Source organism: Muntiacus reevesi, chromosome 7 (genome assembly GCF_963930625.1).
Source record: "Muntiacus reevesi chromosome 7, mMunRee1.1, whole genome shotgun sequence".
NCBI classification, from domain to species: Eukaryota; Metazoa; Chordata; class Mammalia; order Artiodactyla; family Cervidae; genus Muntiacus; species Muntiacus reevesi.
The window spans coordinates 4758927-4831015 of NC_089255.1; the positions used below are offsets into that span (position 1 = coordinate 4758927).

Sequence of the window (72089 nt, forward strand, 5' to 3'; positions counted from 1 at the left end):
TGCAGGTCACATGGCATTGTCTTTTCCTCTCTCTTACAGCTGAGAATCCTGACACAGAAGACACAGCTCAGGTTCTGTGAAGCTCCAGGCTGAGCAGTGAGGCCCATAGACACTCAGAATGGATATTCTCCAGCACGCGGCAAAATTTTACCGAATTTCCCTGTGTGTAAGTCTGAATCTATGCAGGTGTACATGCATATACACACTCACAGGACAAAAGCCACAGCTTTACCTCTTTTTATCCTCAGTTATTTTGATAACCCCTTATTACGATTGTTAATTTCAACATAACCAGTTAGTCAGTACTTAACATTTTCAATGTATTCAACTCCAAATCAAGTGACGACGTTGTGCCTGGTAATCTGTGAAGAAGTACAGATTGATGCCTTTTTTCAAAACACTTTTCCACAATCTTCACTGACACAGGAAAATAATCAAGTTTAGTCAAGGTAAAGAATAAAAACATTTATTTAAAAAACACCATCCAGCATCAATTGCTCCAACTTTGGCAGGCAGGCAGGCAAGGGTGAATAGTTAATGTTTTATTTGTATATGAAACTGAAGATACAGGAAGCAGTATGGCAAAAAAAAAAAAAAAATGCTTATCATTAGAACTGAAAAAGAAAAGTGAGTAGTCAGCTACTATGACAGAAGGGAACTTTTTAAAGTCACCAAGCAATGAGAAGAATCTTATCTTTAATAAGTACTAGTAGCGGGGGAGGTCTGACTTACTTGCAAGATTATGAAACATGTTGGTTCATGACTGTGAAGAGGCGGACTGCAGAAAGCTGTGAGCAAACCCCAGTGTTAGCAAGGGGATATGGAGGAGAAGTGGGGATAAAGAGAAAGAAAAATAGGGCAGAATGTTTCTGCAGCAAAGGTCTCTAGAAAAAAAAATTTTTTTAATTAAAAAAAAATCTAAGCAAGCATGCATTGTAATATTTTTCTGTGACTGTAAAAGCATAATGGGTAGCATTAGAAGTCAATTACGCTGTAAACATATACAACAGCGTTTCATTGTGAGCATATACATGAAGCCTCCTGCATCTATTAAATTATAAATCATATTATGAAATTTGATCATTTGTTTGCTTGTTCTCTTTCCTGGTTCCTAGTTGTTCACATTCTGGAAGAGGACAATGCCCTTTGCAGATTTATCAATCCAATCTTTTCTTTTCACAGATGAAGGAGGGTAGTAGCTTGCCCACGGTCACATTCCTCCTCAGTGAAGAAGACTGGACAAGAACCAGGTGCTCTGAGACCCTAATGGGTGCTTTTCTCATTCCAGCATGACGGACTCACACTCTCCCATTCGTGGTCTGCACTTGGCGGTATTCCATCAATCTCAGCTGGGGCAAAAGGGCTGTGAAAGAAAGGAACTGGTCTGCTTGGAGCCTCCGATTCGCTATCATTGTGGGACAAGAAACCATAAAATGCATTTCCCACTTCAAGTCTGAAAGTAATCTACAACACACACTCACATTACACACACACACACTCAGGCTACTGAGAAATATCTCCTTGATAAAGCACTGTGTGAGACAAGAATTTTTAACAGCTTGCAGAGGAGAGGTTATTGATTTTAAAAGAGAACATCTAGTCAAGAATACATCCACCTTTCAGAAGCTCTTCACATAAAGTCCTGGTCATAGCTGACGACCAACATAGAGAGCTCTTGGCTCCAGGGGTCATGTCCACACCAGGCACAGAATCCCTCACCACAGCACCAACAAATGTGGTGGGAACTGCCTGCAAAGACGTAGTAGACTGCAGCAGAAAGGGAAGGGCATTTGACTGGATTATTTAAGGAGCCCCAGCACTGCCGCATCTATTTTGGGTTTCCCATTTATCAGCACTCAACATTCTAAATGTGCTAGCCTGGCTGTCCGCGTGTCTGGGTGACAACACCGGGAGTGCTTCCTTACAACATTCGCGACAGGTACCTCGAAAGGCAGGCTGGTCAGATCTCTCAAGGTTGTTTTCTTCTGTGTGTCCTTTGAGAACAAAATCAAAGGGTAATTAATTGCATTTTTTAAATGTCTATAAGTTTTGGATCAAGTTCAACATAAGGAAGATGAATTTAAAATACCCTTTGTAGTAATCATGAGCCAGGAAAACTGTGAGAGGAAAACAGAATTCTTGAAACTCGGATGATTTCCAGTTTATGGAAACATCAAATACCACAATTCTACGGACTGTCCTGCAGACATTTATCTTTCTTGGGCTCCACAGGTTTCTGTAACAGGAAGGTTCTCTTTCATTGAAACCTTTCCTAGGAACTTGTTTTTGCAAGTGAAGATTTTTGTTTTGTTTTACAAAACACGAGTCTGTCTTGTGTTGTGTGTGCTGTCTCAGGCAACAGACTGCCTTTGTACCGTATTTCTGGTCTCTTTCCATATAGCTTGCTGTATCCTGTACACAGACTCCTGAAAAATCCTTTCCACCTGGGTAGGAAAGCCACGGCTTTCTTCCTCCAGGGCGTTGATAGTCCGCAGAGCAAAGGGAGTTCTCTCTCGGGGCAGGGGCTTGTTCAGGGGCCGCATGGGGATGACGGAGTTGTACTTGTGCTGCCTGTTAACGGAGTTCATGAGGGACGAATAGAACTGGAACTTACACCAGGTGTCCCTTAAGAAGTTTTCGGTCAACAGTAAGATAGTCCAGGCAGACCCGTTGACAGCATCATCCAAGTTCTGTAAATGCTGTCTGCCACACGGCATCTCGGCAAAGATGATTCCAGGTTTGATGCCGAAGTCGTTTTCCAGCAGACTCTGGACTCGGAGGGCTTCGCCTGTGTCTTCTTCAGCGTGCAGTATCACAAATTTGAGGAACACCTCTTCTTCTGTGTCCTCTTCCAGCCTCTCCTCCACTCCCTCCTGCTCCCCTGCTGGCATCTCTGCAGTACTGCTGCACACAGCATCACCACGCAGGCAGATGTCTTCCGATTGCTTGGAATCCAGCGTGTGATGGCTTTGACTAGGATCCACACTCTGACTTTTACCCCAAGGCACAGAAAGATGGCAGGGATCCGTTTTAGACTTTCCGATACCCATTATAAAGATCCGAGTCAGAAGAGGGAAGCTTTATTTATTTCTCAGTATTTCATTTCGTTCTAAAAGGAGAAAGAACAAAGCAGAAGTATACTGTAAACTCAATCAAAACATTAGAAGTGGAAAATTTCATTCAACATGAAAAACCTCAAAAGGATTCTAATATAAAGTTCTTGAAGAAAGAAGTGCCAAACAGATCATTGGGAAATGAAATCACTTGTCTTTTTTGAGCTTCACAAGGGCTACTACAGGTAGTCAAGGCTAAGTTAAAGAGGGTCCAGTATAATACAATAGGAGGCATTTGGAAATTTTAAATGGTACTATATTCACTCCATAAACCTCCATATTAAAATAAATTGCTTTGGTATTTAGTGAAAAGGTACTGATCATATGCAGTATAAATCCAACTTCTTCATTCTAACAAATTATTGTGTGGACTAGAAAGTGCAAAACCTAAAGAAACAGAATATTCCAATATTAAATTCAAAATTTATTTTTGTATCAAACACAAATACAAAACAATACAAATAACCTAAAGATGGCTAGCAGGCAGCTCCACTGACTCAGAATAAAGAGAAGATCTGAAATGTCAAATGACACGTTGCCCAGGATTCACTGGTTTAGTCTTTTTGTTTGTCTACAGTCAGGCCACATTGTAATGGGGCTGGTAAAGAGACTATAGTAAGGACTGTGAAAAGTAAGGAATATCTTTTTCCAGCTAATCTTGAGAACACTTAAGAAAACATATTTATTCCCCTACAGGAGCAATGAGCATCCTGGTGTGGACATGAAATCTGCAAGCAGCCTTGTGGTTTTCATCAGTGAAATTAACAAATAATCATTATAGTCTATACTTGTTCTTTTATTTAAAAAATTCTAAATTCAGATGGAAGAATTAGATCAGTTGTGAAAGGGACTCCATGTGAGTCTAATTTAAATAAATATTCAGATAATGTTCACAGTGTTTCTAATAATTCCCCAAATAGGCAGTTTCAAGGGGGATTCTTTTCTCAAAAGACAGAAAATTTAGAATAAATATAAATTCCATGTTTTCAAAATATGGGCCCATAGGCTATATTTCAAGCATTTTTACTTATTGTTCATGGGCAAAAGCCAGAGTTCAAGAAGAAATGAGAGTTTTACTCATAATGACCTAAGTAACATGAAGTGTATTACATATGCCAAAATAACTCAGGTTTAGAAGAAGCCATGCAGCAAAACTGGTGAAAAACTGTCATGGGAAGAAAAAATAAGAGAATTTTCTTTCTAATGTACTTAAGGAGTGAAAGGTTTGCTACCGTCTCTGAACAGTGAAGGAATTGCTGGCTACCACCTGTCATCTATTCTGTCTGTACGTCAGGTTTGGGTCGACAGTACACCATGCCAGCCACCCAGCGGTAGTCCAAGGCATGACAACCCTCCAACGCTACATACATACATCCCAAATAATAAACCTAAATGAATTCAGACTCTCTTCCTTGCTTAGGATTTACTGCTTTGTTATTGTATCATGAAAAAATTTTACTATGCAAAATTGCAGAAAGAAGCTTCCCCTGCGTTAAAAATAAGTTAAACTATTCAATCTATTTAAAGTGTCAGTTAAAATAATCTTCACTTACTCATTAAGATAGGTTTTTAAACCGACTTAACTTATACTTAATCTTACACACTAGTTGCTGAAGATGAGGGCATGTCAAATAAGATGGCAGATTTTCCTAAGAAGTGTCAAAAACCTCTAGGGAAAACAGTGTGTCAAGTTAGATCATGAACTTTTTGAAATAAATACAAAATAAACAGGTGGTGCTAATGGTAAAGAACTTGCCTGAGAATGTAGGAGACATAAGAGATATGAGTTCAATCCCTGGGTCGGGAAGATACTCTGGAGAAGGGAATGGCAACCCACTCCAGTATTCTTGCATGAAAAATCCCATGGACAGAGGAGCCTGGTGGGCTACAGTCCGTGGGGTCACAGAGAGTCGGACACGACTGAAGTGACTTAGCACACATGCAAACAACAAAAGGAGAGAATTACACCATGGATAAGAATTACAATTTTATGTCTTATTTTCCTTAAATGCTGGTAGGCAAAAAAGAGCAAAACACTCCAGAGATCTGTGATGTGCTCTTTCCCCTTCCAAGCAATGCTGCCTACATCCGCCTGAAGCGGACCAGCGAGAAGCAAGTCAGTGACAGTGTCTGAAAACTTCTAATTTGGGGAGGACAGTAAGGAGATAGCCAAGAAGAAAAGATGCAGGAAGTTTTTCTGTGCTGGAGATCTGCTTTTCCCATCACCATGTGATCCAGAGACGGCGAAGTGGTCCAGATTCATCACAGGGGTTCTCAAGGCTGGAAAGTAGGTGAGAGAGCCTGACTATGCTCACCCTGAGCTAATGAACTCCATCAACAAAAAGAACAGAAGGAAGGCAGGGAATGCGGAAAGAAACAGGGAAGGAAAGAAGGCTGGCGGAGAGAATCCTGCAAAGCCTTGTCAACATCTTCCTCCCCCATCACAGACAGTCAGCACCAGGGTTAAGAGATTTAGGTTTCAGCTCCTTCCCCTCAGCTAAGTGGGAGGAGAGTGAAGGTGGCCGCTGGGGAAAGGCACATAGGATTGATTACAGGAATAAAAATGTGTGTATGTACACATTTTTGTGTGTTTATACATTTTTAATTTACTTCTTTGGAATGGTAAATTTTGAAAATATTGATATTGAAAAGTGTTACTGCCATCTTTGTCTTCTCCATTCATCCTGTTACCCCAGTGGCCTCCTACTAGTGACTATTTTTATTAGTTTCTCCTATATTCTTCCAATATTTCCTTATAAATATATCTATATATTTCTTTCCTTTTTTAAAAAAAGTATCGTCGTATATATACATATACACTGCCAAAGAGTAATAGATAGATAGGTAGGTGACTGCTTTTTCCCTTAATAATATAACTTTAGAGTCTTCCATATCAGCATACAGAGAAACTCCACACTCTTATTTACAACATAATCTCCCAACATGTGAATGTACCCTAATTGTCCCCTGTTCTCGATTATGTGATTTGTTTCCAGTCTACAACTATTATGAAAATGCTGCAATGAATAACTTTGTACAAGGGCCACTTCATTTACATCCAAGGTCATCTGTAGAATAATGAGCCAAATGGAATTTCTATATCAAAGGACAAATGCATTTGTCACAGTGATAGATTTGGCAAAACTGCTCTAAGACTGAACATTTTTTTGTTTTGCTTTTAACTTGACAGAATGACATGCCCACCTCCAACCCATGCCCCAGAAAAGATCTAAGACCAAAACGACCAATTACTATTGACCACAGCCCAATGGAGCTAATCACATCCCCTCAGGGCAACAGAAACGTGCAAAGATACAACTTATCAGAATGGACCCCTTAAAAGGAAGTTCTGTAGGGAAAAGCAACAGGTCCAGGATCAGCAGAGTCAGGCAAAAGAAGGCGCCAATGGAATCTCCCCATATTTAACAGGAGTCAGACGAAAAGAACTGAATGGTATCTATGCATACTTGGCAAGTGTGCAAAAATATTACAGGAAGTAAGAAAGAATATAGAGAAGAATCATAGTAGGCAACAAATACAAATTTCCATTGTCATTAAGATTATGCACTCTGGAATCAGACTGTGTGAACATAAATCCCAGGCCTACTATAAAAAACAACTGCAAGACTTTGTACAAGTTACTTACGTGTAAGGAGGAGCCAAGATGGCGGAGGAATAGGACGGGGAGACCACGTTCCCCCCTACAAATTCATCGAAAGAACAACTGAACGCTGAGCAAACTTCACAAAGTTACTTACGTGTATCTCTGTGCTTTGATCTCATTGTGTGTTAAATGGTGATATAATTATAATACCTACCTTTAAGGTTTTCAGGAAGATCAAATAGCTTAGGAGAGTGCTCCATAAGTTTTCAGCTGTTAATTTTGTTATTAAATACATAACAAAGAAGCTGAAAAACACTTTACAGTTTTACTTTAGTAACAGAACACAGAACTAAGCCATGTGCATCCAGAGGGGTGAGTTGGCTGCGGCAGAGGATGCCAGCAGAACTTCCCTTTGACTATTTCATTATTCTCAGGAAAAGCGGAAGCAAAACTCCTTCCTTAGGACGGCCCCAAACCTCAGTCTTGCAGCATAAACAAAACTTAAATGATAGAGGATGGAAGCTGTTGGGGTGTCCACAAGGTTATTATTCTTCTTTATGCTTGTGTGTGCTGAATCGCTTTAGTCGTGTGACTCTGCAGCCTGCCAGGCTCCTCTGTCCATGGGATTCTCCAGGCAAGAATACTGGAGTGGGTTGCCATTCCCTCCTCCCGGGGATCTTTCCGACCCAGGGACTGAACTGGCGTGTTGACTAGCCCCCATGTGCCCTCGTGTCCCCAGCAGAAGCCTTCTGTGATTGGAGGAGGGTCAGGGCAGCACCCGGAGCATCCTAGCCCACCACAGCCTCTCTTCCTGCAGAAACTTCCCAGGAGGTTCCTTGGGGTGGTTACGGCCAGCCCTCTCTGCCCTGGCCCTAACTCAAAACTGAAACATCAGTGTGAATTTCTCGTTTATACAAAGTTTACTTTCCTCACCTAGACCTTTATGACCTTTGTTAGACCTTTGTTAATTGTACGTGTCAGCTGGGCAAGGCTACAGTGCCTAGTTATTTGGTCAAACATCAGTCCAGATGTCGCCCTGCAGGTATTTTTAGATGAGACTGACATTTAAAGCAGTAGACTTTAACTGTAAAAATACCGAGTCACTGTGCTGTCTAGCTGAATATAAGATTGTAAATCAACTGTTATCTTAAATTTAAAATGTAAATGAATAACACAGTAGACTTTGAGTAAAGCAGATTACTCTCCATAGTGTGGGTGAGACGTAGCCAATAAATGAAGGCCTTAAGAGCAATAATGAGGTTTCCCAAACGAATTCTGCCTTTGGAAGGCAACAGAGAAATTCCACCTGAATTTCCAGTCTTCAGATCCAAGACTGCAAAGTCAACTCTGATCTGAGCTTCCAGCCCTGCCAGTCACAGGAGTCAATTTCTTAAAGTGAACCTCCCACCCTTCCTCCCTCTCTCCCTGTGAAACCTACTGGTCCTGTTTCCCTGAAAAGCCCAACTATAACCCTCCATAAAAGTTTGTTGCCCTTAGAATTAAGAGTTACTGTTTGCTGTTTAAAAACATTTTGACAACCTCGAGAGACTCCCAAACAACAGGAAGTGAAACAATGACCTGTAATAATTTGATAACAAAATACACATTCATACACAATTTTCAACCTGTCCTTGTGTTTACCACTGAAAACGCTTATGTGTTTAAATCATTGCCTCTGAAATTTAATACATTTAATGAACATTTAGGCATCTAGTATTGGCTCCTTCAGCCCTGGAGAAACTTTCAGTTGTTTTTCCTATCTGAATAGCACCATCTTGTGGCAAATATGTACAAAATTAGTTTCTTTGCTTAATCAACAGGCTTTGTCATTATTAATAAATGTAAATGTTGTTGAAAACTTACTCTGCACCAAGCCCTGCTGTGTTTTAGGGATGTGGGAGCCAGGATGCAGAGACAGGACTCACTGCACAGGTGCTCCCGCCAGTAACAGGTGCTGCTGGAGCACTAAGGATGGACCCTGCAGCAGGGAGCACTCGCATCAGGAAGGCTGAGAAGGGACGGTTTCAGGCAGTGGGAGCAGTATCTGCAAAAACACTTGAGGCACCAGAGGGCACAGCATGTTAGGATCGCTTTGCACTTGGTGTTTAGAAGCCTCAAGTCCATATGCAGGGATGGGAGGGGGATAGGATAGTGTTAGACATCAGGACAGACAGACAGCAGGATTAGAGAGTAAGGAACCTAGAATATTAGGCTCAGGACTTTGAACTTGATCCCGTGGGCAGACAGGGAGCCCCTGGCAGGTGTTAAGTAGGGGAGTGACACGATCTGACTTGTTTTAGACAGATTAAGATAGCTGGAGTAAGGAGACCGTGAGGCTGTGGACAGGAAGAGGAATCGGATGAGAGGCTGCTGCAATAACCGAGGTGAGAAAGCAGAGCCCGCAACCAAGCAGTGACGGGGAGACGAAAATGTGCAGGAGAGAGGGAAGCTTAGTAAGAAGGACAGGAGGTCAACAGCTACAAACGGAGCCGACGTCACTAAGAGGAGGGAAACCTAGAATGCCTGGAAATACAGGGAACTGGCTGGTAGAGAGAAAGAGGATGAAAAAGTGTGTGGGAACTTCTGAGGGCTGAGCTGTTTTCCTCTTGGTGACTGGGCAGCCCTGTCTCTCTCCTACTCCCCTGTTCTCTGCGAGGAGGAGGGAAGCCACCAAATTCCTCAGGGTGCCAGGTCTTAGGGTAATGTCTGCGATGAACAATACAGATGATGTGGTGACCTGTAGGACTCTGGGATTTAGCATCTTGGGAGAAAGTGAGTACACTTGGTTTTTACGAGGCATGGCTGCGTTATATCGGAAGACAGCGTGCTGCTCCTGTGGTCCTTGTCTGGAGACTTAGGAATGGAAGGGGAAGGTATGGAGGCATTCTGTAGCAGGTACAGCAGATGGGCTCAACCAAAATTTATGCCAACTTCCTTTTAGTGAACCTTCTTGTACTACAAGTACTAAAAGCTGTATTTCCCAGACTTCCTTAAAGTTAGGGTACTGGGTGTAACTTATGTTCTGCCAACATGTCTGAGTTAAGTATGAAGGGAGGCAGAGCATGAAGCAATACTTTGCAGAACTGGTGTGATTCAGGAGCTGGCAGCAAGCTGAGCTGCCACGGTTTTGGCAAAAGCCCCTGCTCCACTAGACCAGATCTGCAGGTGGTGTTCCGAGGTGTTCCCAGAAGCTCAACCTGGAGCCTAGCTCTTCAACTCGCCCAACGATAGGGTACCTTCTGTAATATCTGCTTTTGTATACTTTTCTGCTTAAACTAACTTGAGTAGATTCTGTTTTCTGCAACTAAACCACAACTAATTGATACAGCATCCAAATCCAGGCCAGGAAGCTACAGCAAGCCAGCAGCAAAACATGGCCCTGCCATCTGTTTTTGTAAGTTTCACTGCAACACAGCCACACCATTCATCCATGTACTGTCTACAGCAGATTTCATGCTGAAGAGGCAGAGGTGAGCAATTCCAGTGGGAGCTGGATGGCCCAGACGGCCCAGGATACTTATTGCCAGGACGTGACAGAACAGACCTGTGCCAGTTAAGACAAGGATCAAGCAGACTTTTATGTCAGACCCACACCCTGAAAATACATTAAAATCCCCACTAGGGTGATCGATATATTCAGGAATAGGATGGGTAGAATTTGACTCCACCTTATCTTTACTGAAATAACATTTACTGAAGGTCAGTTCAGTTCAGTTGTTCAGTCGTGTCCGACTCTTTGTGACCCCATGAACTGCATCATGCTAGGCCTCCCCGTCTATCACCAACTCCCGGAGTTCACTCAAACTCATGTCCACTGAGTTGGTGATGCCATCCAACCATCTCATCCTCTGTCGTCCCCTTCTCCTACCGCCTTCAATCTTTCCCAGCATCAGGGTCTTTCAAATGAGTCAGCTCTTCACATCAGGTGGTCAAAGTATTGGAGTTTCAGCTTGAGCATCAGTCCTTCAATGAATATTCAGGACTGATATCCTTCAGGATGGTCTGGTTGGATCTCCTTGCAGTCCAAGGGACTTTCAAGAGTCTTTTCGAACACCACAATTCAAAAGCATCAATTTTTCAGCACTCAGCTTTCTTTATAGTCTGACTCACACACCCATACATGACTACTGGAAAAACCATAGCTTTGACTAGACAGACCTTTGTTGGCAAAGTAATGCCTTTGCTTTTTAACATGCTGTCTAGGTTGGTCATAACTTTTATTCCCAGGAGCAAGCATCTTTTAATTTCATGGCTGCAGTCACCATCTGCAGTGATTTTGGAGCCCCAAAAAACAAAGTCTGTCACTGTTTCCCCATCTATTATGCCATGAAGTGATGGGACCAGATGCCATGATCTTAGTTTTCTGAATGTTGAGCTTTAAGCCAACTTTTTCACTCTCCTCTTTCACTTTCATCAAGAGGCTCTTTAGTTCTTCTTCACTTTCTGCCGTAAGGATAGTGTCATCTGCATATCTGAGGTTATTGATATTTCTCCCGGCAATCTTGATTCCAGCTTGTGCTTCATCCAGTCCAGCATTTCTCATGATGTACTCTGTATATAAGTTAAAGAAGCAGGGTGAAAATATACAACCTTGACATACTCCTTTCCCTATCTGGAACCAGTCTATTGTTCCATGTCCAGTTCTAACTGTGGCTTCCTGACCTGCATACAGATTTCTCAAGAGGCAGGTCAGGTGGTCTGGTATTCCCATCTCTTCCAGAATTTTCCAGAGTTTGTTGTGGTCCACACAATCAAAGGCTTTGGCACAGTCAATAATGCAGAAGTAGATGTTTTTCTGGAACTCTCTTGCTTTTTTGATGATTCAGTGGAACTCTCTTGCTTTTTTGATGATTCAGCAGATGTTGGCAATTTGATCTCTAGTTCCTCTGCCTTTTTAAATCCAGCTTGAACATCCGGAAGTTTACGGTTCACATACTGTTGAAGCCTGGCTTGGGGAATTTTAAGCATTACTTTACTAGCGTGTGAGATGAGTGCAACTGTGTGGTAGTTTGAGCATTCTTTGGCATTGCCTTTCTTTGGACTGGAATGAAAACTGACCTTTTCCAGTCCTGTGGCCACTGATGAGTTTTCCAAGTTTGCTGGCATACTGAATGCAGCACTTTCACAGCATCATCTTTCAGGATTTGAAATAGCCCAACTGGAATTCCATCACTTCCACTAGCTTTGTTCACAGTGATGCTTCCTAAGGCCCACTTGACTTCGCATGCCAGGATGCCTAGCTCTAGGTTGGTGATCACACCATCATGATTATCTGGGTTGTGAAGACCTTTTTTGTACAGTTCTTCTGTGTATTGTTGCCACCTCTTCTTAATATCTTCTGCTTCTGTTAGGTCCATACCATTTCTGTCCTTTATTGTGCCCGTCTTTGCATGAAAGGTCAGTTGTCATTTACTTATTCTTTGGGGGAGTTCCATAGAATCCATAAGGATGGAGAAGGCCCAGTCTAAATGAAAGGATTAATTGTACAAACTACTACCCATTGATACTAGAGTCAAAGTAAACCAGGGCTTGTATTTTCCACTTTAGGTACCAGCTCTGGCATTAGAAAGGTTAGGCATCTTCAGGAGTCTGGCATCCTACATCTTCCCTTCGTGGCACTCGTCACATGACAGTTAATTACTATGGGGTGAGTGCCTGCTTAGGTTCTCATCGTTCCCATTAGCCTGTAAACTCTACTGGGCTAACACCAAAGCTTTCTTGTCACTGTATCTTCAGAGCCTTGTAACAGTCAGCAATCAACAATACCTTTTGAATGAACGAATGAATCATAAAATTCCAAATATAAGATTAACAGTTTTTCAGGTTGAGAGACAGCCAAACACAACTCTTTAACATCCTTATTATATAAACTATTGACCCAATCAGAATATGGACATGCTGCAGTTCATAGGGTAGCAAAGAGTCAGACATGACTGAGCGACTGTACAACAAATTTCATTTTATCTCCAGGTTGAGTTAAGCATGTCGCCTCCACCTGCCCATAATATCCTGCTCATATCTCTTATAATATGCACTACACTGTACTTTTAACTTGCCTTCCTTGCTGGCCTGGGAGGTAGCTTCCACCTTATTTCCCCAGACTTCTCCACCATCGAAAATGGCACCATCGATTTGCCCAGTCACCTCAGTCAGACACCTCAGGAATCACTGACAATGTCCCTTCCACTCCTACACTTTCACTTCTAAGCTGTCACCAAGTCAACCTGCAAAACACATCTCAAAATGTTCCACTTCCCCCCTTATTGCATTCATTCTAGATCAATCTCTCTCCCCTAGTCCACTACACTGCTCCTTCCTAACTGGTCTTCTATGGCCACTCCTGATCAGTCTAATTCATTCTCCACTCAGCAGCCACACAATTTTAAGCTATGGTTTTTTTAAGTAGTCATGTACAGATGTGAGAGTTGGACTATAAAGGAAGCTGAAGGCCGAAGAATTGATGCTTTTGAACTGTGGTGTTGGAGAAGACTCTTGAGAGTCCCTTGGACTGCAAGGAGAGCCAACCAGTCCATCCTAAAGGAACTCAGTCCTGAGTATTCATTGGAAGGACTGATGCTCAAGCTGAAACCCCAATACTTTGGCGACCTGATGCAAAGAACTGGCTCATTGGAAAAAGACCCTGAAGCTGGGGAAGACTGAAGGTAGGAGGAGAAGGGGACGACAGAGGACAAGATGGTTGGATGGCATCACTGACTCAATGGACATGAGTTTGATCAAGCTCCAGGAGTTGGTGATGAACAGAGAAGCCTGGCATGCTACAGTCTATGGGGTCCCAAAGAGTCAGAGACAACTGAGCGGCCGAACTGAACCGAACAACCCTGCAATGGCTTCCCACTGCTCTTAGAATCAAAATTTCTTAATATGGCAAAGGATGCCCTTCACGATCTGACTCCTTCAGCTCCAAGCTCATCTCATGCTTTTTTCTCCTCTGCTCCCCCAGTTCCCTGCAAGTGGGTTTTGTTTTATTTCTCAAACTTGCTCAGCTTTCTCCTATCACAGGATCTAGGGAACTATTTTATTGCAATTTTGAAATATGAATCACATAACAATATATTTCTTATTAGAGAACTTGAATACAGTATTGTAGGGTAGCCAACATTCTATTGGAGGTAAATAATCAAAATTTTCAAATAGTAGGGAATGGCAACATAAACTATGTCATATTATTCACATGACTGAACTCTATGAAATCATTAAAATGTTTACAAATGCTATGAATCATTTTAATGACATAAGAAAACTTTAATAAAATACAGGAAATTTTAATGATCCTATAGTATGATCTTAGCTTTGTAAAGACAAACTACAGAGAATACAGATTGGAAATAAGTACATCAAAAAGGTAACATTGGTTATTTTCTGTGTATGGTAGATGTACGGATGTAATCTGGAAAAAAAAGTTGTTGTTTTTTTTTTTTAGGAAATGTGCTGTTCTCTAGGTTTTGTATTTCTAAATTAGAGGTCATGTCAACCCAATGCCCCAGAGGGTATATTCCTTAGGTGCCACAAGTGCAGATTTTGGATGGGTTTAACCCACATCCAGGTTTAACTCTGCTTGATCTCCCCCCACCCTTTTTTTTAAACCTATATACAACTTTTTAATAGTTGGGGTTTTCTAACTCTAAACCCAATAGTGGTCCTCCAATATCCCACTGAACAACACCAGAGGACAGAATATTCATTTCCACAGTACCTAAAACAGATCCTTGAGCAAGTAAATGTTTAATTACTTTTAAAAACTGCTTCTATCAAGGCTTTCCTGGTGACTCAGTGGTATAAAGAATCCACCTGCCAATGCAGGAGACATGAGTTTAATCCCTGGTCACGGGAAGACCAGGATTCCACATGCCTGGGAACAACTAAGCCCAGATGCCACAACTATTAAGCCTGTGCTCTAGAGCCCAGGAGCTGAAACTGCTGAAGCCTTAATTTTCTATTGTAAATATTGAATCAAACATCTGAAATCCCAATCCTGACATGAGAAAAAGTTTTTTCTATTCTTTTAAAAGAGAGGAAGGTAGGATATACCCTGCTGATAGTATCACAGAACTAGATGCTTGGGATTAAAATAGGAAATCAACATTATAAATTAAATGATCTTTTATTCCCCAACAGCTCTTTGAGAAGACGAAAATATTGCTTTTTATTTCCATTCCCACATATTTTAAAAAGAGAACTGAATTTTGTTATGCAAGCTTGATATTCCGTGGCACTGGCTTAGTCACTACACAACTTAAAAATGCATATAATAACCTGTGAACAAGCACCTTCATTTTTCTTCTTCCTGTTATGATGACCTGCTTCTGGAACCATTCATCAAGGCTCTAAGTCAGAGACTACTGCTTCCCACTGAAGAAAAGAAATTGGAAAAAAAAATTGCATATTCTTTCCAGTAAATGGAGGATTTTCCTTTCATTTTCTATACTTCAAAATGAGAACTGGCCTTAAAGGGCAAATCTTCTCAAAACCAGGAACAACATTTTACAAAAACACAGACTGTAAGAGCAAACTGTACATTTTATCAGAATGAGACGAGAGAAAGATGCTCGTGCTTTTAACACTAGAGAGCTTTAGCAACCAATAATGATTTAGAAGTGCCAACAGCTTCATGGGATATTAGAGAGTACTGTTCGGTATCGGACAGCCACTGACCCAGACAGTCAGGGTCGAGAAGATGTTACTGGGACTAAGGCAGTAATCCTTGAGACAGCCGGAAGGGGGGAATGGGCAAAGTGAAGGTGTACAGCCTAGACAGTCTAGCAGAGACCCCTGCAGGCAAGGAGAATGGCAACAAATCAGAGCCACTCCAGCCGAGTGAGCAGGATGGGGAAGCCAGAGAAGAGACCAGGAAAGCAGTCAGGGGTGTGATGACACAGGGTCTGCAGCCACGGTCCGAATTTTGTTTTTATGATTCTGATGAGAAGCCACCAGAAGGTTCTGAAGAAAGGGGAAAGCTCTGATTAGATATTTCTAAAAATAGCTGCTGTTTGGAGAAACACTGAAGACAAGAGGGAGGGTAGAGGTGGGAAAATGTGATCAGTCTTCACAGTCTTCCGGGTAAAAGAGGATTGCGGTTTGTTTAGAGAGGGCATAATGTATGATCGGTTTGAGCTATCTTTTCAAGGCAGAGTCAATAGTTTGCTGGATGCTTGGATGTGGGGTCTGAGCTGAAAAGAGTCAAATGACAATCCCTAAACTTTCAGCCTCACTGGATTGCAGTAACATTTTCTGTGATCAGGAAGGTAAATGAGAGGACAGGAGAGAGAACTGGGTGGCTGCCTGTCAGTAATTCTTTTTGACATACTAAATTTAAATGCCCATCAGACTTCCAAGTGGAGATGTTAAGCTAGATACTAGATGTTAATCTAGACCTCAGGAGAGAAGTGAAGCTCGAAAGAAAAATCTGGAAGTCATCAGCTTATAGATGGTATTTATAGTCATGAAACATGGCTTGGGGTAGAAACTGCCTTGGGAGAAATTATGGTTCAAAAGGGAATCTGGCCAAGAACCAAATACGGTAGTAGTCTAACATTTGCTGGCTGAGAAGAGAAGCCTGGAGACATATGAAGAGTGACCAGGGAGGCGGAAGGACATTCAGAAAGTGGTGGCGATCCGGTCGTCAAATGAAGGAAAAAGTATCGAGGCGGAGGGAGCAAATAACTGATTTATAGGAAGTGAAAACTCGCGCAGATAACTGATTTATCAGGATGTGTTTGTTAAATAAGTAAATTTAAAAATATCACAGGGAGCAAATGACTCTACAGATGAGGTGCAAAAGATCCAACACACAGCTGGACAACTGAGGAATATTCACTTCGCTTCAGGAGGAGGTAGTCATTACTCTGTATCTGCTCATCTTTTTGATTTCAGTGAGTTGCTTAACTCCATCTGTAACCAACGCATTACTTACGATGCTAAAATGTGCCATATTTTTAAGGATTTTTAAAGCTTACTGCCATGAAAAACTGGATAGGTCGTAACAAACATAATACTGAAAACGAGCTCACTGCTGCCAGCCCTAATTCTTTTCATCCAAATTGGCTTTTGGACAAGGTCCCAAATAAGCAAACCAAAACCAAAACTTTCAGCACAGACTCAAGATTGCCTGGCGGAGGCTCTCACCAAGAGAACTTTTAAGCCTTCTGAAACGCTGGGCTCTTTGCTTAGGGTTCTGAAATTTCTTAAAAAAAAAAAAAAAAAAAAAAGGTTTATAGTCAAAATGAAGCTTCAAGAAAGGCAGAGTTGCGAGAGGGATCCTCCCCTCAGAGGAAGCCGACTCAGCCGAAAGGACGGCCGGCTCCCCCACCCCCGGGCCCCCGAGGTGGCCGCCCGCCCTGCCCCCGGTCCCCGGCCCCCGACCCCCGACCCACCCGCGCGGACGCCGGCTACTTGCCGGGGAGGCGCGCTGCTCCGCAGCCCCGAGGCGACGTCTTCCTCGCCCGCCGAGCGGTACGCGACTTCCGGTGGGCGCGGGGGGAGACGGCCGGCGGGCGGCCCGGCCCCGCACGAGCTCGGCGCGCGGAAGTCCGGGCGCCGCCGCGTCCCGCCCTCGGAGGCGCGCCGCCGCTTGGCCGCTTGCGGGTCCACCCGGCCCGCGTGGAGGCCAGGGGAGTTCACCTGCGCTGCTGCCTCGTTGTTACTGTTGTTTGAAGGCCCGCGAGACCCTCCTCGGAGGCTAGGAGGGAAAATGGACTCCACTGTCTCTTCCCTGCAGACTTGGGTGCTGGGGTGGGAGCTGCAGGCGCGGCCTCTGCGCCTACCCAGCGCGCCCAAACACTGAGCCTTCAGCAAACCCCGGGGCTCCCGACAGAAGCCTCTAGACTCTAAAGGAAGGAGACAGCCAGTCTCATCCAAACGAAGACCCGCTTCGAAGTACAGCGACTCTCCAGTTTCTCCAGGTTGGTCCCCTGACTTTTCCTCTCTTTGGGGTTCTCCGACTGACTACTGCTGCAATCAGCCACATCCCTGGTTAGACGGTGGCGCATCAGTAACCAGTCCCCGCCCCCCAAGCGAACACGTGCCCGGCCAAAAGCCACCTTGAGAAAGATCCCTTTCTCAGATTCTGTATCGCAGCCGAAATGGGCTGAAACGCCACTGAATGTTTAGGAAGAACAAAAAAAGCAACCAAGTAATCTAAGACGATGAAAAGCCAAATACGTAATCCTACCATCTCTCAGGCTTCCAATCCTAATCATACCCAAAGACCCCAATTCAGAAATCACATACACCGCCACTACCACCCCACCTCTCCTACCCTGCGTATGCGGGCCCTTTTCAGGCAATCCCTACCCACTGCTGAAGGAGGAGCACTCCATTAGGAAACCTCAGAGAAGACAATGAATAGTAAACTGGAATTGAAGGCCCACACCTGGATCTCCGGAGCTTCCCTGGCGGCTCAGCTGGTAAAGAATCCACCTGCAATTCAGGAGACCCAGGTTCCATCCACGGGTTAGAAAGGTCCCCTGGAGAAGGGAACCCACCCCAGTATTCTTGCCTGGAGAATCCTATGGACAGAGGAGCACCTCGATCTCAGAGTCTTACTACATAGAGGTAGAGCTAGGTTATTTTCTCTCCCCCTCCCCACTAGCTGACATCAGGATGGGCCATCGAAGGTGTCACTGGCAGACTGTTTACTTGGTGAAATGCCCTATTAAGCCTATGTCAACACAATTCATTATCCACTGACAGCTGGTTTTTCCTCCACCCTCTGTTTCAACCTTTCAGGTAAATAGTGGCCTCCCTGTTCCTAACCCTGGTAGTTTTGTTGCCTTCATTATATCTGGCAGTCTCCCTTTGGCAACTGACAAGCTTGACCACTGTCTCCTCCAGATACTCAATTTCGTTGATACTAACAACCCAGGGAGCCTTCATGCTCATCCAACTTGTTAAAATTCTTTTTTTTCTGCCTGTTCCTCTTCCTCTGGCAGCCCTTCAAATCACTGCTTTCCAAACCTTTTCACTGAAATACCATTAATGACAAAGGTGATAAACATTTACTTCCCCATTCATCACCCACATTACACGCATAAATGAACCTAAACTGACTCATGTCAAGGACAAATTGACTTGAATTGTCTCATTTTAGGTTTTAAGTTGCTCCAAATTTTGCATTGTTCTTAATATCCACATGCTGTACTAAAATTTCAAATTGGTTACAAGTTTTCTTCTCAAATTATCCAGTATGCATTTTAAGAAAATGCACCTATCACTTATGCCACAAGTATGAATATTTAGTGTCCTCCATGTGCTAGGCACTAGGGATACATTGTGACCAAGACAGACACTGTGCCAGTCCTCATGGAGCTTTTGCAGTCTAGAGCAGGACACAGACAAGGGGCGCTCTTTACAATTTCAGATCTACTCACTGAAAAGAATGAATGAATGAATGGAAGAAAGCAGAGTAAAGTGGGGGGGAGTGCTAATTAAGTCAGTAAGGAGATGGCTTCTCTGACACACAGAATGTTTTTCCTGTGGCTTCACATCCCTGAAACCCTTGGCATTCCTTGCTGGTGTTTTCAGGGTGTTGATCTGCTGTCCTCTTTCACTTACTCTACCACTTCCCTGGATATCTTACATATGTCCAGCAGACTCACCTCAGTCAGTAAGGGCATAAATGATCTGTACATGATTAATGAACTTGACCTCATTGACATATATAGATTGTGGCACTTGATGCAATTTCAGAATATTCTTTTCAGATACATACAGAACATTAACAAAAATCAGATCATATTTTTGGCCACTGAGAAAGTCTACACAAAGCAAAATCAAAACAAAAGACTGAAATAAAATGAGTATCTACACTAACTACTAATCTGGAAAACAAAAGCAAAAAGAAAAACAAGAAAAGCTCCTGTATGTTTGGAAATTAAAAAGCAGACTTCAAAATATACCATGGATCAAAACATCACAACGTGAATCATCAAATATTTTCATTTGAATATTACTAAAAATACTGAATATCAAAACTTGCGGGATACAGCTAAATAGGAATTTCTGTTCCTAAACACGCATGTCCGAAAACAAAACAGGGAGTCACTTATCTGAACAACCATGTCAGGCAATCAGGGAGCAAACCGTTCTCTTTCCACCGTCTTGGGCCCTGTGGGGGCCTGTTGGGAACAGGACTTTTAAAATGACAAATATGTCTGGTAGGCTGTGGTCCAAGGCCATCTTTGCTGGCTATAAGCAGGGTCTATGGAGCCAGAGGGAACACACAACTCTCTTGAAAACTGAAGGTGTATATGCTCGAAATGAACTGAATTCTATCTAGGCAAGAGATGTGGTTATGTGTACAAAGCAAAGGACGTACACAGTGATGCCTGGAGGAAAACCTAATAAAACCAGAGTAATCTGGGAAAAGATAGCTCACGCTCATGGAAACAGTGAGATAGCTCGTGCCAAATTCTGAAGCAACCTTCTTACAAAGGCCATTGGACACAGAATCTGTGTGATGCTGGATGCTGTACTCTTCAAGGATTTAAACTTATTGAAAAGTAAATCAATAAAAGTGTGGCTAAAAAAAAAAAACAGGGAAGAAAAAAACCCAGGGAATGAAATCCAAATAAAAAGACAGAAAAAACAAAAATAAGGCCAGAAATTAAAGAAACAGGAAAAAATAACAGAGGACCAACAAGAGCAAAATGTGGTTCTTTGAGAAAGATTAATAAAATTAATAAACCACTGGTAAAACTAAGTAGGAAAGAAAGAAAGAAAAGATACATAAAACAGTATTAGAAATAAAAAGGAAATATCACCACGGGTCCTAAGAGATTTAAAATGTGAAAGATATTAACAACTTTGTTCCTATCAACTAGGTGAAATAAACTAGAAGAGTTGTCCATTCATCTCTTATGTTCCTCTCTGTCTTAATGAGTACATGCAAGATCGTGGCTACCATCTACCTGAGCCATTTCTCAGGGCAGCATTCACAGTGGGCAGTCATGAGATATGAGGCACAGTCGCCCTCCACAGAGAACAAGCAAGCTTACTGCTTGCTCTGAGAGTGGTGGGTTCCTTAAGCTCAGTGTTGCTCAGATGTGACACAGACCCACCGCATATGTAACATCGACTTGCGCCTCATGCCACCCCCAGCGGACTTCTGAGCAAGAGGAATCACTGCAAATATGCTGAAAATAGTGGTGCTTGCTGTGTCATGAGCAACAAAACATTTTTTCTGATCCAGTTTTGCATTTTCTGCCAGAATCCATCAAACAGTAACAGGCATTGTATGTGGGGTAAAATCAAATCCCAGACCTGACAAAATGGACAGGAGGGACTCCATCCAGTGATTCCGAAGATTCCATCAGATTCTCTCCCCACAAAACAAATATAAGCTGGACAAAACAGTTAAAAACTATCACTCGAGGGCTCTGGAAATTGATTGGACGCAAACAAGTTAATAATCACTTTGAAAAATCCTGCTGAATTCTGGGTTGGAATCTGTGGCATTCTTGCCAGGAACTAACGGTTCTCATCTCCCAACCCTTGTACACACCTCAGCTTTGTTGGGGCAGCGCTACCACTGTGAGGCCAACAATGAAAGCCAGGAGCCCAAATACTGCTCTCAGTCAAGTCCACACCTGGTGTGCTGTCATAAAAACTGCAAACTTGGGAGGACATAAATGGGGAAAGCTCACAGCTCTTAGCCTGAGGTCGTGACTCAAGTGAGGTGTACAGCAGACCAGTGGACTAGCCAAAAATCTACTAGGAGATTCTGGAGATGAGCGAGCCCACTGAAGGTCAAGGTCAGCTCATCACTTACCTTTGCGTGACTGGGAGGTTACATGTACACGGGGAGAAACACGCCTGCCCCTGCAGATACCTGCGTTTGAACCCTGGTTCTGGCACTAACTGTGTGACCTTTGGCAAATCAGTTTAATCATTCTGTGTGTCAGTTTCTTAATCTGTGAAGTGGGAAAGAGCAGTGCTAAGAGGAACACAAATTATACTGAATGTAGAACACAGTGCAGCAGGCATATAGTATTACTAAACTGTTCACTGTTCACTTGCTCAGTCCTGTCCGACTTTGCACCCCATGGACTGCAGCATGCGAGGCCTCCCTGTCCATCACCAACTCCCGGAGTTTATTCAAACTCATGTCCATTGAGTCGGTGATGCCATCCAGCCATCTCCTCCTCTGTCATCCCCTTCTCCTCCTGCCCTCAATCTTTCCCAGCATCAGGGTCTTTTCCAATGAGTCAGCTCTTTGAATCAGGTGGCAAATGTATTGGAGTTTCAGCTTCAGCATCAGTCCTTCCAATGAACACTCAGGACTGATCTCCTCTAGGATGGACTGGCTGGATCTCCTTGCAGTCCAAGGGACTCTCAAGAGGCTTCAACACCACAGTTTGAAAGCATCAATTTCTTCGGCGCTCAGCTTCCTTTATAGTCCAACTCTCACATACATACATGACTACTGGAAAAACCATAGCTTTGGCTAGACTAGGAACTTTGTTGGCAAAGTAATGTCTCTGCTTTTTAACATGCTGTCTAGGTTGGTCATAACTTTTCTTCCCAGGAGCAAGTGTCTTTTAATTTCATGACTGCAGTCACCATCTGCAATGATTAAAGGAGCCCAAGAAAATAAACTCTGTCACTGTTTCCACAGTTTCCCCATCTACTTGCCATGAAGTGATGGGAAGAGATGATGCATAGTTTTCTGAAGAATGCTGAGTTTTAAGCCAAATTTTTCACTCTCCTCTTTCACTTTCATCATGAGGCTCTTTAGTTCTTCTTCAATTTCTGTCATAAGGGTGGTGTCATCTGCATATCTGAAGTTATTGATATTTCTCCTGGCAATCTTGATTCCAGCTTGTGCTTCCTCCAACCCAGCGTTTCTTATGATGTACTCTGCATATAAGTTAAATAAGCAGGGTGACAATATACAGCCTTGGCGTACTCCTTTTCCTATTTGGAACCAGCCTGTTCCATGTTCAGTTCTAGCTGTTACTTCCTGACCTGCATACAGATATCTCAAGTACGTCAGGTGGTCTGGTATTCCCGTCTCTTGAAGAATTTTACACAGTTTGCTGTGATCCACAGTCAAAGGCTTTGGCGTAGTCAATAAAGCAGCTGTTTCTCTGGCACTCTCTTGCTTTTTTGATGATCTGGCAGATGTTGGCAATTTGATCTCTGGTTCCTCTGCCTTTTCTAAATCCAGCTTGAACATATGTAAGTTCACAGTTCACATACTTTTGAAGCCTGGCTTGAAGAATTTTGAGCATTACTTGGCTAGCATGTGAGGTGAGTGCAATTGTGTGCTGGTTTGAGCATTCTTTGGCATTGCTCTTTTTTGGGACTGGAATGAACACTGACCTTTTGCAGTCCTGTGGCCACTGCTGAGTTTTCCAAGTTCGCTGGCATACTGAGTGCAGCACTTTCAATCTTTACTTTTTTTGTTTGTTTGTTTACTGTTACTACTTCTCCAAACGTGTTTACAAACACCTGCGTCAGCACTCGGGGCAGGTGTCTGAGACTCACTCTCGGCGTACTGAGTCAGTCTGACGGTCATGGCAGACTGAGAAGGGTGTTTTCTACAAGCTGACTAGGTGATTCTTATACCACCAATATTTGAGAACTATTGTTTTTAAGTAAGATTGATAGTTTTCTGCTTGGGATCTTTGTCCATGTGCCTTGAAGGTACAAACTATTGCATTTACTTCAGTATCCACACTGCTGAGCACACAGTAGGTAGTCAAACGTCGATTAATTAACAGAAAGCTTTATTTAAAGTCAGTCAACATCCAGCTCTGCAATTCCCATCATGCAGATAAGTAACAAAGTAGGCTTGGAGTTTAAACCTTTGCACTAATATAAAAGAGCTAAAATGACTCTTATAGAGCAGTGATTCTTTAATAAAACTTTGTGAATCATGAACTCCAAGAATGTGATAAACACTATAAACTCTCTTCAGAAGACTAAAGATATGTTAAACCTTGCAAATAATTTTAAGGGGTTCACCTTTAAAAAAAAAAAATCTCATCTAAAAACTGATTTATAAAAACTCTCATGTAAAAACTTTGTTTTTTTTTTAAAACAAAACACTAGGTTCTTATTTATCACTGAATCCCTATTACTAGAAAAAAGGCTAGAGCGAGCATACTTGGCACTAAATAAATATCTGCTTAATGAATAAATGAGTCACTGGTCAAAGGATGTTATCATCTGGAATTCCTTGAGTCACCCAATGGTGATGTAAAATAGAGAATGAAAGCACAGAGACTGTGTATCTTTTTCATAACTAAGTTGTAACCTTGAACTTCTACAAGTTGGAAATAAAAAAACAGGTCATTTGGACAATGTTTCCACTTAAGATGAAACATGAGGAAAAACAATATATACCTTACGACATAAGACAGAATTTACCTTGTCAAATTCAGGAAGTTTGTACCCTCACTCTAGGGCAGCACCCTTGGGCTCCAGTCTAGAGCAACAGGCACCTCACCACTTTTGGTGGATACCAAACCCAACCTTTGTCTTTTCAACTCTTGTTGATGAAAATACAACTCAGCTTCTCAACTTATTTCTCTAGATTGGTAGCCACCCCATGGCAAAAGAGGGCTTTACTATTAATATTTCCTGAACTCAACCTAGAAAAAAAGAAAATCATAAAAAGCTGAAATCAATGAAACAGACATTAAATATATACCAAGGAAAACAATGGAAATAGTGGCTCTCATATATATAAAATGGAGTATTACTCAGCCATAAGAAGGAATGAAATCTTGCCATTTGCGACAACTGGTAGACAGGATAAAGAAGTCAGTCAAACAGAGAAAGGCAAATACCGTATTTCACTTATATGTGGAATCCAAACACGAACAACAAAAAAAACCAGAAATAGGCATAGATACAGGTAATAAACAGGTGGTTGTCAGAGGGAAGGGAACAGAGGGATGAATGAAACAGGTGAGAGAAATTATGGGGTACAAATTTCCATACAAAATAAATAAGTTACTGGGATGAAGTGTACAGTGTGGGGAATACACTCAATAACAACAGAACATGTTTGTATGGTGACAGAGGAAGCTAGACTCATCATAATGACCATTTTACAATGTACAGAAATACTGAATCACTATGTTGTATGCCAGAACTGGGCATAGTGCTATAGGACAACAACCAAACAACCTCATAGAAAATGAGATCAGATTTGTGGTTATCAGAGGTAGAGATGTTCTCGGGGGCGAGGGGGAACTGAATGAAGGTGGGCAAAAGGCATCAACTACCAGTTATAAGATAAATAAGCACTAAGGATGTAAAGTATATGATCAATATAAGTAACATTGCTGTATATTATACATGAAAGTTGCTAAGAGAATTGTTAAGAACTCATAAGAACTCTCATCACAAAAGTTTTTAAAAAATTTTTATTATGTATCTATATGAGATGATGGATGTTCACTGAAATTACTGTGGTAATCATTTCACAATGTATATAAGTCAAATCATTCTGCTGTACACCTTAAATTTATACAGTGCTGTATGTCAATCATATTCCAATAAAAAGGGAAAAAAATACTGGCTTTTTGGATTAATAAAAAACAATAAAAGTGATAAGCCTCTGGTAAGACTGGTCAAGTAAAAAAGAAAGAAGATACAAATATCTTATGTAATACACAGTGGTATAAACTTGTATACTACATATAGTAGTATTAGGAATGAAAAGCAGGACATCAGTATAGATCTGGGATAAAATTTAAAAAGGAAGAAATAATACTGTGCTAATAAATTTAAAAATGTATATGAAATGGACAGACCTGCAGGAATATTCCATTTATCGGTGTTACATACTAATAGAAAGTCTTACTAATTAAAAAAAGTGAAATCAGCATCCCACAAAAACCACACCAGACTCCAACCAAACACACTTCACCTTAGATTTGTAATAAAACATTTAAGGAAGAGTAATGTAAATCTTACAGAAGCTCCTCCAGAAACTAGGGGAAAAAAGCCACTCTAACATCATATATGGATATGTACTCTTGATAAACAAACCAAATCCAGTTATCAAAAACTAACATCACATCATGACTAGACTTGTTTTACTTCAGAAGAAGGTTGGTTTAATAATAGGAAAGCAATTCTCTGACCACATAAAAAGAATAACGAGAATAAAGGTGGCAAACAATCATTTTCGTCAATAAATTCAGAAAAAAGTTTTTGATAAAATTCAACAGCATTTAGATCATAAAAAATTCTTTGCAAACTAAGAATAGAAGGGAAATTTCTCAATTTAGTAAAAATACCATAAACCGTCCATGGATACCTTGGAAAGCATTCCTAGAGAACAGAAAAAAAACAAGAATGTCTGAAATGATTTCTATTCAGCATTGTAGTGGAGGTCTCTGCAAATGTAATTAGACAAGGAAAACAAAGAAAAGAAAGCTGTGAGAAACAGGAAGACAAATCTGTCCTGACTTGCAGATGATACAACTATATACAAAAAAGTCCAAAAGAATATACAAATTACGAGAATTGACAAAAGAATTTAGCCAAGTGCTGAATAGAAGAATCAATCTAAAAGTTGTATTTCCACAATACTGTATTTGTATCAGCCAACAAATGAAAAATAAGCAATTTAAGGATTATAATAGCATGAAAAAAAATAAAGAAAACAAGATTAATTTAACAGAAGTATACGAACTCATCTATGAAGAAGATTACAAATCTTTATCAAAAGGTCTAAAGACCGTAACAATGCAAATAGGTTCATACAATGGAAAATGCACTATTAAAAAAAGGAAACTGTTCATACACTAAATACAATTTTTAATCAAAATTCTAACAGATTTATTTTGTTTTGAGATTTATTTTGAAATTTGTGTAACTCTGAGCTTTGTTTAAAAGTGTAAAGAACAGATTACAGCCAATATCTTGAAGAACAAGGTAGAAACATTTGTTTTACCAATATCAAGAACTGTTAAAGCTTTAGTAATTAAGATAGGATGTTACTGGTGTATGAACAAAATGTTAATGGAATAAAACAGAGCCCAGAAATAGACTCAGATAAATATGGGCACTTAACAGATGAAAGATTTGGCATGGCAAATCAACAGATGAGTTTTTAAGGGGTGGGGGAGCAAACCTGTACACCTACCTCATCCCAAACACAAAACTCAATTCAAGTAGAAGACAAAACTATCATATTTTAGAACATAGTACAGAAGATATTCATGACCTCAGGATAGAGAAGTATTTCTTTAACAACACATTAAAACACCAACAAGATGGGAAAAGACTGATGTATTTCACTAGAAGCAGAAAGATAAACACAAACTGTGAGAAGATATTTGAAATAGTTATAACCAAAGGATTAATCTTCTGAATATATAAAGGAATCCCGTTAATCAAGACATTCAATTTTTTTAAATGGGTAAAATATTTGAACAAGGATTTCACGAAAGAGGAAATCCATGTGGTAGACAAACCTGAGGAAAAAAATAACCTCATAGAAATATGATTCAACAGTGAGGTTTGACAGCAGTTTCTTTAAAAATATACACATATATCTAGAAAAATAACTGAAAAACATCAAAATGGATAACAGACTTATGGGTGGATTTTATTCTTCAAATCATTATTTCTCAAATTCTTTCTTTGGCTGCAACGGGGCTTAGTTGCAGCATGTGGGATCTAGTTTCCTGACCAGGAACTGAACCCAGGCCCCCTGCATTTGGAGCATGGAATCTTAGCCACTGGACCACCAGGGAAGCGCCTCTCAAATTCTTTAGTGTTGCCTTTACGACATTACAAACCCAGGAGGCTTTCTAAAGTTTTAAAAGTCTAACAGCACAAATGTGGAACTTTCCATTGTTACTGGTGAAAGCACTGATACTATTGCTTTAAGAAGTTAGATGTCACCTAGTGAAGACACACATACTCTCTACGCAAACATTCCACTCCTGGATGTATCCTCAAAGTCACTTAGTCGTGTCCAACTCTTTGCAACCCCATGGACTGTATAGTCCATGGAATCTCCAGGCCAGAATACTGGAGTGGGTAGCCTTTCCCGTCTCCAGGGGATCTTCCCAACCCAGGAATCGAACCCAGGTCTCCTGCATTTGCAGGTGCATTCTTTACCAACTGAGCTATCAGGGACCCTGGTGTTCTCAAGGGATGATACATATGTGGCAAACAGGACATAATGTACAAAAATGTTCATAGTGGCTTTAGAACAGCAAAACCCTAGGAAAAATTCAAATGCCATCATAGTAGAAAAGACCATAGCTTTGGTATATTTATATGATGGACTACTACACAGTAATAAAACTACAGCTCTATGCATTAACATGGATGACTTCACTAAACAAAGTCAGAAAGGAACATATGTAACATCTAATTTATTAAATAGGATTTAATATTCCATTACACTTTATTTATTAATGTTTACTTTTGCCTGATTTTTTAGACATTTTTCAGCAATGCAGACATCAGTACTATTCAAAGTCGTGTCCAATGACCATACTGAACTGTTACTGGCTGATGAGGATGGCAGCACGTGAGTAAGCACGCATTTAGGCAGGCTGACAGCAATTTGATATTAACAAAATATTCAAACACATGATTTTGAATTTACTAGTAGAAAACTCTGAGTTTGTGATTACCTGGAAAATTTTTTTAAAGTGTGAGAACTAGCATACGTAACTAGTAAAAAGAAAAAAATTTTTCATTACAAGCGAAACACTGGTTATCTCTAATGAGGAAATTCAGTGATGTAGTCAAGAAAGGATACACAGAGCCTTTTATGGTGCTGGCAATACTACATTTCTTAATCTGAGCATGGGTTATTGAGTATGTGCTTTATACTTTTATTTCTCTCTAAGCTGTACATGTTTAATACCCTGTTTATACTTCTTAAGTTTTAAAAATTTGTTATAGATAATACCAATTCTTTAAAAATATATACATTAATCTATAGACTGAAACACATCAAAGTAAATGGTGGACTACTGGTCAGTTTTACTCTGTGAACCACAATTTCTGAAATTCCTGTGTTCCCTTCTCTTTTTAAGGTAGTAGTGAGTGAGTGACTGAAAGTTGCTCAGTCGTGTCCAACTCTTTGCGATCCCATGGACTTGACACACCATGGGATTCTCCAGGCCAGAACACTGGAGTGGGTAGCCTTTCCCTTCTCCAGGGGATCTTCCCAACCCAGAGATCGAACCCAGGTCTCCCGCATTGCAGGCGGATTCTTTACCAGCTGAGCCACAAGGCAGTAGTAGTCACTAGGAATCACAGCACTAAAATCACACCATGCCAAACCCTGTGTTATTTCTAGATTTCAGCAAGGAGCGTAAATAAAATGGATAAAATGGAGAAATGTAGACTGAAAAATAGCATATATTGTGGTTTAGCGATAGCATCCCTGTATTTTCCTCTAGAATTTGGAAACAACCGAGATGGAGAAGTTTTTCAGGAGATCACCTTTACTAGTAACAAGATATTTTTTGATCTGTACCAATAAATAGACATCCCTGATTTAGAGATTATTTCACTCACCTGCTGGCCCAGCTAGACAACCATGCTCCCTCCCCACTCTGGAAGAGGACAAAGCAAAATGCCATGGGGAGTAAGTCTTTTGATCTGTGTATTTTCTTGCTCCTTTAGCACCCTCTAGGTATCTTAGAAACCTCAAGTTCTTTCTGCTTCATGACTTACTTAACATTAGCTCCTTACATAGCTATCTCATCTCCCCGAACTGTTATGTTCCTGGAGGTCAGATTATCTTACTCATTTTTGAAACTCCTAGCAGATTATTATGTACACAATGGAATTCTGTATTTGTTACATATTATTTAAGAGCCATATGAGCTTAGGTTACAGTAAGAACTTTAAGAACTAAAGAAAGATCAATAGATTAAATTGAACCAATGACAAAAACATAGCTGTTATTTATTAAGCACGTGTATATGATAGGAATGGAGCCTAAGTGCTTTATAATAAACATCTCATTATATTCTCATTGTAGTACAAATAAGCTTACTAACAAATGAAGAAACAGAAATATACGGAGTTAACAAGATCATTTGCGTGAGATCACCCAACATGATCTGATCTTGGCTATAACTCCAAAACCAAAGCATTGAACCACTACTGAGGTATACTGCTAAGCCTTCAGAGATCCCTCTTTATTGGTATTTGTAGGTACTACCCCATAGTGGTTGAGAAAGAGGGGTCTGGGACCACAGTGCCATGGCTCATATTCATATTTTGCTAATTACTGATATACGGTCAGGTTTCTTAACCTCCATTTCCTCATCTGTAAAATGGGAATAATATCCTTACTTCAGAGGATTATTGCAAAGATGCAATGGGTCAACACAAGTAAAAGACTGATGTTAACCTGTATTACTGTTATTTATCTGCTACTTTTGTAGACTTGGGCCTAGGAGCCAGAGTGTCCCCCAAGACATTATAAAGGGGGAACAACATTGAGAAAACTTTATATTATACAATCAAATGTTACCTTACCTAAAAACTAAGAAGCTTTTTAGGGAATTGAAGGCTAAACTTCCTTTCCCCCCAACTTTCAGTAAGAAAACCAAAAAGGTTAAAAAGTAAGGTGATTAGAGGTTGTATTCCTCTTCTTTAACTTACTTTGTTGGTCAGTCCCTAAAATGTTCCAATGAAATATGAAATAAATTATCACTCTCTTGCTACAAAACTGCACTCCAAGGTCTAAGTTGATAAGGAGCTTTAAAAAGACTTAAATCTTGACAGAAATAAGTGGAGTCAGTTTGTTGAAAGTTGTTTTTTTATTCTACAAGAATTGATTGGTACAATCCTGCAGAACCAACATGTGTCATTTAGACAAATTTCTTTTTCTTTTCAAAAGTAAATGAAAACGCCCTCTAAATAATTTATTTATCAATTTGTTTAATTTTTGAAAAGTCAATAGGGTCTGCTTTGTCCTATTTAACCATAAATGTTACACATTTACAAACTGAAGCAAAACTGGAGAGTAGAGATTTAAAGAAAATCTTTAAAAGAATTTAAAGCAATTTTAATTGCTTTTCAGTCCACTGTGTTTTCAAAGTTGATTATCATCAAGCCAGGATGAAAGCTGTGAACCCCAGACCATCTGCTTCTTTAATAAAAAGAATGTTTAGATTATTAACAAAGTAATATCTTTAAATGTTATCATCACACAGTTGGAATTTTAGTATAAACTTGCATATCATGTCCCTTTCCATTATTTATTCTACTTTAAAAATATATACAGCTAATGATGTTTAAATTAAGTATTCTGAGCCACATGTCCAAATATAAACATTTGAGAAATTCAAACTGCAGCAACAAGTTATGAAAGGATTAAAGAAAAAAGATGAGCTACAAATTATATAGGAGAAGGAAAAGTTCTACTTAATATTCATATCCAGGTAGATATGTATTTTCTAATTTTTATATACATACCTAATTGAATATAGACAAGCCATCAAACTTTAACCAGTTACAGACTAGACTAAGTCAGTACTATTTTCTACAACAGGTAACAGTGGTGATTTAAAACTTTTTAACATACTTTAATAGTTTTATCACAAGTTATTTGTGGTAATAGTCTTTAAATATCATGAAGTTTAGATAGGTACAGATTAAATAACTATTATCTATGCCAAACCTGGCACTCTGATGATACCCATCTCTGCTTAATTATGGTGTTAACTATCGGAACACAACAGAGCAGGCAGGTAACCAGAAAAGGACATTCAACATACTCTCAGGTTTATCACTGTAACAGGACTGTTTAAAATCTGCAAATCTAAACACAGAGGGACACTTAAAAAGCTGCAGGACAAGAACCCCAACAGTCTGTAAAATCTTAAACTTCAGTTCTTAATCCATTGATAAATATTGTTGAAAGAGTAGCTATTTGGTCTTCAAACATTTTAGAATTAAAGAGTTGAAAGTATGTTCATCTTTTGCTACACTGTCGCACTTTAAATTAGCAAGCAGGACAACCTGAATTCATCTTGCTCTTACATGCAGAAGTGTATGTGCATTTTAAGACAACTTAGAATTAAGAGCTAACTTTTAGTTGGTGGCAGTTAAGTGATTTAAATTGCGGTCCGATCTGTATTCTGTAGTACCACATACCAAAGTCCTAAAAATATGCATCATGTTCAGCACTCATCACTTTCAGGTAGGGGGGGAAAACATGGCAATAAGCAGTCGTAATTTTTTTTTTAAACAGCATAAGAGCTTTAAACACAATTTTGCATCATCTTGTATTCTATCCTAGAATACCTGGAACAAAATCTTATTTCAGTCAGCTCAATCTATGCAAGTTATAAAATACAAACACAGACTAAATCCTATAGTGTACAGAAAATGCACTATTTAATACTCATTAAATGCAGTACAGTCAATGAAGATTATCAAACAAGAAACACACACACAGCATTCTAAATGTTTAAATCATCTTAGGACTGCTAAATCAGAGATTGTACAAATTACATGTGCAAGGCAAAAAACAAACAAAAAAAACCCCAAAAAACAAAGAAGAAAAAGAAAAAACCAAAGAACCTAACTTCTCAGTGCATCACACCCACTAGAATAAAATGTATGGCACTGTTACACTTTTATATTAACAACTGTCAATTAAAGCTAGGAGTGACTCCCGACATTAAAGCCACATTAGAGCAAGAATTAGCCAATTCAATGTTTAATGAAACAGATCACCTTTTTTCTTTGTAAAAGCACTGAAAATGTAATGTGTGCTGACAACTCACTAAAAGTTTTCTCATGTCATTTGCTCCCCATTGTAGTGTCTTAAATTATTCTGTAATTATTCTACCTGTTAACAACAGTCTGATTTTTAAGGTCTCTGTAAACGCTGTTACTGAAACATACTAGTTCCTGTGTGGTAAAAACGTCTTTATGAAAAAAATTAACATATCTGGTCATAGATCGTAGAATAAACCCAAACAACAAAATGACATTTTTCAAGCTACTGAGAAATAAATTAAACCATGATGTGTCAATTTAAAATTATATCAATATTAACTAACATTTCTATGGTAGATTTTTTTCCTCATAAAATTAAACAATGCAGAATAGGGTTTGGGCTACAGTTAATCACATATGGTTTTCTTAAAAACAAAACTTTATTTACTATAAACAACTAAAAGGTAATTTTCCTCCTCTACAACACGTCGGCATTAAATTGAAGGCTTTGTTTAAAATATCCACTGCTTACAAGAAAAGTACTTTTAAAAGGATAAGAGGAATCAAAATTACCAAAGTTTAGTGTGCCAAGAGTAGATAGAAACAACCCAGAAAAGTATAGATCATTGTGTTGAATATTTATGAATAGCCCAAAATAAGTCCCAAAGTTTTTCTACCTTTACAAATAAAAAAAGGTGTCCTTTCCACAGCTTGGGGATATGCATTGTACATCCCCCCCACAACAAGTGTATGAGTAAGGTTCTAAAAATGTTGCCATATTAAGTTCTTCGGTACCTAAAATTAATTAGAGGACAGCAATATTACAGCGGCAATGGTGCATCAATTCTCAAATTACGATCCAACACGAGTTGTTGTGGTTCTTTTATCGGAGAAAAAGCTTTTCAGAAGGAACACCTGCCCTATGCTAACCACCAGCAGAATGAGGGCTTCTCCTACTGACCAGTAGGCCACTCTCGTGTTTAGATCCTCGGCTCTGCTTCGGCCTTGAGCTTCTCTCAAGCGGAAGTGAGTCTGATAGTCAATGACAGATTTCAGAGCTTCATGGATTGAAACACAGGCAGATTCCATCTAAAGAGAAAGAGTTTCAGTTAGTAGGTTTCATACTTTCTGTACAGTCCATCTAGCATATCCATCGTTTCCTTCAATCTGATCGCAAGTCCTCACGTGACTAACAACATCCCACTGAACTGGCCCTCATTCACTCATTCATGTCAGTGGTCCTGGCAGAGCAACCCCTTCCCTCGCTCCCACCAGGATGCCTGGCAGCTGGCTGCCCCAAACTGGAGTGTGGCAGCTGCGGCATCTGTACGGCGGCAGAGGACCCACGAGACAGTGAGGGCTGGTGGCGACAGAGTGTTAAGGCCAGGTTTCTTCAAGAGGAAGAATCAGGAGGAAGAGAATGGCAGGTCAGCAAATTTGACCAATAATATGCATATGAATCAAAGTCCGTATATATACAAAAGTAAGCAAAACCTGGCATAAAAATAGACTGTCAGTCAAAGTTATTTCAAGTATCTTAAAAACAGCTGAAACTTCAAAGTGGGAACTCCCCCCCCCCCAACATTTACCACTTTGCTAAGTAAGTTTCTCCCTCATTCCAGTCAACAAAACCAATATATACGTTCTCAATGGGACGTAAGTCTTATTTTCACTGTGAGTCAGTGGGCCTTCATCTGATGACATCTTACCTTTTTCTACATTACACTATTTGCTTGAGAAGGGTTAAGAGTCTAATTTTTCTGGTTGTTGTATACAAACAACCAGTTTAATATTTTTCTACTGCTGAAAATTTAATCCTGGTAGTATAATAGACATTAGAAAATAATTTAAGCACTTAATAAAATTCTACCAAAATAAGTAGAAAAGGAATAGTTATAAAAATATTTCAGATAAAGTTTCTTTAAAAAGCATGAGAGATTAGGAGGTCTACAAATTGAATTTACTGATTAGAATACTCAAACTTTTTTGTTTTTTGTTTTGTTTTGGTTCCTAGGAATGGAAGATCACCATGTACTAAAAAGAATGATTCCTAAGTTTTAGTAAGAGGTAGACAGGTGCTTCTAGCATTTCTTTGCTTTCTACGTTCTCTCAAAACGACGAACAGTCTAAGAATTCTTCCTCTGAAAAGTATGTATAAAAACAAGGATTTGACACAAGTTCAGAGCATTCAAGGAATTCTTGAAGCATGACAAAAGGGTACAGGTTAAGAATTACTGAACTAGAGAAAATCACAGAAATTAAAGAACTACTTACATGGATTCATACAATTTTTGAGGTAGTGTTAGTTTTCTTTTTCATTCTACCTTCAAAGTGGAAATGTTCTCATGTCTTCAAAAGTATAGAGACTAGTATGATGAACCCCATGTCAATAATTAAACACGGCTAATCTTATTTCACCTATCTTCCTCCCCATTCCAATTATTTTAAAGTATATCTCATATATTTTACCATTTCAGCTATACTTCTACATTTCATATTTATTTCTGAAAGGTAATTTAAAAAATATAATCCCAGTGGCACTGTAACAGAGTAAAAATAACTCCTTAAAAGTTATCAGATATAAAGCCAGTGGAAATTGCCTGACCATCTAGTGGTTAGAACTCAGAGCTTTCACTGTCTTGGCCTGGGTTTGATCCGAGGAGGGAACTAAGATTCCGCAAGTCATATGGCATGACCCGAAGGAAAAAAGACAGTGTTCAGATTTCCCCAAACACCTCAACAAAAGCTGTTTCCCAATCAGAAGGCAAACAAGGTCAATATAATCATTTAGCTGATATGTCTTTCAAGTCTTCTTTAATCTTTAGGTTTTCTTCCTGTTTTTTTGTCCCCTTCCCATCTGCTTGTTGAAAAAACGGGGTCCTCTCTCCATTAGCATTTTCCACTTTCTGGATTTTGTTGATTATTCCCCTGGTGTTCCTCTATCCTCTATATTTCTTATAAATTATGGTTGGAGCCACAGACTTCATGGGATTCAGCTGTAATATTCTGAATGGGAATACCACACAGGCAATGTAATGGACTTACTGCATTTTATCAGAAGACATGCTAATATCTACTATCTCTGCATTTGTGAATGATGATTAGATTTAGGGGATATCAGATCTATCTGTTATAAAATTCCCCACCAGTCTTTATATACGAACACCATCTACTTTACACTGTAGTCATTCTATTTATTAATGGTGAAAAAATGGTGATTTAGCAAAACACTAGCAACTTCACTCACTCACTCACTCACCATTTATTTGGCCATTTCTCAGCTGGTAATTTTTTTAAACTCTATTGCATGAACAGCTGCTTTACAGGAAACTTTTTAAAAGTGGAAAAATGTAAATAAGAAAAGCTTAAAAATATGATACAAATAAAGGAGGTTAAGTGATCCTAAAAGCATTTATCTACTTAGGTTTTTAAAGCAAGCTATCATATTACATAAATTAAAGCTGCTCAAGGTTGAGTTATAAACAATGGTCCCCAAAAAAACCTTTGTACAAAGTGCTGTTCACACATGATGCTAAAATAAAAAGAACATTACTAAAAATAAAGACATCTGAACACATCTTATTAATGTTTATAATAGGTTTATGAATTAAGGTTCTGACACACTCTTAAAAAGTGCCTCAATCACTATGTGATCTTTGGAACCTGGAAACAAGGAAATCCAATTCAAGGTTTTAATAAGAAAGTGGTAAATAATTCTTTTGGAAACCAAACTGGGTATCTTTTAGGCATACTTTAAGCTCCTACGGTATCTGAACTAGAAATAAAATAGCCCTTCTCATCACCTGAGCAGTATTTGTTCACTGACTCTAAATTTCTCTTGCTATCTTTCTCTCATTAAGCTCTTCTTCAAAATAAAATCCAATTTAGCTACCTTAACTATTTTAGGTTTTTGTTAGATGACTTACTAGTAATCTTTACTATTTAACCTTCAGTTACAGCACAAGTTATTTTAACAGCAGTCTGCGTAACACTAAATACTTGTACAAAAGTGTGTGTATGCAAATATATACATAGGTATATATTAATTATGGCATCACTTTGCTTCCACTTATATCAACCTGCTAAGTTACAGTAGCAACATTCCTCCATAAATTACAGAAAATGCTTCAGAATGTTGGAGCACTGTTTAGGCTTTTAAACTTCCTTTATCAATGACGTTTCTACCAAAGTGATCCTCCTATTTTAATGTCTATTTTCCTTTCATAAAATACTTTAAAACTGGTCTTCACTAAAAGAGTCTGAAGTTCTCTGTGAAATGCCTAATATACTGTAAGAGTTAAGATAGGTCTTAAAGATTGTGTCACAAAATTTGGTGTTTCATCAATGAGTTAATGCGTATTATATTATGCCCTTTCCCCCATTTAAACATATGACTTTTTATTACCTGGGTAAGAGCACTGACTCGGTTCTCACTAGGAAACAAAGGTGGGTCTTCTCCAACTTGAAAATCAAAATATACAGTTTTATGTGTGAAAGTAGAAAATTCATTGCTAAAGCAAAATTTGTATGTCCCGTTTTTGGAGGCTGTGAAGGTGTAACTATCATACTGCTTCTTCATCTCCTTGTACAACACGTTACCGTCAGGATCTTCTAGTCGACAGTCTACATCGTAGTGACCACCAGTAATAACCTACGGAAGAGGAAAACAAACAAAATGAAGGGATCACTGCAGGTAACAAGCCTGAGAAATCAGTTAGGTTTCCTGTTAAAACGGCCGGCTGTAAGGTTTTTAAAACAATCACAGCCAATTTATGTTTCTTGATTTCTACCAGTGGATGGGTCCTGGGAGGCAGATTTCAGTTCAACTGAAACTTTACTGAAACTGAACACACTTCCTCATGACAGGAGAGGGAATGAACCAACACGCCAGAAGATGGTTCCAGTTACATCACTTATTTCTCCCCACCACCCTACAAGAGGGTATTTCCCCTTCATTTTACAAATGAAGAACCTGAGTTAAAATAAATCATCTACCCAAGATTACTCACCTAATAAGAGGCTGAATGCCAAACTTATACTCTTGACCCTAAGCTAACTGCCACGTAGTATTTTCCTTCCCCAAATTTCCTTACCTTGTTTCCCATTAGCATGATCCAGGCACTCACAGACCGTTCAGTGAAGCCGTAAAGTAGGTCAGTCTTTAGCCTGACACCCCATGCTATTATATGTATAGAATTGAAACTCATTTTACTGCCAAATTACAAACAGGCTGTGTTTCTTAAGTTCTTTTATAGGTCAGTTATATGGAATTTGATGCATACTTTGTTTTGAATTACAGTTTGAAGAGAATTGACTTGTGGGTTGTTCTAAGAGTATATCATTATTATAAACTTGTTTCCAAGAGAAGCATAAATGATTAAACTACTTTGCTTAAACATGTGTGATTAAAGGAAAACCAAACAGAACAATGCAAAAACAGATAAATCTTTTGTTCATCTGCAAAGACTGTATTTAACAGGAAAGCAGAGGTAGGTGAAATGCTTCTGAAGAGGACTCTGGAACTATTTTCAAGGGGTTATGCTTATTCAGCATAAGCGTATCTGAGTCATCTGAATTACACAAATGAAAAGAGGAAGAGGTACCTGGGCAAGTGTAAGAGAGAAAAAAGCGAAGGAGTAAAGAGGACAAACACTAGGAGGGAGGGGGGACCGGAGAAGAGTCCCAGGGTGCCTGTGTCCCCCGAGGAGCAGACCCCGGGAGGGGGGCTTCCCACCACCACTGGACGGGTTGATGCTTTCAAGCTTGACCCTTCTGGTCTAGCATAGTATTGACTTTCTAGATTTGTAGAACGAGAGATCAAACTCTGGACTTCAAAGAAGACTGGTTACTTACATGACCTTTGTCACTAAAGAGATATGAATAACTAAACTACAAGATCATTTAGATAATTAAATGAAATGTAACTGGGCATTTAGGAAACTGTAAAACAGGCAAATATTAACATAAAGATATAACATCTGACACAAAAATGATGTCTTATCAATTGGGTATCCCCCTTTTCACCAAAAGTGAACAACCTTTCCTATAGGTGAAATACTGACTGCATTTTACAGACCCAATTATTCACACTTAACACCATAGTACTTTAAATAATCAAAACATACATCCAAACAAAAAACAGAACCAAAACTGATCATTCTGCCACTTTTCTTCTACCAAACTTTAAAACAAATAATCTTACTTCAGATAAAGACTGTTGTTGTTTAGTAGTTAAGTCGTGTCCAACTTTTTGCAACCTCAGGGACTATAGCCCACCAGGCTCCTCTGTCCACGGGATTTCCCAGGCAAGAATACTGGAGTGGGTTGCCATTTCCTTATCCAGGGGATTTTCCCGACCCAGGGATCGAACCCATGTCACTTGCATCTCCTGCACTGGCAAGCGGATTCTTTATCACTGAGCCACCAGGGGCTAACAATCCGTCTGATCATGTAAGAAAGAAACGAGATCACTTTGAATGATGTGTCCCCACCTGCCCAGTTTAGTCACAGAATGTCGACATTACTGCTTCTCTCAAATTCACTGCATCTCTTCTGTTCCTGATCCACAGTCCCGACAGGACTACTGCCACAACTTCCTAAAAGGTCTTCCCAGAACCCAGTCCCTCTTCTGTCCAATCCAGGGTTTCTTAACCTCGGTTGGATTATTTGGGGTGAACAGTCTTTGCTGTAGGGGCTGCACTGCCCTGTGCACTGAAGCACATTTGGCAGCATCTCCACCAGAAGAGAGTAACACCTCCCTCCCCACATGTCTTAAACCTTTTGATAGTTCCTGTGGCCTACAGAAAAACCCAAACCTGTCATCGACAGCATACTGCTCCCCAGCACTTCCTCAAGGAAGTCTCAGCACCTTTTATACCCTTTCTCACTGCGTTCCAAAAACACCAGAATGCCAGAATTCTCTGAGCAAGTCTCTGCACTAACAGTGACAAGTTACATAGGGTCTGTTTGCTAAAGAAGCACAGGACCCAAAATGATTATGTTTACAAATCTACAATTGATTAGAAGAAGAGATTACAGTATCAAACATCATAGCCAAAAGCTGTCTCACGGCAAGAGGACACAAAAGGTCAGGTCCGGGATCCCCTGTCCTCACTGTGAGGAACGAGGCCAGAGTAAACCCTCTGGGGTCAGGAACCACCCAGGTGTACACGGAACACTTTGGAACTAGTGAGCCCAAAACAAGAGTCTTGACAGGGTTTTTTATATTTTGCTGTTCACATAAGCATATTTCTGCCATGTAACCATTCTCAGTAGCAGACTCTCGGGGGACTCACACTGAGCATGTAAGAATCATCAGTCTCACTGTTACCAATGAACAACCCTGGTATAAATGAACAATGAACAAACTGGTATAAATCGCCCCTAAAGTCCTCAGATCCACAATTACAAAGCAACACTACTACTCAGTATATTTCAGTGCCGACTCAGGCTAATTTTCAGGCTTGTTGGAACTAAGTCTCACAAACATATCTGCTGAGGAAGTCCTTTTCCCCTCTGCCAGCTTGTAGGGTAACTATTATTTATCCCTCCAGACTCAGCTCACACAGCAGACCCTCCATTAAATTTCCCCTGATGATTCTCCATCTTCAGCCAGCACAGTACTTGGGATGTACTTTGATTACTGCACTTAAGGTTACATGACTATGTGCCTGTCAGGTCCCTGAGGTCAAGGTCAGCCTCCTTTATTTTTCAGAGGTAGTACAACAGTAAAGAACTTAACCTAGAACTGCATACTAATTTTGCTATTGCTACAGTTTGGGACCTTGGGTATCACTAGTAAACGAGTAATAAAAAAAGCTTTATCCATCTCATATCGGGTTGTCCAGGGAATTAAACACTACACCTGAAATGCTTGGTATACTGTCTGCCACACAACAGATGCTGATTTTTTAGCCCGTAATAGTACTCTCACCACCAAGCACAGCATCTGCATGCAGAAGTCAAGAAATATTTAAGTTCAAAGAAATAAACTTTTCACTGACACTTTGTTACAATTCTTGCCATCATCTCTTCTGTCCTCATGAAGTTAAGCAAGCTAGAGTCATCCTTGGCCTCCCTCACTCACTGTAGCCAAATTACCACCAACTTCTGTGGATTTTACATAAAAGAGTATCTCCCATCCTTTCGCCTTCCTTCTCCCTGCTGCTACCACCCTAGCCTCAGCCTGAATCACTACAACAGCCTCCTAATCAATCTTTTACTGATACATCTACTTGGCAGCTCTCAATACTTTCTCTACCTGCTCAAGTTAATATCCCTATAGCTACCCAGAAAACTGAGAACTTGTCATTGCACTGCTTATAACCCCAAGATAGCTTCTCATACTCTCAAGAAAAACCAAAATCTTTAACTCAACCAGCTGGACACTACATGGTCTGGCCTCTGCTGACCTCCCTTCTTCTGGCTCCTTATTCCCAGCTGCAGTATTTCTTCAAATTTCTAGTCGTAATTACCACAGTTCTTCAAATTCCCAGTCACGGTTTCCATAATGACCCTGCAAAGTCCATTCCCTCCTTCTCCTTATCAAAGTATTTATAACTTATCCTTTACAGTTTGGTATCAAATCGCTTCCTAAAGGAAGCCAAGAGATCCCAAAGATCAGAACGTTTATCACCTATTCTTACTGCTCTTAAAGCACAATTTTATAGAATGAACTAGTACTAATGAAGAAAAGAAGGTAGGATGGGTAGAGAAACAAGAATGACTGCAGCGATCGTATCTGTTTTCTTCACTTCTGTTATGAGCAGCACCTAGTACTCAATAGCTGTTCAAATATGCTAAGTCAACCATCAGTAAAAAAGAGAGTAATGAATGTTCTAACCAAGAGGATGAGATGGCTGGATGGCATCACCGACTCGACGGACATGGGTTTGGGTGGACTCTGGGAGTTGGTGATGGACAGGGAGGCCTGGTGTGCTGCGGTTCATAGGGTCGCAAAGTGTCGGACACGACCGAGCGACTGAACGGAACTGAAATGAACCAAGTTAAGAAACTGCTCCTGCTGCTGCTAAGTCACTTCAGTCGTGTCCGACTCTGCGCGACCACACAGACGGCAGCCCACCAGGCTCCGCCGTCCCTAGGATTCTCCAAGCAAGAACACTGGAGTGGGTTGCCATGTCCTTCTCCAAGGTAAGAAACTACATCTGTTAAATAAGCACTTTTATATAATCCCAAAAATGAAAAAGTGCCTTTCACTTATCACAGCAATTCCTTCTACAAAACCTCTGGCAGATGGTCATCTGGTCTGGAATAGAGCTCTTCCAACGACAGGGACATTAACCAACAGTCCTAACATCCATGGAAAAGCTGAAAAGCAATGGAGTCAGATACTGGCAGCACTTGAAATACGATGAAAGTGGAGGTGTGGTTTAGCGAGTGGCGAACTGACGCAGGCACTATAGAACAGGAGTAATTTTTTTTTTTTTTTTTTAGCTCTTAAGGAAGAAAGTTCAAAATGGACATGAGAGAATGGATGGAAAAGTCACACACACAGGAAGCACTTCTTGAATTCGTGTATATCTGTTCTTAACTACCTAATGCTCAAGGTTTCAGAAAGGAAAGCCAAACGGCCTGCATCGGCTACCTAGATGTGATTCTGAAATGAGACACAGAAAGAGCAAACGGCCTCGGCCCTGGACCCGCGCGCTACGGCCGGCAGCTGCCTGCGCCCGCAGTACCTGGAACTCGAGAGTGCACTTGGTGCCCTGCGTGATGTCCTCGTAGAAACACTGCTTGGCATTGTCCGGCAGCTCGAAGGTGATCTCGGAGGCGCCGCCGGGGCCTGGCACCAGGAACAGCAGCAGCACGAGCAGCCTGCAGCCCCAACGGCCCGCGGCGGCCGCCCAGCGCGGCGCGGACCCCAGCCAGGGCATCCCGAGGCGGCGGCCTCAACGGAGCTGGGGAGACACGGGGTCAGGTCTGCACGAACTCGCCGCGGCGCGGCAGGCCTCGGTCCGGGCGGCGCCGCCAAGACGCACCGCCGCGTGGCTCCGAGCCTTGGAGACAGTCGAAATGCAGAGGGACTCCCTGGGTACGGCGGAAAGTACTGAGGCACCAGGGCGCAGAGGCCAGAAAGACCCGGAGAGCGGAAACAGGGCCGGCAGAGAACAGGCGGAAAAGGCCTGCGACGGCCGGAAGCGGGTACTAAGGATCGGGGGAGACGAGGCGGGGCCTGGGGCGCCTGCTCCCGCGACCCGGATGTACTCGCCCCTGGCCGCGGGGAGAGGCGTTGGAGTGCCTACGTGGAAGCTCGCGAGGCGTCAGCTCTGCCCCCGCCAACCCCGGGCCGAGAGGCGGGGCCAGCGTGGCGTGCGTGGCGGGGCGGGCCCGGAGAGGGGGCGTGGCCGGCGGTAGGTGGGGCGTGCTTTGCAACCGCTGAACGCCGGGGGAGTCGCCGGGAGGGAGAAAGGAGGGGGTCTCCTGGCCGTCAGGGGCTCGTGCCCGGAAGGAGAGCGCTCTGCGATTTCCGGAGCGTTTTCCTGTGAATAATAACAAATTTGAGGAGAAGCAGCTTTGCTGGGAGTGCGAATTCTCTGACCACAAGACTGCAGGACTTCTAATCCCTACTCTGTTATTTATTAGCCGCTTGACCTTAAACTGTCTGCTTAAGCTCTCTTAGTCTTTGCAACTGTAAAATGAGGATAATAATAGTACTTAACCCAGATCGTTACTGTTTGAAAAATGCTGTGTAAGAGTCTTGTCATATAATAAGCAGCATATAATAAGCATGTGGGTAGGAACCAGGCAGGGAAGAGGGGCTTATGGAAAGGGGGATGGAGAGATGTAGGATCTTTAATGGCCTTGGGTGCCCAAAGCCTCTGCAGGGGAAAAGCAGCCCCTGGGAAATGAGATTTGGGGGAGACTGTATCTTTCTGAGAACAAGTGAATGGGGGCAGGACCCTATGGGGCCTTCCCAGGATAGACAACCCCTCCCTCAACTCCCAATGTCCTTAGCCTGCCCTTAGTCTGTAGAAATACTTTCGTCAAAATAAATCTAATCAGAGAAGTGAAAAAAATGCAGAAACAAAGGAAAACAGACAGGACAAAACAAAGTTTAGTTATTAAACAATGTCAAGGACCTTTAGTTCTTTCTCAAGGGCTATAGATAATATTCTGAGCCATATCCTTTGAACTGTCTTGTAGAAAATGAAACCCCCACCAGGTAGAAGAAATTAGCTACATGATGACCAGACTGTATCCATGACATCAGTTCAGTTCATTTCAGTCGCTCAGTCGTGTCCGACTCTTTGTGACCCCATGAATCGCAGCACGCCAGGCCTCCCTGTCTGTCACAAACTCCCCATGACATAACCTACCACGATTCCAAGAACTGGCATCAAAGGAATAGGAACAGACTGACTGGAGATGAAGATTTACTGTACTTAAAACAATCAAGATGACACTGACCAGACCATTGCGTGACTGATTTGAAGAAGACTGTCAAAGTTGACTGCTGTTTCTGCATGTATAGCCCCCTCCCTCCACCTATACACCTTGAGACTCCCCTTTAAAAGGTCTTGCTCACTCATTGTCAGTGGGGCTTTGGCCTTTGGACACAAGTCTGCCTCTCCCTGTTGATTGCCAGTCTCCAAAACAAAGCAAACCTTCCCTTCCAACCAATCTTGCTCTTGAGTTTCAGCTTTCTAGTGCCAAGCAGCTGTACCTCGCTTTCGGTAACACTCGGTCAGAAAAAGTAGTATTTGTATCTGTGAGTGGAAAGAAGACTGAGTTTCAAAGGAGAAAACTTGGATTCTATTTTCTTACTCTTCACTTTTGGCAAGTAACATTGTTCTTCTAAACCTCCATTTCTTCATGGATGATCAAGTGGCAATACAGAGAATGAATGAATAAAGATTAAGACCATAATGAATATAGCACACACCACCAGAAAGGCAGATAGACCAATTTTTAGAAATACAACAATACCAGATGTTGGTGAGTAAATAGAACAGCAAGATCCCTTGTACATCCCTGGTGGCTATGTAAGTTGACACAACTACTTTGGAAAACAATGTGGCATCATCTAATAAAGTGGAAGATACATGGATGACCTAGAAGTTCCACTTTGCAAATAATTTAAAGTATATACTTTACAGCAGTGATTCTCCAAGTGTGCTCCAAAGATGTTTGGGAGCCTTTGAAATCCCTTCAGAGGGTCTGAGATGATCTAAGAGAGGTTGGATTCTCATCATACATCTCAACCAAAACAACATATAACATATTAAACGTAAAAGCAGATGAGTACCCAGCTTCTTGTATGAATCTAGGTATTAAAGAGATTCACACAAATGTAAAGCAATATGACCCTTATCACTAAATTTTTATTTGGGCAATAGTTCTATTTTTCATTTTAAAATGTGTTCTCTGTGTTAACATATGTAGTAGGTAAAACTGTATCCCCAAAAACACACATCCAAATCCTAACTCCCAGGTCCCGTGAATTCAAGCTCACTAGAAAATAAGGTTTCTGAGATGTAATTAAGTTAAGAATCTCAAGATGCAATCATCCTGGACTTAGGGTGGACCCTAAATCCAATGGCTGTTGTCCTTGGAAGAGAAAGAAGAGGGAGAGCTCAGACACACAGGGAGAACGCCATATGAAGACAAAGAGGTGGTAGTGATGCATCTACTAGCCAAGGATTGCCAAGGGCTGTCCACAGCCACCAGCAGCTGGGAGAGCGGCGTGGAACAAATTCTCCCACAGAGCCTCCAGGAGAACCATCCCTGTGCGAGTGCTCAGTCATATCTGACCCTTTGCGACCCCATGGACTGCAGCCTGCCAGACCCCTCTGTCCATGGCTTTCTCTAGGCAAGAATACTGGGGTGGGTTGCCATTTCCTACTCCAGGGGATCTTCCAGCCCCAGGGACGGAACCCACGTCTCCTTCGTCTCCTCTGTTGGCAGGCAGATTCTTTACCACCTGGAAGCCAGCGATACTTCAGTTTCAGGCTTCTGACCTCCACAATTGTGAGAGTATACTTTTCTTTGTTTTAAATCATCACATTAGTGCCAATTTGATATGGCAGCCTCAGAAAATCAATACAACACATATTATTGTTACTTTAATTGTTTATTTTTAATTGAAGTATGTGTGCATGCTAGGTTGCTTCAGTCCTATCTGACTCTTTGTGACATGGACTGTGGCCTACCAGGTTTCTCTCTCCATAAGGTTCTCCAGGCAAGAATACTGGAGTGGTTTGCTGTGCTTTCCTCCAGGGGATCTTCCCGACCCAGGGATCCAACCTGCGCCTCCTGCAGCTCCTGCCTTGCAGGAGGATTCTTTACCATGAGCTACTGGGGAAGCCCCTGTTGAAGTATACAAATTATGTCAGTTTAAGGTATGCACCATCATGCTCTGACAGTCAGATACATTGCAAAATGATCACCACACTCCAGGAACCATTTGTCACCACACAGAATTGTTACAGTATTATTGACTGTATTCCCTATGTTGTATATTATATTCCCATGACTCACTTACTTTATAACTGGAAATTTGTATCTCTTAATCCCCGTAACCTATTTCATCCAGTCCCCACCTACCTCCCTTCTGGCAGCCACTCTGTTTTGTTCGTTCATTTGTTTTGTTTTTAGAGTCCACATATAAGTGAGACTGAGGCAGGAGGTAGACAGCCCCTCCTAGAGTTGATACTCAAAGATGAGAATTGCAGCACAATTGAGGAAGAAGGCTGGGTCCTGCCCAGATAGAAGACAAGAGACCACATACTTCTCATTCTGCAAGTCAGGAGACCGCCCCAACTCGGCGCATGCTCAGAAAGGCTCCTCGGAGGTCCAAAGGGGAGTGATGCTAATTACCCGAAGGCCCCTTCAGTAGAATCCCCCTTGGCTGAAAGATGCATTTGCACACATGGAAGGATCCTGAAATATACCAAATATAGAACCAGACGAATCACAACGACAGACCAAAGGAAACAGAAGAAATGCCCCCTGAAAGTAATTCACATCACCATGAGGACACGACTCCAAGACTCGGAATCCGCTCGTGTCTATCTACTTTTCTTTTTCCCTCCTAATAAATACTTTACTTGTTTCACTACTTTCCATCTGTTTGGGAATTCTTTTCCTGCAAAGCCAAAGAGCCAGGGCCTTGTCATTGACCTCTGGTCTAGTGGCTAGGACTCGATGCTCTCATCACTGTGACCCAACCTCAACCTCTGACCAGAAACTGAAGCCCCCCTCCAAGCCTCTGCAGGCTGAGCTACCCAAGATCAAGGTCATATAGTACTTGTCTTTCTCTGACTTATTTCATTTATATTACACTTTCGAATATCCATGTTGCTGCAAGTGGCACAAATTCATTCTCTTTTATGGCTGAGTAATAGTCCACTGTGTATATATTGTTTTATTATTGTTAAGATAAATTATTCAGAAAATATTTTGTGTCTCAGATCTCTGTAATTTAAATCTGTAATTAAATAGTTTTTATTCATTTATTTTTAAGATTCTGAAATCAAAAGATTGAGAACCACGTATGCATAGGTATACCAGGATACATGTGCAAGAATACCTAAAGCCAAAGTCTCATAATAATTCCAAACTGGAAATAGTCCAAATATCCATAAATTTGAGTACAGTCTAAGACAGGACATTACATAGAAATAAAAGTGAACATATTACAGTTACACAAGACAACATGGGGGAATCTCACAAGCGTAATGAAATAGAAACTAGGCAAAAAAGAAATCCCTATCAAATTACCAATGGTATTTTTCACCGAATCAGAACAAATAATTTGACAGTTTGTGTGAAAAAACAAAAGACCCTAAAGAGCCAAAGTAATCTTGAGAAAAAAGAATGGAACTGGAGGAATCAATCTTCCTGACTTCAGACCAAGCGACAGTCATCAGGACAGTATGCTCTAGTATTTTAAATGGAAAGATAGTCATGGATTCCATATCCATACAAAATTCTACCCAATTTTCTTAAATATCACTGAGTATACTCTCCAACATACGTAACATTTCATTAAGTATATCTACATGATAAGCACTTTAAATACTAGTCACCCTATCACTTATATGTAGACTCTAAAATATGACAGAAATAAATTTATCTACGAAACAGAAGCAGACTCACAAACATAGAGAAGAGGCTTGTGGTTGCCGAGGGGGAGGGATGGATTGGGAATTCGGGACTAGTAGATGCAAACTATTACATACAGAATGGATAAAAAACAAGGTGCGACTATACAGTCCAGGGAACTATATTCAATATCTGTAATAAACCAAAATGGAAAAGAATATGAAAAAGAACGTATATATGTATAACTGATCCTCAGGTCATGGGGAGTCACCTGGCAAGAATACTGGAGTGGGTTGCCATGCCCTTCTCCAGAGGATCTTCCTGACCCAGGAATTGAACCGGGGTCTCCTGCTTTGCAGGGAGAGTCTTTACCAGCTGAGCTAGCCAGGAAGCGCATTCAATATTCTGTAATAAACCATGATGGAAAAGAATATGAAAAAGGATGTATATGTGTATAACTGAATCACTTTGCTGTAAGCAGAAATTAACACAACATTGTTCATCAACTGTACTTCAATAGAAAAAACTAAAAAAATAAAATACTAATCATCCCATTTTTCAACATGGTATGGGCTTAGCAATGGCATGTTTGAATGTAGCTCTCAAAGATACTATAGAGTATGAGATTTCAGCTATGTTTCCTTCTACATTGTAGTGAACATGCACTGTAATATGAACAAACAAGGATGAGGTATGTTAAAGATACATACGAAAATTTAGGAAACCAAACTTTTATAAAATGAGGCAATGTAAAAAACAGTTCCTTTCCAATTGCCCAAGTAAGGTTCGGTGGTAGGAGGGAAGAGGGACTGTGGTCTTGGTAGTGGTTTGATGACAAGTGAAATCTAGCAGGAGTGAGCTAGTGAAGGAGTGAAGTGATGCAGCACATGCACAGGTGGTCCAGGTCTGAAGTCAAGGAATAGGTAGACAGTCCTACCCAGCTGGCAGGAGAGACTCAGTGTTTGAGAATCCTCACCCGAAGTCAAAGCACAAAACTAAAACATCAAGAAAACAGCTCCTCAAAATGGAGAGCATGCCGTGCATAGTGCAGTTCACCTCACACGCTAGCAAAGTAATGCTCAAAATTCTCCAAGCCAGGCTTCTAGAGTACGTGAACCGTGAACTTCCAGATGTCCAAGCTGGATTTAGAAAAGGCAGAGGAACCAGAGATCATATTGCCAACATCTGATGAATCATCAAAAAAGCAAGAGAGTTCCAGAAAAACATCTACCTCTGCATTATTGACTACGCCAAAGCCTTTGACTGTGTGGATCACAACAAACTGTGGAAAATTCTTTAAGAGATGGGAATACCAGATCATCTTACCTCCTCCTGAGAAATCTCAGGAGGTCAGGAAGCAACAGTTAGAACTGAACATGGAAAAACAGACTGGTTTCAGATAGGGAAAGGAGTACATCAAGGCTGTATATTGTTACCCTGCTTATTTAATTTATATGTAGAGTACATTATGTGAAATGCCAGGCTGGATGAAGCACAAGCTGGAATCAAGATCACTGGGAGAAATATCAATAACCTCAGATATGCAGATGACATCACCCTTATGGCAGAAAGCAAAGAGGAACTAAAGAGCCTCTTGATGAAAGTGAAAGAGGAGAGTGAAAAAGTTGGGTTAAAGCTCAACATTCAAAAAACTAAGACCATGGCATCTGGTCCCATCACTTCATGGCAAATAGATGGGGAAACAGTGGAAACAGTGAGAGACTTTATTTTCTTAGGCTCCAAAATCACTGCAGATGGTGATTGCAGCCATGAAATTAAGAGACACTTGCTCCTTGGAAAAAAAGCTATGACCAACCTAGACAGTGTATTAAAAAGCAGCAACATTACTTGGCCAACAAAGGTCCATCTAGTCAAAGCTATGGTTTTTTTCAGTAGTCATGTATGGATGTGAGAGTTGGACCATAAAACAAGCTAAATGCTGAAGAATTGACGCTTTTGAACTGTGGTGTTGGAGAAGACTTTTGAGAGTCCCTTGGACTGCAAGGAGATCCAACCAGTCCATCCTAAAGGAAATCAGTACTGAATATTCATTGGGAGGACTGATGCTGAAGCTGAAACTCCAATATTCTGGCCACCTGATGCAAAGAACTGATTCATTGGAAATACCCTGATGCTGGGAAAGAGTAATGGCAGGAGGAGAAGGGGATGACAGGGGGTGAGATGGTTGGATGGCATCACCGACGAGATGGACATGAGTTTGTGTAGGCTCCAGGAGTTGGTGATGGACAGGGAAGCTTGGTATGCTGTAGTCCATGGAGTCCCAAAGAGTCAGACACAAGTGAGCAACTGAACTGAACTGAATATTGCAGTTACGTGGCTCCCAGTGATAAGATTGCTATGCATGGAAATGCATCTCTGAATGTAAGACTTCTGCTCATGCTATCATCACAGTTATTTATATCGCCAGTCATTTCCTGTGCATGACCTAAAATATCTATTAAACCTCTAGCATTGTGTACTTCTCTTCCTCTTCTTCTGGGCCTTACGTTGAGCAAAAGTTTCCTTTAAGTTCTTTAGCATTGTCCCTATGTAACTACAGCCATACACACATAATATTAGAGTTATATAAATGCATATATCAATACTTAGCAATATATATATTTGATTGGCAGCATCTGTGATTTTTCTGATTTAATTTAATCACTTCTGCAAAATGTTGATGCTACTGCTAAGTCACTTCAGTCGTGTCTGACTCTGTGTGACCCCATGCCTGGGATTCTCCAGGCAAGAACACTGGAGTGGGTTGCCATTTCCTTCTCCAATGCATAAAATTGAAAAGTGAAAGTGAAGTCGATCAGTCATGTCTGACCCTTCGAGACCCCATGGACTGCAGCCTACCAGGTTCCTCCGTCCATGGGATTCTCCAGGCAAGAGTACTGGAGTGGGGTGCCATTGCCTTCTAAGTTAGCAACTAATTGGTAAGGTTGATAGATAATTTTATTTAATGTCAGTGCACTTGGACTTCTATAATACAATACCACGGACCAGGTAGCTTGTAAATATCAGAAATTTGTTACAATCCTGGAGCTGGGAAGTGCAAGATCAAGGTGCCACGCTGGTCACCTAGCGGAGCTCATTTCCTGGCTCAAAGCAGTGTCTTCTCACTGTGTCCTCACAAGATGGAAGGAGCTATGGAGCTCTGTGGAAATTTCTCTGGTAGATCTCCAAAGGGATAGAGCACTAATCCCATTCATAAGGGCTCCACCCGCATGACCTAATCACTTACCACCTTCTAGAATCATCACTTTTCAAGGGTTAGGAGGTCGAAATATGAATTTTTGGAGGGGGAGGAGACACAAACATTCGGGTTAGTCTGTAACTTAATAATATGAAGATGACATCGACAACGTACAACCCATGTCAGCAAGGAGATCAAGGATTCAACTCATCTGAAAATGGTCTGAGCTAGGGCCGCAGCGTCCTCTGTGTCCTCTGCTTCCAGAAGTGTACATAACGTACGTATTGTATTATGTCTGGCAAATGCACGTAGATTTACTACAGTGAGTTCTGATTTAGAGTGAATTTGGAGTAAAATTGTTTGCAGTCTTCAGAAGGCAAGAATTCAGAAAGCGAGGGACACCTATATTTTTGCCCAACCCCTACAGATCGCTTCCTAGTAAAGCCTTGGCTGGGGCTTCCCTGGTGGTTCAGAAGGTAAAGAATCTGGCCACAATGCAGGAGACCCGCCTGGGGTTCAGTTCCTGGGTCGTAAAGATCCCCTGGAGGAGGGCAAGGCAACCCACTCCACTCCAGTATTCTCGCCTGGAAAATCCCATAGACAGAAAAGCTTGGTGGCATACAGTCCATGGGGTCACAGAGAGCTGGACACGACTGAGTGACTAACACTTCCACTTTCAAAGACTTAGCTGGTATCTCTGATATTTAAGAGAAAGGCAAATGGGCACATCAATTCATTATTCTTCACAGCTCCTTAGTTCACTTGAAGAGACAGACATAGAGATAAGCAGAAAGGGTACACGTTCAGACTCGTGTGAATACCCAAATCTGTGAGCACTATTAAGGCATGTAAGTTTTCCACAGGAGGCAATACATTTGAAATTTAGAAACCGATGTAACTTCTTTAGAATCTTGCTGAGAACAACTGCCTACTTGATAGTGATTAAAGGACAAAACCACAAGGGAGCCAATCATGTTGGCCAATCAACAAATCACACTTATGTCTCTAGAAAAGAACAGATTCAAAGCCACTATTCTCTCACCAGTGACTGAATAGAAAACACGGAATCTTTGGAAGCCAGGAATCTCCTCCACTGTAGTGTAGCTCACTGGAAAGCTGTAGTCAGATCTTGTTTTTCCCTCTCCAAAGTAACGTCTCAACACTGTAGTTAGGATTTCAGGTTATGAGCACGTTATGGAGCAATATTTTAAATATGCATTTGAAAATATCTTTGTATATTAAACCACTGAAGTTGAAGACAGCAACAAATACACCACATTCCTTGGGAACAACAAACCTGCATTCTCCAAGATGCAGGAAGCAATAGCGGAGGAAGCTCTGCTTGTAAATGAGCCAGTCGCCTTCAGAGTAAACTCAGGTTTTCAGATTCACCTCTTGTCCTCCAGGCCACAGCAACACCATAGTGACCGCTAGGGGGCGCCGCTCCCTTTCTAATATTTATACCCAAGCACGAGAAGAAATAGATTTAAGGGACTAGATCTGATAGAGAGCCTGATGAACTACCGACGGAGGTTCGTGACACTGTACAGGAGACGGGGATCAAGACCATCCCCATGGAAAAGAAATGCAAAAAGGCAAAATGGCTGTCTGAGGAGGCCTTACAAATAGCTGTGAAAAGAAGAGAAGCGAAACGCAAAGGAGAAAAGGAAAGATATTCCCATTTGAATGCAGAGTTCCAAAGAATAGCTAGGAGAGATAAGAAAGCCTTCCTCAGCGATCAATGCAAAGAAATAGAGGAAAACAACAGAATGGGAAAGACTAGAGATGTCTTCAAGAAAATTCGAGATATCAAGGGAAAATTTCAGGCAAAGATGGGTTCGATAAAGGACAGAAATGGTATGGACCTAACAGAAGCAGAAGATATTAAGCAGAGGTGGCAAGAATACATGGAAGAACTGTACAAAAAAGATATTCATGACCCAGATAATCACAATGGTGTGATCACTCACTCAGAGCCAGACATCCTGGAATGTGAAGTCAAGTGGGCCTTAGAAAGCATCACTATGAACAAAGCTAGGGGATGTGATGGAATTCCAGTTGAGCTATTTCAAATCCTGAAAGATGATGCTGTGAAAGTGCTACATGCAATATGCCAGCAAATTTGGAGAACTCAGCAGTAGACACAGGACTGGAAAAGGTCAGTTTTCATTCCAATCCCAAAGAAAGGCAATGCCAAAGAATGCTCAGACTACAGCACAATTGCACTCATCTCACACACTAGGTAAAGTAATGCTCAAAATTCTCCAAGCCAGGCTTCAGCAATAAGTGAACTGTGAACTTCCAGATGTTCAAGCTGGTTTTAGAAAAGGCAGAGGAACCAGAGATCAAATTGCCAAAATCCTCTGGATCATTGAAAAAGCAGGAGAGTTCCAGAAAAACATCTATTTCTGCTTTATTAACTACACCAAAGCCTTCGACTGTATGGATCACAATAAACTATGGAGAATTCTGAAAGAAATGGGAATACCAGACCACCTGACCTGCCTCTTGAGAAACCTGTATGCAGGTCAGGAAGCAACAGTTAGACATGGACATGGAACAACAGACCAGTTCCAAATAGGAAAAGGAGTAAGTCAAGGCTGTATATTGTCACCCTGCTTATTTAACTTATATGCAGAGTACATCATGAGAAATGCTGGGCTGGAAGAAGCGCAAGCTGGAATCAAGATTGCTGGGAGAAATAGCAATAACCTCAGATATGCAGATGACACCACCCTTATGGCAGAAAGTGAAGAAGAACTAAAAAGCCCTTGATGAAAGTGAAAGAGGAGAGTGAAAAAATTGGTTTAAAGCTTAACATTCAGAAAACTAAGATCATGGCATCTGGTCCCATCACTTCATGGGAAATAGATGGGGAGACAGTGGAAATAGTGTCAGACTTTATTTGGGGGGGCTCCAAAATCACTGCAGATGGTGATTGCCATGAAATTAAAAGACACTTACTCCTTGGAAGGAAAGTTATGACCAACCTAGAGAGCATATTAAAAAGCAGAGACATTACTTTGCCAACAAAGGTCCATCTGTTCAAGGCTAAGGTTTTTCCAGTGGTCATGTATGGATGTGAGAGTTGGACTGTGAAGAAAGCTGAATGCCGAAAAATTGATGCTTTTGAACTGTGGTGTTGGAGAAGACTGTTGAGAGTCCCTTGGACTGCAAGGAGATCCAACCAGTACATCCTAAAGGAAATCAGTCCTGAATATTCGTTGAAAGGACTGATGCTGAAGCTGAAACTCCAATGCTTGGCCACCTGATGCGAAGAGCTGACTCATTGGAAAAGACCGTGATGCTGGGAGGGATTGGGGGCAGGAGGAGAAGCGGACGACAGAGGATGAGATGGCTGGATGGCATCTCCGACTCGATGGACATGAGTTTGAGTAAACTCTGGGAGTTGGTGATGGACAGGGAGGCCTGGCGTGCTGCGATTCATGGGGTCACAAAGAGTCGGACACGACTGAGCAACTGAACTGAACTGAACTGACTGAGTTAGTATCCAATCATCCTCAAAATTTGAATTATTTCTCCAAGTACGTGATTTCCAAGGTAAATGGCCAAAGTTCCTAAAAGGAAGGCAAGACATAATCGTGGAGAGGGCTTTTCTCGAGGATATTCAACTTCTCTCTCTCTCTTTTTGAGTTTATTTACTTGACCATGCTGGGTCTTTGTTGCTGCAGGCGGGCTTTTCCTAGCTGTGGAGAACGGGGGCTACTCTAGCAGCGTTGAGCAGGCTTCTCACTGTGGTAGCTTCTGTCCTGGCGGAGCACAGGCTCCAGTGTGAGACCTCCAGTGTGCATGTGGGCTCAGCACTTGTGGAGCACAGGCTTACTTGTTCCACGACACGTGGAATCTTCCCAGACCAGGGATCGAACTGGTGTCTCCTGCATTGCAAGGAGGACTCTTAACCACTGGACTCCCAGAGAAGCCTGATAGTCATCTTCTTATTCAAAGCATTCTAGGATTGGGTACTGACTTAGGTCTGAAAGTAGAAGACCATGACTATGGAGTGGAAGTTCAGGTCAGATTTCTCCCAGTCTTCACCAAACTTGCAGTCCATGACTGTGAATCAATAAGACCTTGGTAGATTGCTTACCAGTTTTATTCCTGTGGACCCCACAAATGAACCACGACCAGAAATCTCTGCATAATACACTCTATTCTAGATCTAGCTAACAAACCCACTCTGCTGCCTGTTACAATGAGCAGAACCATATTCTTTAAGACACACTGTCTTTTAGGGACCCTCCTGTTGGGAAGATCCCAACAGGGAGAAGGGAATGGCTACCCACTCCAGTATTCTGACCTGGATCCTCCATGGGGATCACAAAAGTCAGACACAACTGAGCAACTTCCACTTTCACTGCTGACCTCTCTGAGCTCAGAGAGCCCACCTTTTTTTTTTTTTTTAAGCTTTTACTACCAGACTTCCCAGCTTACTACAGACAGTGAAGCACATTTTAGGGCTCCACCGGTTGCTCAGACAGTAAAGAATCTGCTTGCCATGTGGGAGACCTGGATTCAATCCCTGGGTTGAGAAGATCCCTGTAGAAGGGAATAGCAACCCACTGTGGCTCAGCTGGTAAAGAATCTGCCTGCTGCTGGGCATACACACCGAGGAAACCAGAATTAAAAGAGACACGTGCACCCCAATGTTCATCACCCCACTGTTTACAATAGCCAGGACATGGAAGCAACCTAGATGTCCATCGGCAGACGAATGGATAAGGAAGCTATGGTACATATACACAATGGAATATTACTCACCCATTAAAAAGAATACACTTGAATCAGTTCTAATGAGATGGATGAAACTGGAGTCTATTATAGAGAGTGAAGTAAGTCAGAAAGATAAACACCAATACAGTATATTAATGCATATATATGGAATTTAAAAAGATGGTAACAATAGCCCTATATGCAGGACAGAAAAAGAGACACAGATGTATAAAACAGACTTTTGGACTCTGTGGGAGAAGGCGAGGGTGGGATGATCTGAGAGAATAACATTGAAACATGTATATTATCAAGTGTGAAACAGATCTCCAGTCCAGGTTGGATGCATGAGACAAGTGCTCAGGGCTGGTGCACTGGGATGACCCAGAGGGATGGGATGGGATGGGGAGGGAGGTGGGAGGGGGGTTCAGGATGGGGAACACATGGACACCCATGACTGATTCTTGTCAATGTATGGCAAAAACCACTACAATATTGTAAAGTAATTAGCCTCCAATTAAATAAATTAATTTTTTTTAAGTATATAAAAAAAGAATTTGCCTGTAATGCAGGAGACCTGTGTTCGATCCCTGGGGCAGGAAGATCCTCTGGAGAAGGGAATGGCAACCCACTCCAGTATTCTTGCCTGGAGAATTCCATAGACAGAGGAGCCCAGTGGGCTACAGTTCATGGAGTCTCAAAGAGTCAGACATGACTGAGGCAACTAACAACCAACCAACCGGTCTTGACTGGAGAATTCCATGAGCAGAGGAACCTGCTGGGCTACAGTCCACAGGGTTGCAAAGGGTCAGACACCACTGAATGACTAACACTTTCACTTTTCAAAGCACATTTTCATGGTGGTGCTTTCCTCACCCATCTAATGCTCATGGCAAGATGAAGAGTCTTCAGGGCTGCAGTGGTGGTGAGGGGGTGGATGGAAGGGATGCTTATAAGACTGACTCAAACATGGGTGTTCTCTGAAGACTTTGAATTCATCCCTCCACCCCGTGCGAAGGAACTTGCCCCCTTTGGGTATCATTTAACACGGTCAGTTATTTGTTGTAGGCTTCTATTTGCTAATCCAGTCAATACACTCTTAGAATCACAGGTGGTTTCCTGAGCCAGATCAGGGAATGGCAACACTTGCATCAAAATATAAGCTATCTGAAAATACTTCCTCTTCAACCGAGCACCTTCAAAATCCATTTTCATTTACATTATAAAAAATGTTGTCGTGAAGTAGTAAATTCCTGCAGTTCCTTATCCTATAATCCTCATTCTCTGTGCTTGGTTCTATGTTTCACTCTATCTGAGTTTGAATTCCGGTCATCAGCCAAACCATGTGGAGACTCAGGGCATGACTGTCAGCTTTCTTCTGCAACGGAGGTGAGCTTTCCTAGCAAAGGCAAGGCGGGGCAAGTATCAGAAGATTTGAGGGCAGGGTGGAGCATAGATTCTCTAAGTCCTCGATATGTCCTAAAAATCATTCTTCTAATTGTCAGGATCCTAGATTTTCCTGATCCTTGCCCTAGTCATTTTACTTAAACATAGTGAGGGTGTGAATTTAACTAATAATATAATAAGACCACCCTAGAATTTATCTCTAGGTTTGGTTTTCAGTGACCTCAGACTCCATCAATCACTGGAAAGATCTGGGGTTTTGTATTGTGCTTTGAGGAAAACTTTTGGCTCAGACAGTGAAGAATCTGCCTGTGATGTGGGAGACCTGGGTTCAATCCCTGGGTTGGGGAGATCCCCTGGAGAAGGGAAAGACTAACCACTCCAGTATTCTTGCCTGGAAAATCCCATGGATGGAGGAGCCTGGCAGGCTACAGTCCATGGGGTTGCAAAGACTCGGACACGACTTCACTTTTCACTTTTAAGATTTGAGAGTGCTGTTGAGAACAATTCTCTTGCCTCGTACCCCAGAGATTTGCTCCAGGTGAACACAGATAGGAGATTACCTGTCTCATCACTGGATACCTTGGAGTGTTGGCCTCCCAGCCTGGAATCTGAACTTTTGTTACTGCCTCAGTTTGATTTTTTAGGGAATATGCGTGCAAGTATACTGTAATAATCATTTGGGTTGGTGGGGGGCTTGTGATTTTTAAAAATTTGAACAAAGCCCTATGTTACTGGGCATTATGATATTTATGCTGATTACACGTAAGTTCTTGGACTTGTCTGTAAAGTCCTGACAAAATGATGATAGGCCATCCCTTCAGAGACTATAGCTCATCGGATAGTGTGACAACATGTGCTCAGAATTTCATCTAATAATTGCCCATCTTCAATCCACTTTAAAATATGACACACATAAGTTAAAAAAACTCTGATAATCAGTGGCTCATTTTGTTACCTTTAGCTTTTAGGCTTCCCTCATAGTTCAGTCAGTAAAGAATCTGCCTGCAATGCAGGAGACCCGGGTTTGATTCCTGGGTCAGGAAGAGCCCCTGGAAAAGGAAATGGCAAACCACTCCAGTATGCTTGCCTGGAAAATCTCATGGACAGAGGAGCCTGGCAGTTTATAGTCCAGGGGTCACAAGAGTCAGACACGACTTAGCGACTAAATAACCATCACCACCACGAATGATAGTTTATTAAATTTCTATCACTTGTGTCACATAGAGTCTGATCCTCATTAAGAAAAGGCACCCAGGAATTACATAATATATGCCAGATAACCACCTTCAGAAAATAAATATGATTAGACAACTGTACACTGACCTTTATGAAGAAATAAAAGAAAAGGTTTGTTGGACATGCCCAGATGGCAGGCACTGGCTATCTGCCCAATATATAAATTTCTTACCATACAACTGGTTAGGCAAGAAGAAGAAAAAATATCTATCAGTAATTTGACAAACATTAGATATAATACTGAGTGCTTATATTTCATATTTTAAGTATTTACTTAAATCAGATGGTGAATAGGGTAAACTTTAGTTTTAAGACTTGTGATTTTATTTGTGCTGAAAATTAACCCATTCTTGGTTCCTCACTCACTGGTTACATGTGATGAGATAGTTAATCTTGAGGGTTGGTGAAATCACTGAGCTTTCCTAATGTTAAACCATAATAAGTTTTTTTTTTAGTTTTAATTTTTTCCAGACTTTAAACTTTTAGTATTGGGTTATAGCTGATTAATAATTTTGTGGCAGTTTAGGTGAACAGCGATGGGACTCAGCCATGCATATACCTGTATCCATTCTTCACCATACACTCCTCCTATCCAGGCTGGTACAGAACAGTGGGCAGAGTCCCATGTGCTATACAATAGATCCTTGTTCGTCATCCATCTTAAATATAACAGTGTGTACATGATCTTCCCAGAGTCCCTAACTATCCCTTCCCCCCAGTAATCATAAGTTCGTTTTCTGAGTCTGTGAGTCTCTTCGTTTGGTAAGTAAATTCATTTGTATCATTTCTTTTTAGATTCCACATATAAGGGATGTTATACAATATTTCTCCTTCTCTGTCTCACTTACTTCACTCACTATGATAATCTCTGGGTCCATCTATGTTGTTGCAAAAGGCATTATTTTATTCTTTTTAATGACTAATATCCCACTGTATATAGATATACAATATATTGTACATACAATATATACAGCATATACAATTGTATATAGATATACAATATTCCATTGTGTGTATATATATACACCAAATCTTTTCTATCCACTCTCTGTTGATGGACATTTAGGCTCTGCTTCCACACCTTGGCTATTGTAAACAGCGTGCAATGAACATTGGCGTGCCTTTTGGATTCTTTTGGATCGTGCTTTTCTTTCTCCAAATACATGTCCAGGAGCGGGATTGCAGGGTCATATGGTAGCTCTGTTTTTAGTTTAAGGATCATCCATACTGTTCTCCATAGTGGCCATACCAATTTACATTCCCATCAACAGTGAGGGAGGGTTCCCAATAATAAGTTTTTAAATGTCTTTTAAAACACGCAGGGATGCAGTTTTTGAATTAGGCTGTGGTATACATATGTATATACTTGGTTTGAAGATTCACTTCAGATACAGGACAAGGGAAAAAAAAGAATAAGGTAGTGAGTCAAAGGTGAAGATGAAAGAGAAAAGGTTAGGGTCTAGGTAATAATCTCACATGAGCTTTCATACTACACAGGAATAAAAGATAATATATTATTTTTATGTCACTCTGGTCTATATTATCTGTATGTGCTATTATATAATATTATGTTTTTCCTAAGCCCACACATAATAATGGTTTTTACAGATATACTTTTATAAATAAAAGTATAATTTATACTTTTATGAATAAGTATAAAGCCCACTTTATACTTACTTAATAAAAGAAACTGTGTTTCCAAGGACGAAATGCAAGAATAAATACTACAGCAGGTAGACTAGCTCAGGGGGCAGAAACCAAAATTTCAGGATAACTGTGGTCACAGTGTGAGGTCCTGTTACAAAATGTGGCAAGGAGCTGCAACAGAGAACCGTGACTCTTTGGAGAAGGTGGTATGGCAAGTGAAGTTCGGGTATGAGATGCAAACCAAAGGAGATGGATGAGGGGCTGCCATGAAGTGACAGACTAGATTAAACTCATGTGCCACACCTCAGTGCGGTCCCCCTACCCTCAAAATTGTAGCCTGAAGAATGAATGCTTCAAAGTGCAAAAGACTCAGGGGCTCCTTCTTCATGACCACCCTATTTTTTTTTAATTTATTGGCATGGAAAAATGTTAGCTTTAAGAAAGGAGATGATTTTTTAAGACATAACCAAATGTCACTGGAATGTGGGGAATTTAACTGGGTAGTGCTATTTTTTTTAGAGGAAGAAGTGAAAAGAGAAAGGAGATAACAGAATAATGAAGATTTTTTTCTTGCATATCTTTGAAAATTAATTTTAAAGTAATTATATTTACAATTTATACATGCATGTGCCTATGTGTACTGCACATCTACTCAAAAATTTATATTTACATAACATAACCAAGTCGTTCTGAAAACAAGAAATGTAACTCTTTTCAATTTGAACTACAGGTTTTATGAGATTGATTCATATAGAGTATGTTCACAGCATCCATGTCAACTCTCCGGATGGGTAAAAGTCACAGGGAAACAGGACACAGGGAGAAAGTATGAAACCTCGTGAAAACCATAACTAATGGTAGCTTTAATTGCAGTCAATACAGTTACCTTTTTAAAAAGGAGATGATGCAAATCAGCTCTTAATATACCATACATAAAATCAGTCAATGGAGCTGCCATTTAGAGCACTTACTGTGCATAAAACACTATTAATTACTTTACACATGGTATCTTGTTTCTTAGGACAGTCCTATTACATGGGAGTTACCATGACTGACTTTAAATGAAGAGAGGTTTAGAGAGGTTTAACTAAGCTTACACAGCTAATTAGTGGCAAAGCCATTTTATTGAAACCTTGCCTGTCCAACACCAGATTCTGAATTATTAATCCTTTAAATCTTTTAAAAATGTTTTTGCAAAAAGTAAACAAGATAAACAAGAAGGTAAACAAAGGTAAGCAAAATGGATGTGGTCTGATTACACTGAAACCAAATTACTCTAAAGTCTGTCCTTGGGGCAAGCGCACACGTGACTCTTACTGACTTACACACACACACACACACACGTGACTCTTACTGACTTACACACACACACCCCCTCATCCAGCTGCATGAACACTCTCTCTCTGACCTATTATCAGTTACCTTCTTTTCCTCCCCTGTCTCACCGTGCCCTTCCATCAGACTCTGCCTCAGCCCATGTCACCTGAATCCCACGCTTACTTCTCTTTTTCCTTGGTTGCAGGGGTAAGAGAAAGGCCCCCGCACCCAGCCCCAGGCCGCGGATCCTCTGAGCTGTGTCTTAGCCACGTTTCCCGGTCGCCTCTGCGCCTCAGTCACAAAGCCCTTCTCGAGCGCACAGACAGGAATGCCCAGAGCGGTTCAGAGTCCTCGCCCTCTAAACGGTGCCCTCTTCCCTCAGGAGGCGTGTGTTCACATCTGTGTTTCTTTCTCTTTTTTTTGAAGACGTTTATTTTCAGCTGTGCTGGGCCTGCGTTGCTGCGGTAAGGGCTTTCCCGAGGTGTGGCAGGCGGGTGCTGCTCTCCGTGGCGCGCGTGGCAGGCGGGCTTCAGGAGGGTGTGCGGGCTCATAGCTGTGGCTCGCGGGCTCCAGAGCGCGCGCTCAGTCATCGCGGCACATGGCCTTAGTTGCTCAGAGGCACGCTGGATCTTCCTGGGCCAGGGAAGATCCTGTGTCCCCTGCACTGGCAGGCAGGCTCTTAACTACTGCAGCACCAGGGAAGCCCCTGTTTTCTTTTCTTAATGAAGTTAGGAGGGCACACATGGGGAGGGGTGCAGAGGGAAACCTTTGCTACATTTAGATGATTTCCAGAGTGTGTTACACTCCTAGACAGAAATCAGCCTGTTAAAATACCATTCAGTATACAGTGCTGTATGTCAACTGTATCTCGAGAAAACAGGAATAAACAAAGTACTCAGTTAAGACGGACTGCTGGTCTGATACTGCCCACCCTGGGCACCGAGTCCTGGCCATTTCAGGCAGGAGGCCTGTGACTGGCTATATTCCATGGTGCTCCAGAGAGGAGTGAGGTGGGGGGCTAAGGGGTTATTTGAGTCCAGATTTCACTAAAGTACCAACAGGATTTGTGAGAAATGACTGAATCTACACTATGAGATAAGCACTAGTTTAACCATAATTACGTGTTAGAAACAAATGGTACACACTATTCCTAATATTAATTTCCAATTTCTTTTTCAATAAAGAATTGCTTTAAAATGCCATTGGCTAAGAACAGTCAAAAAATAGTCTCTATTCTACTCTGGTCTGAATGTCTTTTCCCTAACACATTGTCCAAATTGTCCACTTCTTTCATTTAAATTATTATTATTTTTTTATGACAGTCCGACTGTTCCTATCCACTACTGGAATTTCATGTCTTTCTGTTTCAGGGCCTTTGTTACTAATTGGTAAACTATCTCTATATGCAATTGCTTAAAGTTTATTTTAGATTTAAACAACAGTGTCATTATCATAGAATTGCAAACATTTGTTTTTAATATGCTCACAAAGATGCCTGGCACTGAACACTTTTTCCTCTAGGAATAATGTCAGGCAATGAACAAGCTTACTGAAATGAAACATACTAAATATAAAACATTAGGTATTTCTTTTTTCCTGCTTTCAAGAATATTTTTTAGTGACTTGTGTTCATTGAATCTTTCTGAAAGATTCCATTTCACTTTTATTGATATAATTCTCTTTCTTTTTGCCCACATCATTCATGGGTAAGTGTAATAAATTAAAATACAGAACTAGAGTGACAAATACAACTGGTGTAAACAGGTGTGGGAACCAACTCAGCGGCTTCTTGGTAAGGCGACAGCTCAGCTGGTGAGAAGTTGCACGGTGCATGGGAGCAGTACTGTGCAAAGCTGAGTGTGCACAGAATCAACGGTGGGCTTGGTAAGACACAGACAGAGCCCAAAACATGACACAAGTGAACTCACCCAGCAAGCAGAAACAGGCTCACAGACACAAAGAGCAGACCTGGAGGCGCCAAGTGGAGGACGGTGGAAGAGGGATGGACGGGGAGCTTGGGGTAGAAGATGCAAGCTATTTTATGTAGGATGGATAAATAACAAGGTCTGACTGTATAACACAGGGATCTGCATTCAATATCCTGTAATAAACCATAAAGGAAAAAAAACAAAAGAAGATACTGAAAATCTGAAAAGATGGTTAATGCTAAAATGATTATTTAAAAATTTAATTATTTTTCAATTGATTAAACAATAAAAGTCCATTGCTGTATGGTAGGCCTGGACATCTCTTAATTGGCTTAATTTATTAAACTTTCTATCTTCTTTCAAAAAGAAATGCCTTAAGCGGATAGGTTAAAGGATAACTTCCCAAAATAAAATCTTTATATCAAAAAAGGCAGATTGCAGAACTTTATCTGGTCTGATCTTGCATTTCTAACAAGTTATCAAGGGATGCTGATGCTTCTTATCTGGGGTGGGGGGCAGACTTTGAGAACAACTGTTAACTGATGCAGGCAACAGTTTGGACATTTAAAGTGATTGTAAGCACCAAATAGCCCCGTAGGCGACGAGATGAAGTCTGACTGACAGTGCTGCCTGTACTTGTCAATCAGGCCCTCAAACCACTCATCCAGATGTTCTGCATTTAGCTGCAGCGGCTCAGTCACCCTGGGCTCTGGTCCTGTCTTTGTAAATGTACGATCTGAGATGTTCACTTAACTTCAACAATCTCTGATTTACTCATCGTAGAAATGGATACTGAGAAGGCCATAGCAACCCACTCCAGTACTCTTGCCTGGAAAATCCCATGGACGGTGGAGCCTGGCAGGCTACAGTTCACAGGGTTGCCAGGAGTCACATGTGACTGAAGCAACCGAGCATGTATACTTTTTCAGATTCTTCTCCATTCTAGATTATTACAATATATTGAGTATAATTCCCTATGCTATATAGTTGGACCTTGTTAGTTATATTATATATTTTACATATAGTATTATATACCTGTTAACCCATACTCCTAATTTACCCCTCCCTGCTTCCTCTTTGGTAAACATAATTTTTTTCCTTTGTGAATTTATTTCTGTTTTGTAAATAAGTTTATTTATATTATTTTTTAGATTCCACATATAAGTTGGTATTATATAATATTTATCTTTCTCTTTCTGATTTACTTCACTTAGTATATGATAATCTCTAGGTCCATCCATGTTGCTACATACAAATGACATTATTTCATTCTTTCTGTGACTGAGTAATATTCTGTTGTATATATGTCCCATATCTTCTTTATCCATTCGTCTGTTGATGGACATTTGGGTTGCTTCCATGTCTTGGTTATTGTAAGCAGTGCTGCTATGGACACTGAAATGCATATATCTTTTTAGATTAGAGTTTTAATCTCTTCTGCGAATATGCCCAGGAGTAGGATTGCCAGATCAATGGCAACTTTCTTTAAAGGATTAAAGGAATTTCCAGACTGTTTTCCACAGTGGCTGCACAAATTTACATTTCCACAAACAGCATAGGAGGGTTCCCTTTTCTCCATACCCTCTCTAGCATTTATTATTTGCAGATTTTTTGATGATGGCCATTCTGACCAGTATAAGGAGATACCTCATTGAAGTTTTGATTTGCATTTCTCTATTAATTAGCAATGTTGAGCCTCTTTTTATGTACCTGTTGGCCATCTATATGTCTCCTTTGGAGAAGTCCTATTTAGGTATTCTGTCCATTTTTTTTTTTTAATTGGGTTGCTTGAGTTTTTTGCTATTGTTGTTATAGAGTTGTATGAGCTATTTATATATTTTGAAAATTAAGCCCTTATCAGTTGCATCATTTTACTCTTTGCTAGCTCTACTTATAAAAGGCAAATTGTCATTCCATTTGTCTCTCTTTGATCAATGGTGAGGTTGACCATCTTTTCATACTTACTCACTGTTTGTATCTCTTCTGCTGTAAAAAGCATGTGCTTGTATTCTCAAGACCAGTTGGCTTGGTTCTTCTTGGGCCCAGGAAGAATGCATCCTGAGCATCAGTTTTAAGCACTGAGTGTCTGAATCCACCTGCCAATGCAGGAGATGCAGGAGATGGAGTTTTGATCCCTGGGTCAGGCAGATCCCTTAGAGAAGGAAATGGCAACCCACTCCAATGTTCTTGCCTGGACAATTCCAAGGACAGAGGAGCCTGGCAGGCTACAGTCCATTGGGTTGCAAAAGAGTCAGGGGACTCAACAATGTAAACCTCCCTTCAGAGCCGCCATGGGTGGCATCTCTTGCTCAAAGTGTCCTTATTTAGCTAACAGGTAATTCTCTAAATGAGATTCTGGTGACTGCCCCCTCTCCTTGCCTCTTCATGAATGCTACTGTTCATAGTACCAGAATATTGCACTATTCTTTGTGGTTTGCCTTACTCTGCCTGAGCTTTTATAAATTGTCCTTTTGTAAAACTCTTTCAAAATTATCCAGTTTCAATGTGCTGTCTATTTCCTGTTGAGACTCTAATTGGCATGGTAATTGGTAGTATAACCCAGAAAACAAATCAGAATCTTCAAAATGGCATCAGATTAGAACTGTCTGCAATATTTAAAGAGTACAGGAGAAGTGGGGCTATGGGTAATCCTGGACAAACAGTAGCATCATGATTACTCAAACTATCCTTGATGATGACATGGAAGGGCAAAGTACTGGGGGATCAAGTACCTGCAGAACTTGATTTCTGCGACAACAATGATGATTTGAGGGATTATTTGAGGGATTATGTCCTCTAGGTTATTCTGATCTGCCTAGAGGGCAGAAGTAAGGAAAAAGAAGTGAAATAACTTAATCAGAACTCAGATTATGTCAGAAATCTTGATAGCAGCTTGAAAGAGTATCTTATTTCCTACAGTTGAAAAAGATGTGTCTTGAGGACCAAGCTTAGAGTCTGACTATATCAGTTGCAGCACCAGTAAAACTGTCAAAGCCATGAAGTCTGTTACATTAAAATAGGGAAACTTATGGAAAAACTAGTGGACCCTGGCCACTGAGTCCTAGTATGGAGACAATTTACAGCAAAGAAGGTATGCTGATGAATTCACACTGCTGTAATTCACTGATCTTGCTATGTGCCTTATCTCCAATTTAGCCACTGCAATGCTAGCAAAGCAGAAAAGCTTACTGAAGACATAGTTTTGGCCAAAGCACCCTCAAGGTCAGGACACTCGTACGGGATACAGCACATGCCTTGGATAAACAGCCAATACATGGTGCATCTTCCTCCACAGTTAGATTGCATGAATCTGGGGACAAGTCACATGTAGCATGTGCAAAAATTCATCATATACTAGACCACAGAGCAGGGCTTAATAAATTCCTATGAACCAATATCATACAATTTTTTTTCCTAAAAAGAGTGCAGCAAAGACAGTAATAATAAAAACAGAGAAGAAACCCTTATATATTTTGGAATTTTTTGATGCACACTACAAAATATTCATGGGTGCCATAAGGCAAGAAGAAATAAAAGGCATAGAGTTTTGAAAGGAAATAATAAAATTGTCACTATTTTGGATATAACATGAGTGTGTATGGAGAAAATCCAAACTATCCCCCACTACACCAACAACTTATTTGAATTCATATGTGGATTTAGTAAGGTTACTGGATGTAAGGTCAATAGGCAAAAATCAATTGTATTTCTATATAATATTGACAATGAAGATCTGAATACAAAATCTTTTAAATATTGTTTTTAATAGGTGGAAATAGAACATCAATGAGTAATTTAAAGCAGGCCTAAATAAGTAGACAGATATGCCACTTTCATGAAATAGAAGACTGAATATTGACTAAATGTCAGTTCTAGCCAAATTGATCTATAGATTCCATACAATCTCAGTCAAGTCCCAACAGATTTTTGTTTGTGGAAATTGACAAGCTGATTTAAAAATTCATATGGTAATGCAAAGAATCTAGAACGACCAAATCAATCTTGCAAAAGAAAAATTTGACGATTTAGACTAAAAAATTTCAACACTTACCACATAGCATATTAAATAAGACAATGTGCTTTAGGCACATGGATAGTCAATTAAAATAATGGAAACAAAATAAGAGTCTGAAACAGACTCAGAAAAATACCACTGCAATTCTTTGGTGGTGGGAGGAGGTTATCTTTTCAATATTCTTTTCAGTAAGTGGTATTGGATCAGCTAGCTAACCATATGGAAAAGAAAATGAACTTTGATTCCTAAATAATACCATACACAAAAATTAAAATGAAATGGGTAATAAACTTCAACATGAAAGGCAAAACAATGAAGCTTTTAGAAGAAAAGATCTTGATGACTTTGGAGTGGGCAAAGATTTCCTAAACAGAACACAGTAAGCACTATCATTGAAAGAAAAGAAATATATTTCATAGAGTTATAAACAATTCTCAAAGGTATCATTTAGAGAATGAAAAGACTGGCAGGAGAAATTCACAATACATGTAACAGATAAAGGATTCATAATCAGACTGTATGAAGAATTCCTACAACTCAATGATAGGAAGACAAATAACCCACTATAGAAATAGGCAAAAGTTCTGAATAAATAGTTCATAAAAGAAGATATGTATGCCCAGAAGTGGTATTGCTGGGTCATATGGCAGCAATACCACTCCTGGGCACACACACCGAGGAAACCAGATCTGAAAGAGACACGTGCACCCCAATGTTCATCGCAGCACTGTTTATAATAGCCAGGACATGGAAGCAGCCTAGATGCCCATCAGCAGACAAATGGATAAGGAAGCTGTGGTACATATACCTCATGGAATATTACTCAGCCATTAAAAAGAATTCATTTGAATCAGTTCTAATGAGATGGATGAAACTGGAGCCCATTATACAGAGTGAAGTAAGCCAGAAAGATAAAGAACATTACTGCATACTAACACATATATATGGAATTTAGAAAGATGGTAATGATAACCCTATATGCAAAACAGAAAAAGAGACACAGATGTACAGAACAGACTTTTGGACTCTGTGGGAGAAGGCGAGGGTGGGATGTTTCGAGAGAACAGCATCGAAACATGTATATTATCTATAGTGAAACAGATCACCAGCCCAGGTGGGATGCATGAGACAAGTGCTCGGGCCTGGTGGGCTGGGAAGACCCAGAGGAGTCGGGTGGAGAGGGAGGTGGGAGGGGGGATCCGGATGGGGAATACATGTAAATCCATGGCTGATTCTTGTCAATGTATGACAAAACCCACTACAATATTGTAAAGTAATTAGCCTCCAACTAATAAAAATAAATGAAAAAAAAGAAGATATGTAAATGGTCAACAAATATATAAAAAGGTGTTCAACATTATAATCAGCAGGGATATACAGACTAAAAAGACTTTGAGATATTGTACAATTAAAATTCACTTCAGTTCAGTCACTCAGTCATGTCTGACTCTTTGTGACCCCATGAACCGCAGCACACCAGGCCTCCCTGTCCATCACTACCTCCCAGAGTCCGCCCAGACCCATGTCCATTGTGTCCATGATGCCATCCAACCATCTCATCCTCTGTTGTCCCCTTCTCCTTCTGCCCTCAATCTTTCCCAGCATCAGGGTCTTTTCAAATGAGTCAGCTCTCTGCATCAAGTGGCCAAAGTATTGGAGTTTCAGCTTCAGCATCAGTCCTTCCAATGAACACCCAGGACTGATCTTTAGGATGGACTGGTTGGATCTCCTTGCAGTCCAAAGGACTCTCAAGAGTCTTCCCCAACACCACAGTTCAAAAGCACCAATTTTTCAGTGCTCAGCTTTCTTTATAGTCCAACTTTCACATCCATACAGGACCACTGGAAAAACCATAGCCTTGACTAGATGGATATTTGTTGGCAAAGTAATGTCTCTGCTTTTTAAAATGCTGTCTAGATTGGTCATAACTTTCCTTCCAAGGAGTAAGCATCTTTTAATTTCATGGCTGCAGTCACCATCTGCAGTGATTTTGGAGCCCAAAAAAATAAAGTCAGCCACTGTTTCCATATCTATTTGCCATGAAGTGATGGGACCAGATGCCATGATCTTAGTTTTCTGAATGTTGAGCTTTAAGCCAACTTCTCCACTTTCTTTTTTCACTTTCATCAAGAGCCTCTTTAGTTCTTCTTCACTTTCTGCCATTAGGGTGGTGTCATCTGCATATCTGAGGTTATTGATTTTTCTCCCAGCAATCTTGATTCCTGCCTGTGCTTCATCCAGCCCAGCGTTTCTTATGATGTACTCTGTATATAAGTTAAATAAGCAGGGTGACAATATACAGCCTTGATGTACTCCTTTTACTATCTGGAACCAGTTTGTTGTTCCATGTCCAGTTCTAACTGTTGCTTCCTGAGCTGTATACAGGTTTCTCAAGAGGCAGGTCAGGTGGTCTGGTATTCCCATCTCTTTAAGAATTTTCCATAGTTTATTGTGATCCACACAATTAAAATAGCTAAAATTAAAATTGAAAAATGGACAATATAAAATATTGATGGGATGTGAAACAATGAGAACTCTCACATATTACTGGTGGGAGTGTAAGCTGGTAAAAACCACTATGGAAAACTGTTTGGAAGTATCTAATAAAACTAAATATATGTCTATCCTATGACGTAGCAATTCTCCTGCTAGCTATATATACAAGTCAGTGTCAGTCAGTGAGAGAAATGAGTAAATAGGCCCACCAAAAGACATTTGTAAGAACATCCATAGTAGTTTTATTCATAATAGCCTCAAACTAGAAACAACCCAAATATGCATGGACTAGAATAGACAAATGAGTATATTTGTTTCCAGAAATGGTGAGGAAAGAATAGCCAATCATTGCTACAACATGGATAAATCTTGCAGTCAGAAAATGGAATAAATGATTCAGATGATGTTCAAAAAGAGGTAAAACTAATCTATGATGTTTAAGTCAACAGTAGTTACCTCTAGGGATATATTTATGGAGAAGTGGCATAAGGATGTTCTTTGGGATGCTAAAAATGTTCTATATCTTGATCTAAGCAGTGACTAAACAGGTGTATACATACAAACATTTTATTAGGTTATTCGCTTAAGAATTGTGCACTTTATGTATAGTATAGCTCCATAATAAATTTTTTGGAAGTTGCAGGATAAAGAAAACAGTTATAATAAAAAATAATTTATAATAAAATTGTAAAATATTCAGAACCAAATGACACAGAAAGCACTACATGTCAAAACTTGTGGGAAACGGCCAATGGAGAACTTAGGAGGAAATTCATAGCCTTAACTGCATATATTAGAAAACAAGAAAGGTGGAAAATTAATGAGCTATTTAAGGAAAATTTTGCTAGAAAGAGAACCATAGATAAATTCTAAAGAAAACTGAAGCAAATGTGTTGAAAGCAGAAATTAATGTAATAGACAACAAAATTAGTAGCACAGAAGAGAAGAAATGCATTGAAAGAAAGCAATAAACAGAAGTCAACAGAGAGAAAAAAAAAAATGAAGAGCAGAAGTGAATTAGCAGCTACGGAGCAGAAGGAACAGAAGCACCAAAACGGATGAGTCCTACTGTCTACTCTGCATGTGACTCGAGAACGTGGCAGTTTCCAGAGAGGCTGTTCTGTTCCAGGGTTGCTGTCGGACCACTGGAGCTACAGCCGAATTGGGAACTACATTTCTCCATGGACACTGCTGAGGCTGTTTTCTGCCCTCCCTTATTTTCACATGAATCTTTGCAATGAAATCTTATCACTAGAGGTAAACTGAAGTTTATCTCTAATTCTTGCAACCTGTTGTATTTACCTGACCGACATCCTTTCCCTCTCCTTTTGCTAACAGCATACCATAGAGCCTCGTGGTAACCAGACTGTGATTACTCACAGTTTTGTTTCCTGAGATGCCGACCCACTCTCTCAGTTCCAGGCTGGGCCTGTGATCCTGGCATGATTACGTAAAGCGCAGCTCAAAGGCGACTGACTCGGATGGTGCCTGCCCCGCCAGGCCAGTCGATGTCATTCCTGATTTTTCAGAAATCGCGGGGAAGAAGGCACTCTCTTTCCTTGTGGCTACTAGTCTGGTTGAATTAAGCCTGGAGTTGGTGATAACCACCTTCCCAACACAATGGAGCGAATGCCTAGCTTGAGAATGAAGCCATCATAGAGGAAAGCAGAGCGGAGCTGGAGGAGAGAGAAGATGCAGGAGCGAATGCTAACTGTGGGAGGCCCCGGATCTAGCAGGAGGTGAACCATAATCGATGGCTTTTTGCTTAAACCATTTTTCTTCTGGATACCTGCACTTGCAACCCAATGTCCTTCTCCCCCCAATGTCCTAATAGCAACTGTTGACAATATTATAAAAAAAAATCGATCTCAACCACTTTTTTAAAATGTCACTGCTCTTCAGCGACTCACAGGATCTCTGTACACATTTCCCCTTAATGTTATAATTATTTTTTTCCTTTCAAATTAGTGTTTATGGTTTCAATATTACGCATCAACATGTATAAAATTTTTGCCAACTGCATGAAGTTTTATTGGAACTTTCAGAAGATTCAGTCAGTAGTCCTAAGTTTAAATTTGAGAGAGAAAGTGATTTGGCAGGGCCCAAGTATGTCAGGAGTTGGAGTACAAATACTGCTTCCCTGAAGAATCATTCTCCTTACTTCCACAGAACCTCCTGGGCATAGGCTGCTAAAATGAGATTTATAATTACTGCCACAATCAAAATGCTCAGGGAAATCAGGGCTCTTAGAAACTGTGTTGAGTTCTCATTATTTTTCAAATGCTTAAACCCTTCTGTGTGCCATCCTCTATTCCCCACAAAATCTATGAGTAGAGGAAATAAAAATCTCAGCAATACCAACAGAGCCAGTAGCATAAATGCTGAGCTAATATCCATGTCGCCCTGGGATCTGCCCCCAGGCCGAGTCCTTGGCTAACACTGCGTGTGCCCTCGCTCACCAAGTGCTCTCCTCCGGAACAAAAGCCCGCATTCCCACACCACAAAGACTGAAAGGACTCTGGTGATTTCAAAGCACATAACATGACACTGAGAAAGCTTGCCATTTTCATTGCTACGGTTTTCCATTCCAGTTTTAATAGCATGAATTTTGATAGCAGGTCTTTCTTCTGAGTTGATGCTAATCAGT

At 40.8% G+C, this 72089-nt stretch overlaps 1 protein-coding gene and 1 pseudogene across 5 annotated transcripts; one reads left to right on the plus strand and one right to left on the minus strand.

The window, feature by feature from the left end:
- Window positions 1-439: 439 nt before the first annotated feature.
- On the minus strand, window positions 440-42566 carry TICAM2 (TIR domain containing adaptor molecule 2). Of its 5 annotated transcripts, XM_065940312.1 has the most exons (4): window positions 42105-42566; window positions 36812-37057; window positions 33364-33495; window positions 440-2987 (listed from the first exon to the last, which is right to left on the minus strand). In XM_065940312.1, the coding sequence occupies exons 1-4, from the start codon at window positions 42297-42299 to the stop codon at window positions 2352-2354; spliced, it is 1209 nt and encodes a 402-aa protein (XP_065796384.1). In that variant the 5' UTR covers window positions 42300-42566; the 3' UTR covers window positions 440-2351. The 5 variants fall into 5 exon arrangements, with proteins under 5 accessions (XP_065796384.1, XP_065796379.1, XP_065796381.1 ...); XM_065940307.1 differs by lacking the exons at window positions 33364-33495; window positions 36812-37057; window positions 42105-42566 and adding an exon at window positions 17109-17258 and having other exon boundaries at window positions 440-3109; XM_065940309.1 differs by lacking the exons at window positions 33364-33495; window positions 36812-37057; window positions 42105-42566 and adding an exon at window positions 17132-17250 and having other exon boundaries at window positions 440-3109.
- On the plus strand, window positions 19883-28768 carry LOC136171559 (large ribosomal subunit protein eL33 pseudogene; annotated as a pseudogene).
- Window positions 42567-72089: the final 29523 nt, after the last annotated feature.

Excerpts from the sequence above, each read along its gene's own strand:
- TICAM2 (XM_065940312.1), bottom strand. The coding sequence starts at position 42,299 with ATGCCCTGGCTGGGGTCCGCGCCGCGCTGGGCGGCCGCCGCGGGCCGT. Across the intron at positions 33,496-36,811 it reads GAGTCAGTGCTCTTACCCAG|ATGGAATCTGCCTGTGTTTC; the intron begins GTAATAAAAAGT and ends CTTTCTCTTTAG. Across the intron at positions 2,988-33,363 it reads CGAGAGTGGCCTACTGGTCA|AGTGTGGATCCTAGTCAAAG; the intron begins GTAGGAGAAGCC and ends GGTAAAAGTCAG.